We start from the raw sequence: 71,051 nt of genomic DNA, 5'->3' as shown, positions 1-71,051 counted from the left end.
GGATGTACAAAACCACTGTGGGGAACCGTGATGATGGAAAGCCGGGATATAAAAATGAATCTCTTCTAAGTTTGGAAAGAAGCAAGCTCAGTCTTGAAGCAGGAACAGCTTTGATTGGTTACCAGTAGGTGTCACTGCAGGTTTGCAGAGAGTGGCAATTCATTGGAGCCCCAGCAGTTGGGACACGCACCAGGACCATGGCAATGCGCCTCTGATAGGCACACACTAAAGGAAACCTCTGCATCATCCTAACTTTAGCTTCAGGGCATTGCAGAAGAAAATTATGGTTTATTTCTCATCTATCATTTTGAGTTGAGTTCTCTCTTCAGGATCAGTCATCTCGATTACAAGCATTTCTTTTTAGCAAGAGTGGCCAGCTCCTCTTTTGTGTGTGCCTTGCAATGCCATGGGGATGAATGCAGTACAACAGATTAGGACTTGCCCTTCTCCCACTTAGTTTAGGACTTGTTCTTTCCAAGAGGAAAGAAAGTTTCTCAAGCCTTGTTCTCCTGTCTTGTATGTTGTGTCTTGAAATGAGTGACAAGTGCTGTTGAACAACACTGGTGTATTTTGCACTGTATTGTAAAGTACAACACAGAGAGAAATGACCAAGACTTTGTATTTGTGTAGAGAAAGGTGATGTGCTTTGCCACACAGTCTACTGTATTCTATGACAGAGATTGTTGGAGGAGGTACTTAACTATTGGTTCAATATATTCCATTGGACACTTCCAACTACTGCAAAGCTGTGTTGTACAGTCCCTAAGGGGCAAACCTCCTCTTTAAACCAGGTAAAATTTTTCTTCACTGCTCCACTGTAACTTCTCAGTACACTTTCCACAAGCCCAAACACAGCACCTTTGTGAAGGCCTTCCTCTATGAGGAGAATACAATTTCAACAAGATTTCCAAGTCACCACAGAATGAGCAAATCTCAGATTTCAAAGAAATCCAGATGTATTTGACTATCTAGAGCCCTGATCTTCAAAAATGACCTTTTTATTGTTGCCGCATTGTTCTTTGGGCAGATCAGTTTTCTGACTTCATCTCCAGGCTCCCAGGTGGCTGCAGAAATGTTTGTGTCAGCACAATGGAAAGCAGCAGCCTGAGGGGCAAGAACAAGATGAAGGCTCCAGTGGGGTCACAGGAACTTTGTATGTAGACCTACCACCAAACACCAATCACACACTGGTGATAACATTTCTATGTACAATGTGCTATGCCATGTGGACATGAAAAACACATGTGTAGCCTGCTCCAGGGTCTTCAGAGGTCAGAGATATAAAAATATGAGCACAGCTCCAACCACTTTGGATATGACAGTTTTCCTACCCTCAGTTATTCCTCTGGCTGCACCTGTTCTATAATGAATATGGGTCAGCAGGGCTGTGTGCAGTGTTCAGGGGAGGGTCTCAGGCCGTATGTGGTGCCACTAATATGCTTGGCCTTTGCTGTAATTATTTTGCCTGACACATCCTCAGATCACATTTCGTGTTTCAGAGCTACAACACATTGATATGCATACATGCTACTGTATTATGCTCCATCCTTTCTCTTCCTGCGTTGCTTCTCACTGACTAGAGGAGAAATTCTTGTTCTGGGTCCCTGGGCGTTTGCACTTGCATCCTATTACCGTGATTCAGTTCCCCACAGGAATGCCATTCCTCCTGTAGGGCACTCTGAGCCTCCTGTATATTGATGGTGCCTCCCAGCTTTACATCATCGGCAAGTTTTACTCACTTGTTCTGACAGTTTGTACCAGTGTCATTCATAAAAACATTTAATAAGATTGGTTCCAAGTCTGATTTTTCAGAAATCGCAGAGTTTGGTGCAAACCACTCTGATCCATTTTAATCCATTCTCTTATAATTTCTCTTTTGACTAGTTTTCCATCTACAGCAAAATCCTCATACCAAGCCTTGTTTCCTGTAGTTTAACTACTAATTTCCCAGCTGATATTTTGCCAAATTCTACATGGATGTCCATGTAGCCTACATCGATTATGTGTCCATGGACATCTGGTGAACAGCCATCCTCCTTCATTAAATCCCCAGATCCTTATTTGGATGCCTGAGTGGGAGCAGCTAAAGCACGTAGTTTGGAACTTCAGTAGTGGAAAATGTTGGCCCTAAAATCTGGTCTAAAGCATACCCCTCTACACAACCCTTCTGTCACTCAAGAGTGGTACAATATAAACCTGAGTTTTCAATGACACATAACTGCCTCCATAGAGTATGTAGAGAGGGTGTTAAAGAACTGAGGTTCAAACGAAGAACTAAGACTAATAATTAATGTGTTATATAGTATATTAATATATTAACTGGCTTAGTAGAATGCCAAAGTAACTTGCTGTTAACGTTCCTTTGAAACCTAATCTAGCCTAGACTAGCAGTTCCCAGACTGGTGGGGCTACAGTGCTGTTAGCAGCAATGACTGGAGATTGCCATGCACCTGCATGGCATTTTCAGTTGAAAATTTGAAGACGACAATGTGGTTTTATAGAGCAGCTGCAAGTCTTTGATCATGACCTTGTAAACCATCACTGATCTGATAACCACTGCTATAGTGCTGGACAATGTTCAAGCTTCTTTTGTCTAATTAGAGAAGTTTAATTTAATCAATAAGAATTTCTGTTAAAGCATCTTCCTTAAAAGAGACTGGAATTTTAAGACAAAACCATTGTTCAACAAGCTGATCCAGTGAAATCAAACGAAACATCTCATGCATACAGAAGTACTAGTAAAAGATCAAACAGGTTTACAGTGGCAAAGCTTTTTTTTTGCTCTATATTTGCTTGAAATATGCTGGAACTAAGTTTATGTTTTGATCTTAACATTTTTGGACTTCATAAAACTCACATAATGGACCTAGGCTGAGTGGTTCCTTATAATTCCATTTGTTTCATTCTTACTTTACAGGTGGTGACGATATCTTTATTGGGGCATCTGGACTTAACTGGAACATTGAAAGGTAAATTAGGCATTGATAGACTGATCACTCAAAGACCTTGGTGCTTATATGGTTGCCATCATCATTAGAAACAACAGTAAAGCACAGGAAGGGAAACACACTGAAGAAACACATAACCATAGAACTGATTTTCAATAGCATGACCTAAATTTTCCATGACTGTTTTCCTCAGTATCTCTTTAATTGCTTTTGTGCCTTGCTAAATCACTGGACAATGGAGTCCTGTTTATTTTCATGTGATAGCTCTTTCTTAGACCTAGATTTCTGGGCATGCACTGCAGTGGCACAGTTACTACCACCACTGATGTTCTAACAAATGCCCATGCCTTGGTGAGCTTAGATGTTTACGAAACACTGTGTCTGTCACATCTTTAATTCACAGCACAGTTAAGTGTGCAGCAATTGTAAAGGCTGCTCACGCCATACAGCATTTATTAAACACTGCTTGAACTTTAAAGGCAGGGAGTTGTTACTGTTGATGAGTTTAGGCTTTGTTTTGCTCACTGAATTCTTGTGGTAAGATTATTTACTTTTTTGTGCTCTTCAAAAGCAGTGGGGAAGCAATTCTTTTTCTGTGTGTTTCTCCAATGACGTGGAGCAGGGCTGTATGATTATATGGCTGTGCTTTGTTAATTACAACCACTTAGAAAAAAAATCACACTGCATTGTTTCTGTACAGAGTGGGTCTGTGTATGAGCATTTCCAGAACAAATACCCAGCTGTATAATTCTAAGGGCATGTCTACATCACACAATAGAGTGAGGGTCAGTGAGTGCTCTGTTAATGCTGACCAAACCAGCTCCAAAACTGGAAGCAGCAGGGCTGTGCTAGCACAGTGCTACATGTTTTGCAGTTAAGTAGGGATTATTAGCTAGAATGCAGCTTGTGCTAACAGAGCTGTGCTGGTGTCAGGTCTGGGGCTGGCATGGCTATAGAGGCAATTACTGTGCTTTCTGGATGTACCAGCATGGCCAAAGGTAGCTCATAACCTTCTGTACCATGCTAGAAGGTACTGACTCATCTATAAATAATTTATTTGATTGTTGCTGTAACATCATATTTGTTTTATGATAGTCCAGTAGTCCACAGTTCCATATCAGGACTCCCATATGCATTGTAGTAGTCTGCTGCTGCATAACAGAAAAATTGCTATCAATCCTAGTCGCTAGGAACTCTTGTGCCAGGATGAATCTCACTGGGCTATTCCTGGAAAGTGAATGCAAAATATGCATGAGGAGTTTAAAGTGAATCAAAGGGCTACTAAACATGCAGAGCTTTTGTTTACATAACTCCCAAAACTCTTTTCCTTGTGACTTCGGGCTATCACTGCAAAGCATTCTTTACAATTGCAGAGGCAACCTGAGCTTCAAAAAGATTGCAGCCCTACTCTGTCTGAATATGGGAAACTACAGTCCCAGTCTCAGGAATGGTTTTTGCACTGGGTGATTTTTAGGCTGGGTTGAATCCTCAGCTAATAAAAACTGGCAGCTGGATTTCTTGTCATCCACAAGACTCTCATGACACCATGGCAATTTACACCACTTGAAAATGTGGCTTAGGTGCATATAAAAAAAATCCCAACTCCTTGATGTGGAGCTTGTACAGAGCATTAGCAACAGGAAACCCTATGTCAAAACAGCTATGTTCCAGATCTACCCCTTGGAGAATATTCACAAGGTGAAGAGGAGGCAGGCTGCCAAGCCTGACCTTGTTTTAATTCAGCTCCTTGTGAGACATCAATCTGGGTTTCTACTTCTGGGATTCACTTGCCTTAGAAACAGTTGTTCATTCCTAGGTTTACCTAGAAGTTACAGAGCTCTTGCAGCTTTTGTTTGTAATTAGAGAGCAAAGTTTAATCCCCACTTCCTGCTCCATTAATAACAAACCATCATCTCTTCTCCACACAAGGGAGCAGCAATAGAATATTGAAACTGGTATGACACCTGGCTTACAGGGGAGCTTTAATCAATAAATCTCAAAACACTTTACAAAGGAAGGAAATACCATTTTAATTCTATTGGAACTGAAGCATAAGGGTGGGACAACCTGAGCAACACCCAGCAGTGTTCTTGGTCCCTTAGATTACCTTAAGTCTTAGACTAGCAAGAAAACATACTCGGGAGACAAGGAGTGTAAAGATATGAGACTAGAGGAACTGGTAGTGTCCCACAAAGGATGTTCCAAAGTACACACAGTAGCATTAAAAAAAGATCTTTCAGTTCAGTTCAAAGGCTGAAACTGCCTGCTGAAAACTGGTAGGTCTGACCTATGGGATATTTATTCATGTAGTCCAGTTTAGAAATAAAACATTTGAAGCTGTGGCAGGAGTTTGACCTTTCCCTAAATCATAAGGAATTGCTTTCATGTAGAACTCCTAGAAGGAGTTCTAGAGTCACCCTCCTTCTTGTAAGAGCATGGATCTTTATCCTGAATGCATTAGAACCCACACTTGCCTGATAGCCTTAAAATAGGATTTGTACCTATCAGCCCACAGAAATGCTCACTGAGCAGCTTTTCCAGCTGTGTCCTTTACCAGTCAAATCTACTGTTAGCAGCTCTGTTAACTGAAATCTTTCTGAACCCTGGTGACAAACCGGCCTGAGGATTTGCTGCCATGAAAGGAGTTTGGTTTTTTCATGCAGCTTAGGGACACGTGGTGTTGAGCAAGAGGATTTTTCAGCTGATTCCCTTCAGACATTTGTTATCATTTGGTGGGAAGATGCAGAACTTACTATTCTCAGCAGTAGGCTGATCTACCAAATCTCTTTGTGTTACTGCCATGGTTTGGGGAAGGGGATGTCCTTATTTTGCTATTTGGGAGGAGTAGATTGGGCATAAATTGTAGAGTTTACTGTATTGACATGTGTGCACCCAGATAGTGCTGACCACAGGCTGCAGAGATAACCCATGGGGGAGATGACCATGAAGTGCTACATATTTGTCACTGGCAGCCCTGACACCCATGTAACACTCCATCACATGTGGTGCCCTTGCTCAGGTGTGTTTAAGAAAGAGAAGTGAGGAACAGGGGGAAATTGAGCATAATCCAGGTTGAAAAGGGGAGGTTGAGGCTGTTGTGTTTGGTTTAAGGGGGATGGGTAATGAAATATGTTTACTTCAGTCTTTGTGTAATTGTTTATGTTTTCTTATTTTTTCTCAATCCCTGTATCAGTGATTAGAAGTTTATGTTAATGTTAACTGGCATGAAAGTAAGTAAATAAAAATTCCTCAAATGGAAACTTCTGTCCATGGCAGAGGAGTGGAAAACTAGAAGGGAAACAGAAAAATACCCAATGCACTGATCTGTAGAAATGTATTTTGAAGTTGTGATAGTCATGAATGTGTGATTAGGTTTTTCCTTGTAGGAAGGCCTGCAAATGAAATCAAACCAGGCCAGGCTCTTTATGTGAGAGATGGTCTGAGACTAGATTGGTTTGAAAAATCAAATTAATGTGAAATCTGATGAGTTTTTACATTGAAGTTTGCCACTTTGAGTAGAGCCCTTTGGTGTCCAAAGTAGATCTGGTAGCTTAGAAAAAGATCCACAGAGGCAGGAAAAATAAATATAGCAAGCAGTAGCCCCCAAGGTGTCCTACCTCCTGGATTTGCAGGGTGCAGGAAGGACTGAAGCTGCAGCTTGTGTCTGGGCAGAGATACTGTGAGAAACTCAAGGCGCATTTTGCAATGTAGCGTGGGAACTGTGCCCAGAGCAGAAGCACGCACACATGGGAGAAGCAGAGGCAGCCCCAAGCAGGAAGTCCTTAAAGTCATACACACTTTGCCTGTGGCTCCATCACTGCCCTTTCAGCGGGCCTGAAGCTGCTTGAGAAGCCATCCTCTTTCTTTCTCCCTGTGCCTGTATGTTTTTCTGGGTTGACTCACTCACCACTCCATGCTCCCCCTCTTTTCTCCCCATCTCTCCCACACTTTGACCTCGCACCATGAAACTGTCAGAGTGAGGAAACAGTTTGAGCTGAAACATTCATTCCAAATTACGTGATTCTAGATTAAAGGCAGGAAACATTTAACCCTTTGACAGTCACCTCCCCTCAGCCTGTGAAGCCTCAGTTTTAAAGCTCCTTGCAATCCACGTGTAAGTAAGTAGTGAGCACTGATGCTTTTTTGATGTACATTTGTGTCTTACCAGTGGCTCTTAACAGTAGCCAAAGCACAGGGATTGAGAAGTGCCTGGGCTTTGCAAGCTGAATGTTTTCTCTTAGCCCTGTTCATGATTCTTGGTCCTTCCAGTGTTGAGACATACTTGCAGTGTGAGGAGAATGTGCAGTGCCAAACATAGAACAAGATGAATCTTTGGCTCCATTTGTTTCACGTCGTTCCGCAGTGTGAGGTTTATAAGTGCAAATGGCTAAAATTAAAACACAAAAATAGACAAATTGAGGAATCTCAATGATTAGCACTCAGGATTTAGAAACAAAGCCTCTTGTTTTCTTTAAAGCTGCCTAATAAATAATACTAACAGAACAGCACTTGAATATAAAATGTGTCATTTCACAGGCCTGACACAAATATGTATTTTGGGGTTTAAAAGCTGCTCTTTTGGCAGATTATGGCTCTCCTGAGAGCCAGTTTCTGCTCTCCAGCACAGACTGATGAACACTAGTGAAGAAGATATATTTGGTATTTGGTATTTGGTGCTAACTCTGGGACTCTGGACTTCATAGGTGGTCTTGGCAGTTAAAAAAGTGGATAAGAATGGCAACTTGGACCCTCCATTCGTTGCTGGAGCTCTACCAGTATCTACACTGAGACCAGCAGTACTGCAGTCCTTCAGGAGAAGTGGCCTTGACATAAAGTAACCGCATGGGCTGGAATGTGATGAGAACATGGGGTTCTCACTACTGCTCTGAAAGGATGTCAATGGGAAGAGCTAATGGCTCTCCAAGGCCTGGATTCTGGTTTTCCATTTCAGCAGAGCACCTCTAGATGTGTCATTCACAGCAACATCGTGTTGGTTCTGCTTTAGAGAACCCATAGTTTCCCAGTAAGCCCTTTTTGTGCACTTAGGAGGTTTTTCTCATGAATATTGCTCTCCCTCACCATCTTGAAATGGAGTGACTGGAGCACAGACTGTTGCCATCACCTCCTTCTCTATATTCAGCACTGCCACTAGCCTATCACATCTCCCAGTGTTTGAAGGAGAATCAGTCTCTCTTAGTGAAAATCAAATACACACAGGAGCAGAAATTAAAGATTTTATGCCTCTCTTTCATTCCCCTATCCCACTGTGTCCAGCAGTATATCTTGTTCTGATAGTTAAATAATGAAGAGTCTCATTCATTTGAAATAATAAACACCTTTGCTTATAGACCATGTGTATGAGTTCTAGTCCCCAGACACTCGTCATCTTCATCAGAAGCCCAGACAGTGGTGGTGAATGGAGTTATGCACAGTTGTCAGTCGGTCACCAGTGGTGTTCCCCAGGGCTCAGTGCCGGGGCCTGTTTTGTTTAACATCTGGATGAGAGCATTGAGTGCACTCTAAGTCAATTGGCTAATGACACCAAACTGGGTGGAAGAGTGAACTTGTCTGAGGGCAAAAAGGCTCTTCGGAAGGACCTGGCCAGGCTGGATTGATGGGTCAAGGCCAATTGCATGGGATTCAACAAGGCCAGATGCCAGGTCCTGCACTTGGGCCACAACAACTTCAGACAATGCTACAGGCTTAGGGCAGAGTGGCTGGAAAGCTGCCCTGCAGAAAAGAACCTGGGGCTGATAATTGACAGTTGGCTGAACATGAGCCAGCAATGTGCCCAGGTGGCCGGGAAGGTCAATGACATCCTGGCTTGGATCACAAATAGTGTGACCAGCAGGGCCAATCACCATCCCTGGAGATACTAAAAAGACACATAGTTGAGGTGCTGAGGGATATGGTTTAGTTTAGTGATGGGCCTGGCAGTGTTAGATTAGTGGTTAGACTTCATGACCTTAAAGGTCTCTTCCAACCATAATGATTCTGTGGAAAAATAGTGAAGCAAGAGAACAGGCTGTTGCACCTCGGTCTGATATTCCAAAGTTATTTCCCTTTTTCACAATGGCATAGGAAAATGCTGAGAGTTTTGAAGTGAAACACAATGCAGAACGCTGTGAAGAGTGGTGGATCCTGCAAGTATCTGGAAACCTGGATCACAGTCAAAAACTGACACAATTCAACTCTCTGTGCGAGTTCAAAGTTTACATCAGAAAAAGGCCAACCTCTGATTATCTGGTGAGCTTTCTAACCAGCAGAGAAGGTACAGCATGTCTCCAGATTCAGCAAACAAAATTAATAGCTTTTCAAAATGACCAGTTACTGATTGCTGGTGTTCTGCATTATTGCCCAGAAAGACAGAAAACATGATCCTTAGGAACAGTCTCCACAATCATCCATAATAACAGCCCAAGGCATGCATGCTTTCACTTCTCATACTTAAAAAACGTGCAGCTTCCCCTTGACCTGCTACAGGAGACAGTAAGTGTCTGTGTGAGGAGATCCAGAGGCTGTCTTGAAACCCATTTGGATAAAAAGGAAAATGTAAAAAATTTATCTTCTCAAGCAGAGAAAATTGGTATGACAACTCCTGAATGAATTGGATCCTAGTTTTTACAGAGCCTAACAACTCATGTCTCTGTTTCATATTTAGTGGCTTTTCCATCTGCAGGAACTCATGCTGAAACACTATCATTTAGGATAAACTGTCCACCTTGTGATGAATTGTCACCAAAGCAGGCTGACAGATGAAGGGAGGCTAGAACTGGGTTGGCTGCATCACTCTCCAAACTGTTTATTCCACAATTTCTTCAATAATGGACATAAATCTGACAGCAGGCAATCACCAACTGTTCTGAACTCACACAGCTGCTTAGACAACTTGCTTGATTAAACCAAAGAGATTTCAGAGAAGAGCAGCAAACCTTTACAAGAACTAAACAGGTTTAAATAAGCGATGAGTATGCAACATAAATGAGCTCAACATTATAAGCACAAAAGAAGGGAAGGAAATATTGGGTTAAGCCAGGAGGAGCACTTGGGGAGAAATGGCATGAATTCAAAGGTTTCTCTAAATACAGAATTGTACTGACTTCATTTAGATATGCTTTAAAATACTTTAGGTAAATAAAGTCAAAAGGCTAAGTAGACACTCTTCTTTTGCTATAAACCATGGCTGGAGTTCAAATATTTGGAAATAAATTTTAAACTAAACAGCCAAAAATACATTTCTAAGGAAGAACAATTGGCAGAAGTATTCACTTTGCTGAATTAAATGAGAACAAAGGCATGAATGGAGAGGGACAAGGAAGGGCAGAGCCAGTGAGAACAGGGATGAAAAATTATCAAGGGAAGAGTTGTGCTTTGTCTCCAGAGGTGATGGAATTGTCTTTTTTAGCACCATGGTCCCTGCTTTTGAGGTTTTTAGAGTGAAACTGGAGATCTTTTTAAACTTTTAATTGCAGGGCTTTCCTGTGCTAGCCCCAAAGGAGACAAAGACAGCTCCTAAGAACTCTGAAAATTCATGAACAACTTAATCTAGCAACTATGTCATTATGTTCTGCTGCTTCAGGGTCATGTTCTGGCTCTGCAAACGTAGCTGCAGCTCTAGCAGATTCAGTGTGATTTTGACCCAGACTCTTCTAGCTTGCCAGTGAGCAGAGGGCAATCCAGCAGTAACAATAAGCTGGCAGCCTCCAACTTTGCCTTGTAAAATAATCAGGCAACTGTTTTCTGGTACAGACAAAGTCTCTTTCCATGTCTCAGAAAGTTTCTCTTTCCTCATCATTTGTACACCTGATATAAATCCTGTGAGTAGCCAGGTACCCTGAGTACAAACACATCTTTCTGAGCTGTTCCTTGAAATCCTGATCTGGATTTTCCATTCTGTTCCTATGTTTCAAGTGTAAAGGTGGGATCCAAACATCTCTGAGCTTAAGGAATCTGGAATCAAGACCTGAATTCAGATGTGGGCAATTCCTTTATTCCTCATAGGTGATTCTCTCCTGTGGATATTGAAGTGCCTGGCAAATAGGTGTCAGCATCTTTCATTCTACTTGCAGACACAGTAACTTAGACTAAGAGATCTGGCCAAGATCATCAAGCAAGTCACAGTGTGAGGTGAGTGATTGGACTTGATGATCTTAAAGGTCTTTTCCAACTGAAACGATTCTATGGAAAGTTATAAACAAGGCCTGATTTTCTCATCTCACAAGCCACACTGCATTTCCATGGGGAAACACTGGAAACCTGTGAGAAATGCAAGTGACAGAAATGCTGCAGAAAATAACCATTTACAGATATCCTCAGTAACCCTTAAGCCAGTCTTGGCATACTATAACTGTGCATGGTGCCAGCACGTCAGTAATAGTTTGCTTAGTTCCTAATATAGCTTGTCATTTAAGCAATTTTTCCCCAACTTTTAATTACATTCTTTTGTAATACAACCAACTGTGTCTTGTGCATACCTTGTGGGAGGTGGTATGGTCTGGTACTTGTTGTAAAGAGTTGAGAATTAATTACAAAGGACACAGTTTTGGAGTTCCTCTCAAGTAGTTGCTCAGCTGTGTAACCTTGAGGCAAATCACTCAGCTGCTTTGTGCCCAAGTAAACCCAGCTGTAAACCATCTTGAAAAACAGATGGTGCACAAGATTTAAACTGCTCACTAGAAGGAACAGAGGTGGGGAAAAAATTTAGAAGTGAATCTGCAGCGTGTTGGTATTGATATGAATGGAGTTAATCTGGACTTAAACAATATACCTGTGGAGAGAATTTGCCTTGATATAAAAAAAATATCCCCAACCCAAACCAAAATTCCACTCTCAAATCTCTTTTTTCCTTTCCTCTCCTGACTTTCTATCAAGTATCTTCTCTCCAGAGGCTTCATTTTAAACCTTCAGTAGAATACACATTTTTCTGTGACAGCCTGAAGGTTCTAATTCAGGACCAAGTTCTACATGACTAATCTTTGATATCTGACATAAGTATTTTGAGACACTTAATTCTATAATCTCCTCTGCTTTCCATACTACAATGCTCCTCCCTCAGCTTTGCTTAGTTTCAGTGGTACAGTGGTTCTGCTGCTTAGGTATTGCCTTTCTAATAAAAATGCTGAGCTCTGTTGTCTTCAGTAAGATAGTATGTCCTGGCTTAAAACCAGTATCAAACCTATTACAAGATTTGTATTGCTGGTCGATGAGCAAATGAAACACTCAAGTCTCTGTAGCAGAATAAATGTTTGCCATGTGTTAGTACTTAGGAGAAGAGTTAAGTGTTTCAATACTTTTTGGCCTTAGCTAAAGCGTGGAGTTGTTTTTCCCACGAGTGCCACAGGAATGTGGGAATACTTACTTATGTAGGACTAGAAATGCAGGAATACTTGTGTACACTTCCAAAGCAGTGTTTATTAGGTTATAAAAAGGTGGGGGAAAGTATATTTTTGGTTTGGTATAGACAAGGAATATCCATTTGGTCTAGTATAAGCAAGGAATATTCAAAGATGTGAGATGTAGGTATTTTACACACTACTCAGGAAAGGCCTTTCATGTTTTTATTAATCACTGTTGAAAGTAAAACATTGAGAGGTTGAAATTTGTTGAAATGTTCTTTCCCAACAGGAAAGAACTGAAAGAGCAAGTTACAAACAACTTTACGAGCTAGAGCATCTTTTAGGCTCTTATGAGAACAAATGTCACCAAATTGTCTTCAGCAAATTTAGTCTTTGTTATACACTACTGGGATAGTCAAATATTTAGTTGCCATTCCAAATTGGTGGTCATTTTTCCAATATAAACAATTTTCTACTTATGTGTCTCTCACAAACTTTTTGCTCTGTTTCATGTTATTGAACCTTTAGATTCGATGTTTGAGCTCTGCTATTAGTAATTTGAACTTCCATACCAAAGTGCCTCAAGGAATAATGACACTGCTCAAACATAAAACTGTTAATTAAACATAAGCTAAAGTAGAAATCCTCTGATGTTTGAGTCCCTGTTCAGATGATCTAACTTTCCTTACTAGGGAAAGGGAATACAAGAATTTGAAATGATTCAGAACACAAGACATTCTCAGATGACCAGCTGTGCAAAACAATAAATAAAACAGAAAGTGAGCTGTAGAGAAAGCAAATCCAGGTGATTGGGAAAATCATGACTAGAGTTGTCTCATACAGGGACAAGAAAAAATTATTAAATACATTTTCAAGCCCTGAAATATATAAATACACATCAGACTCAATTTACATTTTATGCAGCTCATAATAAGTAAAAAAAGGTTGATTTAGCTCAGTATTGCCAGCTGGAAATGCAGCTGGGAGTATTTTTCTAGATCCATCAAACTAAGGTTTTCCCTCTGGGTTCCTGAGTGTAAATCATTGAGCTTTAAATACAGCTTCAAATCCCTTTGTATGTGCTGAGACGCAATGCAGTGAGATGCTGCCAGGGAAATATGTATTGATAGGCTGGTGATTTGGATGCGTTGTGAGGTATCGAGCCAAGTCTGGTCTTAAAGCAAATAACAAAATGATCCATTCCCAAAGATAGAGATTTCAAGCATCATAAAACCTTTCCTTCTTAAGAAATATCTAATGAATTAAATGCACTTTATGTATTTATGTATGTCTTGTTTCTTTAGAACAGCATCTTGCACTTGAAATGTAACTAGTTTGGAGGAAAAAAACCCAAACCTGTAGGTTGCCTCCTTGCTTTTGATTAATAGGGTCCATTTTTTTGGCAACTTTTAAACCATGCTGCTCTATTTGTCTCTCTCATATTGCCATGTAGGAAACCCACAGGAAAATGAGAACACCACTGAGAAAGTGACTACAAAATGCTGCTACAAGTATGTATTTCACTCATAAAAACACTTTCATAAACAGTCACTATGTGCTGAAAGAAAAATAACCTGAAAAAACTGTGATTTTATAAAACAATCTCCCTTTAAAACAACACTTTAGGGCCAAAGCTTGAATATGAACAGATCTTTTCCCAAGTTGCTAAGAACACTTTCTAAACAGCAGTGTAGAAGCTTTAAATTACTCTTTTCCACTATTTATACTCTTCATTTACTTTTTGCCTTTATTTTCCAGTCTTGTGACTAAGCAAATCTGATAAACTTTGCTTGCTCTGTATAGCTCATGTCACTCTCCTCATGTCTTGCTGAAGCTTACTGCCGATGTGTGGGAATACAACCATCCCTAAGATGGGTAACTTTCTCTTAAAAGTAGGATTTAATAATTTTTATTCATAAAATCCACATTTTAAGCCTAAACTATTTGATCATGTCCCTTTCAACATGGAAATAATTTGGGACAATTGAAATTCTTGCCTCCAAAAGCAAATTCTGTTTGTTCCTTTGCTGAAGGAGCATAGGGCTTTTAAGGAAGATGTAAAGGCAAAATGAAAGAGCCCTTCCCACAACCTGACTGCTGAATTTCAGCATTGCCCCTTATTACCAGCTTATCTTCTTCCCCTTTTTTCTTTTATAGGGCTGTGGAAAACAATTCCTGTTGGCTACATCAAAGTGTAGTGGCAGATTTCCCTTTGGACGTCAGAGCCTGTTTCAAACGTCTCTTTAAATCCTGCATGTTTGGAGACTTGGGCCGGACGAGGTGGAGGCCTCGGCGTTTCTCACCATTGCAGCTCCCGATCATCCTGCTGACCTCCTGGCAGAGCTGCTGGAAGGCTTCATGCACTCCCTCACAGTTCTCCCGAGCTGACACTTCATAGTAACTACCTCCCAGTTCACTGGCCAGTTGGAGTCCCTCTTTGGAGGCCACCTGCCTGGCTCGCAGAAGGTCTCCTTTGTTTGCCATCAGCAGCAGGGGGATGTTGGCATTGGGGTGAATCTTGCGGATGTGCTGGTGCAGGGGCCGGATGACTCGGTAGCTCTCGTAGTCTGTGATGGAGTAAACAAAAACGAAGCCATCTGCCCAGTAGATCGAACGGTTTATCTGCTCTTGGCAGCATATGCTGTCAGTGTCATCCTGCCACCAAAACCAAGAGGTGTGAGATTAGAAAACTGAGAATAGGGAGCAGACAGAGCACACAGTCATACAGCACTATTAGCTCCTCGGAGCTTTGTTTTAAAGTGAAGCCGTTTCCCAGTGTACAGACAGAAAGCTCTCTGACTGCCAGGGAATGCACCAGGGACAGGAGAAACTTCCACTGTGTCAGTAACACGTTACAGGTAAGCAGTACTGTGGAAGTGAAGTGGGGAGGGGTCAGAGCGAATTGGTTGAAAATAGGAGAGCAGCCAAAGTACAGATCTTGAAAAGCTTGTTCTGTGTTCTGTCATACTAAACCAGTGTGACAGGAGCCTGTGCTTTTCTTGGGGATAGAATTATGGTGGGCATGGTAAGAGCATTATAAAATTCAGCAGGTTAGTCACACTACTGCAAGTGCATGGGTTTCCCCCAAAGTATCTTTTTAGAGCTTTCTCCAATTCTCTATTCAATGTCTCCATGGATGGGGGTTCTCACTATGATGAAGCCTGACAGGTTTTTCTACTGTGTGACAGTTTTCTACTGTCTCCACATAGTCAAGGGTAAAGTTACTTTGAAAAAGCAATTTGCTACAAACAACTAATTACTGGAACTGAAATGAGGTGAAATTTCACTGCTCATTTGTAGAGCAGCAATGTGTTTGTAATATTGTTTTGCTGTTCACACCATCACCACTCCTACTCAGCCAACCATAACAAGCACCAGCCTTGGGAATATAAAACTGAATACAACACGGTGGGGCTTGAAAAAGGATCAGCTTGCTTTTCAAGTTGAAGCTATTTTCAGCTAATCCTCTACTCTTTGTTATCCATGCTGGTGTGTAACCCAACCAGATAGGGAGATCCCTGCTGCAGTTATTGTGGGTATGTTTGGTTTGTAAGAACTGACGTTCCTGTCTCTATTACAGCCTTTCTGACACTTTGTAATTTCTTTCCTCTCCAACGAGGCACTAAGTGCATTCAGTATTCAGCTCTTGATGAAGTTGACAGGAATTAGAGGCTTTAGGGGGAGTTCAACATCATGAATATGGAGCCCAAACTTTTATTACTATTGCTAAATTCTATTCAAGAAAAAAATCAACTTCAATAAGACTACTAGAGCATATGTTCCATTATTTATTTATGTATAGAGTGTATACCTACCATTCACATTCATGTTAATAGAATTTGCATGTGCTCAGCAATCTCCCCAAACTGATTACATCTACTTAGACACCTAAATCTGAATTACAAAGCCTAACTTCAGGAAAAGAATGAATAAAACCAATCAGTTCTGTTATGGTAGATCAGACAGTAAAAAACAAAGGACTACCAACAAGGCCCTTCTGTGAGAGGAAGGCAGCAGAATTTCTGAAGGCTCAGAGTATAAAACTACACTTAAAATTTGACAGGGAGTTTTGAAAACTAACTGTCCTTTGTACATATTCAATATTGCCAATGGAGACACTGTCTCTTCATACCTAGTAGTTCTTTGCCCATGCCAGTTCACAGTAATGCTAAATCCTGTTAACAGTAACATTGCTTAACAGATGTTCCTATTACACCTCTCTCTGCCCAAACCCAAAACCCCAGCAGAGTTATACATGGAATAAAGAAGGATCCTTCCTAGCAGCTTTGTTTAAAAGGTTAATGAGTATGAACTCCGAGCCAGGACGGGGCAGACTGTGGGAAGAAGGGCAATTTGCACTGTTGGTGTCTGGGTTGTAGCCAGTGTGTAGATAATTAGCCACCCCTCATGTCCTGCTAGCCTCATTTCACCACAAAACTCCTTTTTATGGGGAAAAAGAACTAATTGCTCTGGCAAGCTTGGAAAATGTTTTGGAGGAAGATGAACATTCAGAGACCCCTAATGAGGAGAAATTCTCAGTTACTTCAGCTAGGCCCACCCAGCAGTGAGAAGGATGGATAATCCCTAACGGAATGCTTTATTCAGGAAAATCAAAGGCTAATGGGCTACTTTTAAAATGGAAATCTCTGCTCCAGAGTGAATTTTGAAACACTGGTTCATTGGCATGTATAGACCAAGCAGCAATCAATCACTTAACAAAACCAGTTATCTGTTTGCTTCTGTTTCTCTCCTAAACATTAACATTTCCGGTGTGGCCAGAATCCTGAGTGATTTCACATGACTTCCTCTCAAAGCACTGCACTCAGCCTGCAGAGTGCAAGCAACTCTCCTCCTTAAGGATTTTAACAAGAAAATCCAACTTATTCTCAGTCTTAATAAGTCCTGTTCAGGAACAGTCCCTTCAAATTATTTCAGATACATCATTTGATGCAAGCAGAGGCACAGGCAACGACATGTGTCTGTGGGAACTGCTGAAACAGTGCAGACCTTTCACTGGGACAGAGAAAGTGAAACTCTTTCCTAACTAAATTAAAATCATATCTGACTAAGAAACCTCAGCTGTTGGTATAACTAAACTTTGTGGAGCTCTGGCTGCAGTCACAGAACTATAGGACACAGGTTTGATTAAAACAGGAACATCAGAAAATAATCATGTATCTGTATGTATCAAACTATTTCACTCCCTCCTTTCTCCATGAGACAGAATGGATAAGGGATTCCCTTTGTTAAGTGTTTAGCAGGCAGTCCCAATTGTGCTTAATCACCCACCACACACAGCTTCTCTTTGCAGGTCCTCTCCCAGCAAGCTGGCATAGGGCCTTTGTACTGTTAAGTCCCACTTGAATATTTGGAGGACTTCCATAGCAGCTTTTATTTGCTTTTTAGTGTCCAGAGTAAATGGGGGGTCCTCTCCTCTGCTCTGTGCATCCCCAGCAGCAGCAGCGTGTACAAATTTGTCAAAGCTTTCCACTTAATTTTATTTCCAGTCATCAAAGAAAGTGGAAACAGAGGCTGTGGGAGCTTTGCTGATCCTGTTTTGTAAACTCAGGGTGGAGCAGCTCTACAGCACAGAAATGAACTCATGCACACATGGGTCCCAGCAAAGCAAGGTACATAAAGCTTTCCAGGGTTAGCCTGAAAGGGGATGAGAGTAAGTGGTGTTCCCATCCAGACATATTCTTGGCCAAGTCTGAGCTTAGACTGAGGTTAAGGCAAAACCAAGACGTTTAAGTTTGATGGTGACAAGAAGAAACCTAATTTCATCATGAAATAGTCTATAGGAATTATTACTTTCATGATGTCTCCACTCTTCATGTAAAACCAATTTTAATCCCATTTCCTGCTGCTTTGGCATTATTTTCATCCTCTTGTTCTGCATGTGAAATAGATCTTCAAAAGAAGTCATCTTAATCCTAGATCCTGCTTGGAAAAAATATTTCTAGGAACAGGTTTCTATTTAAATATTAAATCTAGAATATGTAAAATACTGTTAGAAAGAGAAATGTAGACAAATGCCAACACCTTAAAAATAATGAATAAGGAAATAATAATAATAAGAAAAAAAACAACTAAGAAAACCTCTGCAAAGCACTTTCGTTGGAAATGACAACTGCTGTGAGGCCTGTCCCCTTGGAAAGAAACACCTTTCTAGAGGAGAGATTCTGAGCTGGTAGAAAGGTCATGGCTGAGCCAGCTCTAGGCAGGTGAGTTTTCTTCCATGCAGGGACAGAAACCACATGGCAAGAGACAAAACAATCAGGAAGTTGGCAGAAGCAAGACAGATTATGATTTTACTGCTGTTTAGGCTTCAGATTAAGTAATGTGTTTGAAATAGATTTGGTTTAATTTTGACTTAAACCTCTTCAAGGGCTTGTTTTGGTGGGGCTTAAGGTAACCCTATTTGTCTTCATTTGGCTTTGAGCCCAGCTATTTTTCTGCTGATAAGTGGAATTACTTACAGACGGAAGCGCTGGCAACAAACAAGAGACAACAACTGTGTTGTAAAGTACCAATGTACTGAGCAGCTGTTTTACCTCCAATGAAACAAAGGGAGTATCCTGCACCTGTAGAGAGATCTGTTCCCCATCTATGGTGAACTTTCTTGAGTACAAAGCACCTGGCAGAAAAATAAGATCATTAGAGTCAGGGACTGTAACAAAGAAAACAAGAGTACAGAAAAGCAGAATGGAACTGTTAAAATCTAGATTTTTTAGGTTTATGGTATGTAGCTGCTTATAGAAAAGTGAATGGCCCCAGAGTGGTTGGGTGGCTGTGTGCTGAAGTCAAGTGGGTTTGTATTTGCTACGTGGTCAGATGTTTTGAAAGCCCACCTAGGGGGGTATGTGTGTAAGGGGGCACTTTGTATGGAATCAAATAGTCAAAGTGGGCACATAAATCCCACTCAGGTTTTCTATCTATGCTGTTAACTTTTTTAAAAGTGGACTACGTGTATTTTCAGACTCAAACCAAGACATCTAGGTGCTGTCTGTGAGAGTGAGCTGTTTCCTATTGCATTTTGGGGTAAGTTTTTTGAAAAGGAAAGTATTCTAGTTTTGGACACAGACTAAATGACTATATGCATAACCCAGGTGCTCTTTGGGATTTGTGTGACCTTAGCAGTCAGAGTTTGGTTGGAATTAGACTCTCAACTGATTTCTGCTTAATCAAAATGACACATATTCAGGGCCAAGTGCTACTTCAAACCATCTAGGACTAATCCAGCTCTAATAAAACCATCACTGTTCTGAGGCTTGAACTTTATTTTGTTACTGGAGTGCAGCTTAAGTGACAATAAAAACTTCAATGTGGATCTCAGACACTGTCCATGGCTGTGACAAGGACAGCTTCAGAGATTGATACCATCATCTCCTTTTTCTTCAGAACTTAATACAAGTCACATAGATAGCTGAAGAAATTGTATATGCACAGCTGCTGTGTCCAGCCTTTCATCCTCATCCAAATGCAACCATCACTGCTGCATCTAAAACAATGTACTTCATCTCAAATGTGGAGAAATCCCATCTCTTGTGGAGTGAGGAATTCAGATTAACAGGGAGCTCAATTAGTGACAATAATGTCACCACTTCTGAAAATCATCTTTGGTTCAAAGAAAAAGTTGTTTGTATTCCAGTGGAAGAGTCTGAGCTCTTAGATACATTTGTGATATAAGGAAATGCAGTATAGCAAAGTTTGCTACATCTGATTCCACCATTATCACATCACATTTGAAAACTGGCTCTGGGAGGTCATCCAGCCCTTCTGGGATTATTTTCTTTTGAAAGCAGATTAGATTTTAAACTGAAAAGATGTTACTGTTTTATGGGAAGATACTACACCCCTGAACCAAGGCCAGACATATTATTCCTACTCTGTAATACACCGCAGAAGAAAGAGCAGGTACTTCCAGACACTTATTGTGCTCTGCCTTACACCCAATTGAAGGAGAAGCACGGTTGAATGATCACACACTGCCACCTGTTTCTTATTTCTGGCATATTTATTTCTTCTGTAGCATGGCTGTTGGGCTGGTAGCTTAATGAGAAAAGCATGTGGTTCTCAGCAACTTCTCTGGCAGCAATCCATTGCAAAGCTCAGAAGTTTAACTTGATGTATGGTCTTCCACAGAAGAAATGAAGGAAAAGAAAGAGAAATAGTGCAGCCAACCATCAGGGTTACTTAGGGTCAGTGAGAAGGAGCTGTAAGGAGGAGCTTTCAGATTGTGTTTCATCAGACAGGCAGAGATCAAAGGTGTCTTGTACTGCCATCTCCTTCCCTAACCCATCTGTCTAAATTCAGTATGCATCTCCAAAGTGAAACAATCACTGCTTTGAATCCTGTCCTAATTCACCCCAAAACTGTGAGGTGACCTACGTGTGGAAAGTGCTAGTAGGTATGAGCATGGTGTACATAGAACCTTCCTACAACACTGGCCAATACAGTTGTCACTTTCTTGGAATAGAGGCTCTGAATCAAACAGTTCCCATGAATGTATCCTCTAAGGTGTCAGTATTAAACAAGAAATGCAGTAGAAGCAGTTTGCAAGGTTATTTTGCTTATCTTATGGAAAGAGGACTTTGATTTGGAAGTCTCTCTTGCCATAAAAGCCACTGAAAAAAAAAAAAGGAAGTACAGAGAAAAAGTTCTGAACTGCTTTTTACACCCTTTGGAATTCTTCTGGCTTCCCTGGGGTTGCAGAGAGAGCAGCATTGGGTTTCCGTGGTTTAGTCAATATGCAAGTTGTTGTTTGAGTCTGCATTGCAGTATAGGTATGTCCCCAAGCAAACCTTTTACTCTGATCCTTTTCCATCAAGCCAGGGAGGGAAAAAAACAGCTAAAAGGATCATAAATAATGAGCCTTTGATTTATTGCTTTCATAGCTTGAGGCTATTAACTGAAAATATGCACCTTATGGACATCTGACACTGCTTGGCTTTCCTGTAATGTGCACCAGTCACAAAATAGAGTAGATTTCTTTCCAAACTATGTGCAGTAGTGCAGTAAGCAAGCAGACTCACCAGTATTGGCTTCATAGTCTCCAATAAATCTCTTTGTGAGGAAGCGCACAACCAGGGCTGTAAAACAATGAAAAAAATGTGGCTCCTTCATGTGAACCAAAATCAATCTTTGCAACACACATGTAATATCTTACTGGAAGAGTTAGTATAATATGAAACCAAGTTAATCTTTGAATAGCTCATACATTATTCTGCAAATGCTTCACTCAACACTCACAGAAAAAGATCTGGGGCCCAGGCTGCGATCCTTAATGCAGAGTTTTTCACAACTTGTGTTGGAATTTACTCCTTAGGTTCAGTGTGGCTGTTTGCTGGAGGAACCAGAGGTTTGCTTGTTGTGATTGCAGGTAGAACAACCTAACCTTTGGTTTGAAATAATGTAGAAAAAGAGTAGCAAGCCAGTAAACTGAAACTAATCCCACTACCACATTTAAGACCTCTGTGCCACATAAGAAGTGAGGCTGACGGATGTAATGGTTCTTCCCAGCATTCAAAATCCTCAGTCCTCCTCATGAAAGCCATTAGTGGTATCTAATCACAGCCAGCAAACAAACTGCATGTGCTCTGCACACAGGGGTCAGGCTGCAGCACCCTGGGCCTTCTGATTCACCTGAACCTGTAGTACTGCCTTAACTGTTGAGTTAGAACACTTTGCTTTTTCCTGATCACTTTTTAACACTTACAATCCCTTCCCAGCAACAGTGACTTACATTCTTGTAGTGCTTTCATCTTGGCAGATTCCTAATCATTTCCAAAACCACTTAACTAATAGCCAAGTTAAAGGGGTTTATTCTGCAAACAACTCTATCATAGATGTAATTTTAAATAATCATTTTTCTCACAGTGGCTACTGGGTCACCTCACTAATACTCTGAGATGAAACTGATTGTGCAGCTATCTTCAAAACCCTTGCTTAAAACCAGCATGAAAACATGGCTTTTTCAAATCCAAAACAATCAAACATTTTACTGAGTCCTGTGGAACCTCAGATGTAGTAAAACAGACCTGGCTTTAATACTGTCTGAAATCATCAACCATATGTTCCAAAGCAATAATACTCGCTTTAGCCTCTTTTCTTCTCCTCTCCTTTGGAGAATAATACAGGAAGACACACCTTCTATGTTGGTAGTTGTCTGCAGAGCATAAAACATTTACAACAGAAGAACAGAAACCACTAGTCCCACTTGGGGAGTGTGGAAATTTAGACACAATTAAATCATTTCCACAAGATCAGGTGGAATCATTAGTGAGCACAGAGCTCCTAACACAGTGTCCTCTGCTCTTAACTGCTTAACTGCCACCTCATGTTGGCTGCTCACACAGCCCAACAGCAAAACCAACAAACAAACCAACCCCCAAACAAACCCCAAAAGTGAGTAACAGGAAATGTTCAAGCTGCAAAAGGTAAGAGTTTTCTCAGCCCAGGGTTCATCTGAGCTGCAAGTGAGCTCATAAGTACAGGACCAAGAAAGAGCATGGAACTACACCTGTGGACTTACCTGTCTTGCCAACGCTGCTGCCACCAAGTACCACGAGCTTGATGATTTTGTTGGGTGCGCAGTCTAACACAGGATACTCTGGTATGGGGAGCAAGAGAAAGTTAGTAGAATACTGTGACATAGTATCCTGAGAGATGAGACGCATGCCAGAAATGAGAGCTGTTCAACTCCAGGAGGAGTTGGGGGAGAAAAGAAGGAAAACAACTTCTGGGCGGCTGTTCTTGGCCGTATATCCCTGGGCAGAGAAGCCTTCTCATTTCATTGAAGACGCTTTTCTGAGGAATGTGAGAGCGACTAGCCTCCTCTTCCCGGTTCCTCTGCTCAGACAGCAACTTTGGAAAGCAAAAGGGAACTTTTTGATCAGCCCCCGTGAAAACTGACTCCTCCATTCCCCAGCCAATCACAAGTGAAGCCATGACATTCCTCCAGCCGGGCACCCTGTGCCTCCATCAACCACGCTCCCTCCCTTGCTCGCTTGCTGCTTTATCTCTCCCCACTGCCTGTTTTATGTGCTGTCCCTTGGCTCACTGCTAAAATGAGATTCTTCAGTTTTACAGTCATCACGGTAGTATTTTCAGTGGGATACAGTCACACCCATGCTCTGCTCTGATTCCACTTTGAATAATCCCGTTCTGCCTGTCTAGTTTCTTTACATTTTCAGTTGGCTCCAACTCTGGGCTTTGTTGTTCTCCCTGTCCTATTGTGTCCTGCAGTTGGGCCCCTTCAGAGTGCCAAAGCTGATGGGACAATCCTCTCCAGGAAAACAAACACATTTCCCCCTCCCCAGTTTTCAGTGAATTATTCCAAAATACTAACTCACATATGTATCCTCCAGGATACATCTGATCTGCTGGTTTATACATGTTGTTAGTCTTAATGGCTCAGTATAGTCTGAGTTAGAAATGCACTGGGACACTGCAGTTTCTCCAAACATGGAAAAGTGAATTTAGAGCTGGGAACAGACTTGGGAAGGCTGAGAAAGGACTTGGTAGCCTTCAGTGGGACAAGGCAGGCAGATGGAAGGGAGAAAAAAATGACTTCTATAGGAAAACTCAGCACAGTTTTAAGACAGCTGGCAGCTGCAAGGTCTGTTGGGATGACAGCATGTAGCCATGCACTAGCTGCAATCAGATCTCAGTTATTAAGGATAATAGAGAGGGAAGAAAGAAGGGAGAGCAGTGAGGAAGGAATGGCCCAGATAAAGCAAAACTGCAAATAACACAAACCAGATGTAAACTAAACCCCAGAAAATATACTGAGAGCATTCATTTTTTAAAAACTTCTCAAAAGAGGTCTGCAAGGGGCAGGAGCAGATCAGGCATGCGGTGCAGGCAGCATGCTTCTGAGGCAGGTACTCTGTCACACTGTGTGGGAGACGTGGATAGTAACAGGCAGTGGCACCATGAGCTAATCTACACACAGGTCACGGAGACCCAAGGATGCAGGTTTTCCCTGCATTCTGTCCCATCCTGACAGGCAGGAAGCAGGCAGGAGGCAGACAGGAGGCAGGCATGGCTCCTTATGTAGAGGCTGCAGTCACCAAAAAGCCTTTTCCTGCCTGGTTGCTTTCACAGCACTGCTCCAGTCATGGCATACACACGACTTCTCCCCAGCAGGTTTTAGTGGCCAGGAGTACTCCTGAAAACTAGCACAAGAGGATGGGAAATTAGGTCAGCTGTCTAGATTACAACCCCTTCCCAAAGCCCCAGGGGACAGGTTGTCAAATGATCTCCATTTCCACACCAGCATCACAGAGGATATACTGAGTGTGAACTGGCTTTAGAAAAATGCAGCTTTGGTGCACAGCACTCCAGTGCAACAAGCACAAGATTTGGATGATTTATGGATGTGCCACTTTTCTAAGGCTCTGTTTCCCCTCTAAAAACCACTTCTGAAGCAGTATTTGTGCAGAGTGGCTGTGTAAGCACCAAGTGTTATTATTTGGACCATTGTGACAGTCAGCTGATGAAGAGGTGGGACAAAATTTCTGGAGGGCTCACCCAGCTCATGGTACTGGGAGGGAGCTGCCAGATCATGTGTCTTTTGAGAAATGGCTCCTATGTGAATAGTTTTCCAGTCTTACAGTGTAAATTTGCTTCCAGATTTTTTGCAAACACTGAAAAAGCTTTTTCCAGGAAATTTCATTACCAAAGTGCTTTAATCTCACACTAGTTTTGTAAGAACAGCCAAAATGAGAGGAGGAATAGGAAAATGCTCAAAATCTTGTGGTCAGTAAGAGGGCACTTTGAAATGTGTTCTTAATCTGGACACATTATAAATTTGGGGATTAGCTAGCAGCAGTATGTAACTGTCTCCCTCTCTATGTGTAGGAAGTTGGAACCTTTGTTAACATTTGCTATTAAAAGCATATGTTAGTGAGTAATAGAAAAGTACTGAGCACAATAGTCCTCCTATAAAAACAAGCTGTAATATATCTGTCAGCTTCTAGGTGGCCAGGAGAATTTCAGCTCAGGAAAAAAAAAGGCAGATAATTTAAGCAAGATTATGGTGAACGTTCTATATGAGCAAAGACATTCCTAGAATACAGATCTGCTGGCTTGCTCTAAGAGAGGCAACACAATCAACAGAAACCAAAGTCCTTTTTAACCAAATGCTGTGGCAGTGCTGAGGAACTCCAGAAGGATCTTACAGAAATGGGTGAGTGCATAGAGTGAGCTTTAGTCTAGATAACTGTGAGGTAATGCATCTAGAGAAAAGAATATAAACTCTGCTTAAATGATGCTGAACTTGGACATGGCACTTGTATAAATTAGGAAAGAGATCTTAGAGCCATCATTGGCTGTTCACAGTCATCAGCTCAGAGTGCAAAAGCAGCAAAAAAGCCAACAAAATGTTGGGTATCCATAGGGGGGAAAGGAGAAGGAGGCATAGGGTAGTGTTTTGCTGCTTACATAAACCCTTGGAGCATCCCTGTTGACAGTATGGCATGCAGCTCTGCATCTCAGAAACATGTCGGGGTCTGTGAGGGCACAGAGCAGGGCAGCAAAACTGCTGCCTGGTGTGAAGCAGCTGCTTGGATGAGGATAGACTGGAAAAGCTCTTTACAATGTGCTTGTATGGCTGCTGGTGCTGACACAAGAGAGGAGACTGTGTTGGGGCAGGAATGAAGACCAATGGTGGAGGAAATGTTGAACTGCTGCTTTTGGCAGCTGTGATGGCTTCTGGTTGCTTCAAACAAATGTGGCAGCAGTTTTAATCTGCATCTTGGAAGCAGACCAATTGATTTGTAATTCCTTTGCTAGTACAGTTCAATGTAAATTTATGCACTAGCCCAGGCTTCTTGTGCTTCTACCCAAATGTCTTTTCCACTGAGCACAGGAATCTCTGTCCAGAGAGAATGAGTTTAGTAACAATGAAACAAGCAGCATATTCTCCAAAAGTTATAAACCTATTCCCAAGCTCCTCCCTGCCTCTCAAATCATGTTTTAGGCTCCAAGTCTGAAAGAATTCCACTAAGATACAGAAAAAAACCCAGAGGTTTTCAAATCTGATCCTTATCTGATCTTCTCAATTGTCAGAACTGTCTTTTGACTGAGTGAAACCACGCAGAAAGACTCACACTATCTGAGATTGTATAACCCTTGGCATGTGGAACAAGAATTGTTTTTAAAAGAGATTGTCATTGTTTGTGCACAATGGACTTATATTTAGCTAAGAAACCCATGTTTTAAATTCAAATTCTCTTGGAAAAAAAAACCCAAACCAACCCAATAGATTAATTTAGAGGGAGAATGTTTGCAAAACTGGGGGCAACTCTGAAAACATTTGGATGATTCTGGAGATTTCCCTGAGCACTCCTTGGGTTGCTCCATGCAAGGATATGTGCCTTTGCATGTTGCATGGAGATTATGTTATTTCCACAACAAATTCTTTACAGATTTATTTCTTAGTCTGTGTTGCTTTTGGCTATGGTTTTGATAAGTTTTCTCTATTTTTGTTGCTGTTGGCACTCCTGCACATCTTCAGGCTTGAGGCTCTCTAAAAATAAAAATACTTGCCGTTACCACAGTGCTTTTCATCTGTGGATGTCAAGTTGCTTTTTAAAACTGGATGTAAGAATTCCTCGTGGATTTTACAGGAGGAGGAACAGATGAGCAGAGCCAGGGTGATCTTGCAGAGATCCCAGTGTGTTGGGGTCACAGAATCACAGTATGTTGTGTTGGAAGGGACCTGGAAAGCTCATCCACTGCAACCCCCCTGCCAGAGCAGGACCACCTAGAGTAGGGCACACAGGAACTCATCCAGGTGGGTCTGAATGTCTCCAGAGAAGGAGCCTCCACAGCCCATCTGGGCAGCCCCTTCCAGTGCTCCCTCACCTCAACAGGGAAGAAATCCTTCCTTGTGTTTCTCTGGAACCTCTTCTGTTCCAGCTTGTACCAATTGCCCCTTGTCCTGTCACTGGCCATCACTGGGAACAGCCTGGGTCCAGCCTCCTCACACCCATCCTTTATGTATTTGTAAACATTAATGAGATCACCCCTCAGTCTCCTCTTCTCCAAGCTAAAGAGCCCCAGCTCCCTCAGCCTTTCATCAGAAGGGAGATGCTCCACTCCAGCATCTCTGTGGCCTTGCACTGAACTCTCTCCAGCAGCTCCCTGTCCTTCTGGAACTGAGGGGCCAGAACTGGACACAGTATTCCAAATGTGGTCTCATGAGGGCAGAGGAGAGAAGAACCTCCCTTACCCTACTGCCCACAGCCCTTCTAATCCACCCCAGGATGCCACTGACCTTCTTGCCCACGAGGGCACGTTGCTGGCTCATGCTCATCCTGCTGCCCACCAGCACCCCCAGGCCCTTTTCCCCTACACTGCTCTCTAGCAGTTCTCATGTACATGAAAACAAAAGTAGTGGTTTAACCCACTTCTTGACTCCCAGGAACTAAACACCCTCCAAGTTGGGAAAGCAATACAAAGCATCTTTGCAGGAGATAAGAGAAGGAGAGAACTGAGTATGATGTGCATGAGGAACCAGCCCTGTGTGCGTGGGATTTCACCTTGCACAGAGCCCCATCCTGTGTAAAACACGTTCAAAACTGGGCTGGATGCTTCAGCAGGAACCTCAGACGGTTGTGTCTGGGGACATGGCTGCTGCTTTAGCACCATAATTGTAGCCAGCACAAAGTTGTTCTGATCCTGAGGGCAAAGGGGAAGGAAGTGTCCTCAGCTGTTGCTGCAACGGCCACGATAAATCATCTTTGATTCTATTTCGGGATGTGATCATTTAAATATATAGTTCAGTTTGGTTAATCACTGTACACATTCCACTATTTCTGTATTTCCTGTCCCTAATTTTGTTGCATTGCTGTTCATGGAAGGCCTGTCAGGAGCATGTGTCCTTTTTAACTTTTAGCCTCTTTTGTAAGGGTTTAGTATTTGTTTTTAGGTTGCCGAATACTGTCCCTCGGGAGCCAGTACCAGATGACGTGGAAAGGGTAATGTGTGTAAGAGAACATCACTGCAGGCAAGCAACTCAAATAGAATGGAAACATCTTGGCCTCATAAAAAGAAAGTTTGTGCTTTGGAAACAGAACCATCCTCCCTTCCCTGCAGATATTCCCACGAGGTCAGGGCTGGAGTAAGGGGCGGCGTGTGGAAACCAGGCCCATCCTTGCTGACAGTAGGCTTTATGCACAGTGTGAGCAGAGGGCTTCCAGCCACCTTCAGCAGCACTTTTCTATTAATTTATAGTTAATAGGGAATATGAGCCAGGGAAGGGTTTGGCAGTGTTAGGTTAGTGGTTGGACTTGATGATTTTAGAGATCTTTTCCAACTGAACTGATTCTAAGATGACTAACTTTTCTATCCATCCCTGGCTTCACAAGAAATCTCACAATGGAAGAGGCTGGAAGGGATCTTTAGAGATCATCTATTCCAACCTCCCTGCTAAAGCAGATCTCACCTAGATCAGGTCACACGGCAATGTGCCCAGGCGGGTTTTGAAGCCCTCCAGAGCAGGAGCCTCCACACCCTCCCTGGGCAGCCTGGGCCAGGGCTCCCTCACTTCAACAGTCAAATAGTTTTTTCTTATGTCGAAATGGAACTTTTTGTGTTCCAGCTACTAATATTAGTGTTCTCTACATGAAGTGCTATATAGCACTTATATATGGCAACTCAGCAACGTTTCTCATTCCTTTTCCTCCTGGGTTTACAACGGACACCCTTGGCATTCCTGGTTTACAACAGACACCCTTGGCATTCCTGGTTTACAACGGACACCCCTGGCATTCCCAGTCCTGTGCTCCCACGGAGCCCTTTTTGGTCATTCTCCTAAAGGTGCAGAACAGCAACGGACGGCTTGGCGCAAAACCACTCCCCAGCCCTGCGCTGACCCTGAGAGAGCCCGTGCCTGCAACACAAGCCCTCCCGGCCCTTGCAGCGAGGGAGCTTCGCAGGATCCGACGTTTCGGGCTGGAGGAGGAAGGCTGCGGAGAGGGGGTCGGAAAGGCGTGGGAACGCTCCCGGGCGCGGCGCGGGACGCAGCCGGCGCCTTTTGGCCGCCGCATCGCCGCCGCCCGGCCCCGTTTGAGGGTGGCGCCACCTGCGGCTCCGGCTGCCGCTGTCAGTTGGGCGGCTGCGTCCCAACATGGCGCCGGCGGGGGCGGCCGCGGGGCGCGGGGCCACGGCGGGCCGATGGACATACTGATGACTGTCCGGAGACTCGCCTCCATCTGTACCATGGTGAGAGCCGCGACCACACGGACGCGGCCGTGCGGGGGCCCGGAGGGAGCAGTGGGGGCGGCCGGCGAGGGGCACCCCCGGCGGCGGGAGCGGCCTCAGCCCCGCGCTGAGGGGCTGGCGAGGGCTCCGCCGCGGCCGGGGCGCCAGAGGAATTAGAGTAATGCAAAATGCAGCGTTCGTGGGAGGCACCGCCGCCTGTCCGGGCGGGGAGGTGTCTGGCCGCACCCCGCCGCGACCGCACCGCCGGGAGCCGGCAGCGGGGCGGCCTCGCAAGGGGCCTCGGGGGGACACCGCTGCCAGGGAAGGGGCAAGCGAAGTGGGAGCCAGGCTGAGAGGGGAGTGCCAGCCTGCCGGCCGGGCGCCACTGCTTTGACGGGTTTGAAGTAATTAGGCCCAAATCCCGGGGGTTTAGGGAGGGAAAGGTGTCTGGGGAAACACAGAGCCCTTTGCAGAAAGGAGAACTCGCTGCTGGTGGGTGTGTCAACCCCCGGCCTGTTTGCAGAGATCTACCCAGGGCAGGTGGATGCTCTCTTCCAGACAGAAAGACTAAGGGAGTTATTGAACGTGAATTCTTCTTCTGGCTCGGCTCACGGTAATTCGTTGTGATTACAAGGCTCAATGTAAAGGTTGTTACACTAGTTTATAAAAGCTCTGTAATCATTTCACATGAATGCACGTAACAGGGTATCACCCATATTGCCAATGAAAATCTAACAAGGAGACTGATAATTGCGTGATTATGCAGAATTGTTAATGAAGTTACACTGCTGCGTAACTAGAGGCCAGCAAGTGCTTAAACACAGCTGACTCATAGCAAAACATTGCATCTCCTTCATGATATGCCATCAAAATCTTTCACAAAGATTCCTGCTCTAAGGTGTTCAGTCTGGATCAACTGTCACAGGGGTCTGAATTGCCAAAATCCAGCTTGGAATCAGGCTGAGGGTGTTCAGTTCTGGTTTTCGTAGTCCTACCTCGTAATTGCTTCAAGTGGTCAAACTTCAGCTTTAGGTCTCATTTCAAACAGCAGCAAACTCGAGAGTAGGTTGCAGCATCCAAAGGGGCTCTTGCAGACCAGCTTGAGGAGGCTGACTTCACATGTAAAGAGTGAAGTTTTTCTTTTACATCTAGATACTGACTACTGGTTTTGATTACCTTGAGCTCCAGTTGAACTGCACTACAGCGGTGCTGTACAAAGCTGAGCATTTGGAGTTTCACAGTAATACTCTTAACAAGAGAGATGTTTTTTTTGGCTTCTACATGTGTGGCAATGGCCACCTGATCTTAAAGTTTTAGATACTGCAGAAAACTTCCCAGACCTTCATACTTAATCTCAACACAACTTGTGTTTTTAATTGCCTGTCCCAAACACAGGTGAAATTAAGGTCTTGGGAGGTGGCTGAATCATGACTTTGTTGTGGAGTTCTACACCCCAGAGGTGATTGACCCAATCTCATGTAATATTTTGGATACATTCCTGAGATCAGCTGACTGAGCCTCAGATTAAGAGGGTAATTGTAAGGCAATGCATTTTCCTATGAGCATGCTGCCAAACCTGAACATGACCATCCCAGTGTTTGTGATTTGGTTTAGAGACTTTGACTACATAGACTCGATCTTGGATTCATTTTTGCCCCTGTACTGACCTTGATTTTGGTTGGGATGATAAAAGAAAGCTAAGCAAATACTCCTAACCTACTGCTGTCCCTTCTGAAGTATTGTGGCGTTTTTCAAGAGGAGACTTTTTACAGCTTTGGGGAAGCAGATTCTCTTTACTGTCTTGTTCAAGTGGAGAACTTGATGTTTGATTTCTCTGCTAGCACTAAATAGTTGTACAAAACTTGCTTCCAGATGTTTTTCTATAGCTGTTTAATCAAATGCTATGGGATATTTCAGCATCAGTGGTTTAGGTGGTGTGTAGCTTGGCTAAACTTACTGTTAATTTCACTTGTTTGGTTTTTATTTCTTCAGCTAGCCCAGGAAAATTAAAGTCTGGGTGCTATATTTTAAAATGGACTCAGTTAATTTGCATTTACTTTGATTAATGTCCAGTAAGTAAAAGTACTGTTTGAATTGTGATCATGCAAAGGTGAAAAACCTAAGCCTTCTTTGTAAAAAAAATTAATTACCTTAACAAAGTCCTTTTGAGAAACTACTTTCTTCAGGATTATGCTACTCTGTAGTGATTGTATAGTACATGATATCTTTTTAGTAAAATATGCAGTTTTTACCAGCACTTCTAGTCTGGAAAACTGAGACACAGATTTGTGACATCCTCAGACCTTCAGTCAGTCAGCCTCACAGGGCTGGGTGTTTCTGACTTTCCCTCTCAGACACTCCACTCCTCTGCAATATCACTCTAAAAGTTAAATGCAATACCTGATTGCAGATAGCAGGCAGTCATGTAGTGATAACTTTAATCATATCCCCCTCCCTAAAATAACATCCATGTTTTTGTACTGTGGGTCATGTCTCCTGTGCCTCATGATCATTGCATTTCCTTGATGTGAGCACCATCCCCTTTTGAGTGATTGCATAATGTTCATGTGGCAACTATTGCTCTGAGAAGATTGGAAACTCTTGGAAAATACTTGTTCATTTGCATATGATTCATTGCTTGGTAAGGTTGCTGACACTGCATGACAGGACACAGCCAAGAACTACCAACTACAGCTCTGGGTCTCTGCTGTGTCCCTTTGACTTCATTTTATTTCCTAGCCCTTATCTTAACTGTGGACTCTAGGAGGTTTTGTTTTCTTTTTGCAAGCAACTGCAGAATTATCAAGGAAAGTGAAATAGAAAGGGCTATTGAGGCATTTTGTTACCCTTCATGAAAAAATGTATAGCTTCTGTTTCAAAAATATTTAGAAGGGGTGTATTTGTAGTTCTGTGGCACATGTGTGTCCCTGGACAGCCACTAGTCCTCTGTCATAACTGAGGAGAGGGAGCAACAGAGACTGCATTTCCATGGGTCTGATGGCATCATCTCACCCAGAATATGCCTGCTGCCCTCCAGGCACCAACACATTCAGCTGAGGAACAGAGTTGTTGAGTCAGGAGTACAGGGACAGGTGGGTTGCACTGACAACTTCTTGTTGTAGAAGCAAAACAGAATACTAGAATGGAGCAAGGTGGGAAGCACAGATCTGGTCTCTTTCCTCTCTGATAGCTACATTTTGTGAGAAGTGAATAGTAAACTGTTATGAGACATATCGGTGTTTCTTGGTAAGATAGTTAGGGACACTTCCCTTAGATTTAGGACTGATTGTTTGCTAAGCCAGTAAGACATGCCTGAAGAGCTCAAATCCAGTGTACAAGTCAGTGGTAGTCTTCCTCTACTCTTGACTCAGTACAGCATGGATATCATTATTAACTTCAATGCTAGAGAAGAGATGACTGAATCATCTGTAAGTAATACATTTCCATTTACCACCTGAATGGTTTACACTGCTCAGCTCAAGCAAGGCTTTTGTGTCACTGATGTGTAGTGTCTGCTTTACTACTGTTTCACCTATATTGGTAGAACTTTGTTTTAGTTTTATCAGAGAAATAGCCCTTATAGCTGGGAAGGTATCACTGAGGAAGTGGAAAGAAGGGAGGATAAGAGTAGAGCTAGCTAAGCAGACTTCTGTTTCCAACAGTGCTCTGCTTCTTGATTGACTTGTTAAGCTGAAGGAAACAAATATTAATATTTGCATTTAAAACCCAGCTGGAGAATAACCTGCTTTGGTTTGTGGGCTGATTGGGGAGAGAAGGGGGAAATGTGTAACCCTGTGCAAACCAGTTAGTAGGTCACTGTTGTGCAAGGTTTTTCCACATACTGTTTGTACTCTGCTGTGTGATGGGTAGAAAATGAAGATTTAAAGTAAATACTTTAAATACATTGAATTAATCAATGTTTCTGTGCACATCACTTGGTATCTTGTTCCTATTAAAATAAATGGCTTTCAGTAAATGCTCTTGCAGGTGTTGGTTTGGGAGGTTCCTAGCCTTGTTGCCAAAATAAAGTAGGTTGTTTTGGTTTTTATGTCATATTTTGTGTTTTCAGCTCCATTCCTAGTGAATACTTAAAGGGGGATTATGAGAAAGATAGGGACAAAGTTTTAAGGAGGGCTTGTTGCAGTAGAGCAAGGGGTAATGGTTTTAAACTAAAACAAAGTAGATTTAAACTACATCTAAGGAAGAATTTTTTTTACAATGAGGATACTGAAACAGGTTTCACAGGTTGCTCAGAGAGGTGGTAGATGCCCCGTTCCTGGAAACAGTAGAGGCCAGATTGGATGGGGCTCTGCACAGCCTGATCTAGTGGAAGGTGTCCTTGTTCATTGCAAGGGGGTTGGACTGGCTGACCTTTAAAGGGTCCTTCCAACCCAAACCATTCTGTGATTTATCCACTTCATAACTCCATGCACGAGACGTAGCCTCTCCTCTACACATGAGAGGCTGCTATACAGTTTGTGTCTGAATTTTCCTGTCATACCTCTGTGCCTTTTTAACCTGTACATGTGTAACACCTGAACTTACAACCTGTTCATAAATCCACAGTGTTATGTTTTGCTTTCGTCAGCATCCGCTTCCTTGCTTTTTGCAGTATTGTTTCTCCACTGTTTGGTGTGTGAAGGTCATGAGAAAATCTTATTACCAACTCACAGAGGAACAATACCCATAAGCACTGGGCCTTGAGTGTCTGTAGATCTGTTTGTTCTTTTAGAGGGCCAAAAAACTCCAAAATATCTGACTGCTGTACTAGCAAGACATCTACTCTTATGTGTGTTACTAGGTCACCTGAGAGAAACCCAAGGTGAGGAGAAATCTTGCTGAGCTCTTTCCAGGTGGATGAACTAGCTGTGAGCACTTTGGCAACCTCAGAGACAGTGGCTAAGAAAGGGGAAGTGGGTTTCTTACAGCAGTTATAAAGATCAGAACTGTAAGCAGTAGTTTCTGTCCATCCTACCCTTAATCCAGCATCCTTTCCATCTGTTCTTTTCACTGGAGCTTAGTTTTACTATCAACTTTTTAAAGAGCATAAAATTACAGAGTTTACGAGTGTATATGGCTTGCTTTACCTTTGTGAGATCCTTGCAAGACCAGCTCCTGATTGAATAAACATTCATGTGAAAGTTTACAAAGCATTCTGTGTTTATTTATTTTAAAACACTCTTAAGACTTCAGGTTTTAAACATGTCATGGTAGCAAGCTTACTTTGAAATACAGCATTTTCTAATCTCACTGTGGCCTCCACGGTACTGGCAGTGGCCAGAGTGTTGTGTGAGGTTTACTCTCTATTGCAGAGTGGGCAGAGCCAGCCTCTCCTGTGTGCACTGAATGACTGTGCAGCCTGAGAGGGTTCTGTAGTGTTGAGAAGCATGGAGTCTTGGGAAGTGTGTGACAATGTTATACCTGCTCTTTTTGAGGTTATCAGTTTGTTTTGCCTGCATAAGCAAGCCAAGAGATGGAATCCAAAGTTCAATTTAGCATAATTTGTTATGCCTAGAATGGCAGCCTTCCTGGATGCACAAAAAGGGATAATTTCAAACCTAAATCATAGGGAGCGATGGCTGAGCTGACAGCTCTTTTTATCTGCCTTCAGTGCCACACAACCAAGGGGTTTTAAAAGATGGGGGAAGCAACATATAATTCTGTGTTTAGAAAATCATGACAGTATGTTCTGTCAACTTCCAGAAATACAACTCCAGTTTTGCTCCTTTCTGCCCTCCCCCTCATGGTGATTATAGTAGTCCTGAAGCTGGAACTAATACAGCAAAGTAAGCACAAGCAGATTTTCTGAAATTCATCATCTCATTCACATTTGTTCTCTGAAAGATTGTAAGTAGCTCTGTCTTGGCCTACTTATTTTGTGTTTTTTTTCCCCTTTTATTATTTTGGGTTTTGCTTTGGTGGGTCAGTCTTTAAAAGTCGCTCTTTGGACATGCAGTATATTTAACCAGTTTTTCCAATGTTGAGGGTTGTATGATGGTGTCCCTTGGAGCCTTTCTGCACAAGTTGCTCACCTGCTTTTTTTTTTTCAAATGTTGAATCTTAAACAACTCTGCTTTGTTCAGAAGAATCACAGAATCTTAAGGGTTGGAAGGGACCTGGAAAGCTCATCCAGTGCAACCCCATTGCCAGAGCAGCACCACCTAGAGTAGGTCACACAGGAACTGATCCAGCTGAGTCTGAATGTCTCTGGAGAAGGAGCCTCTACAGCCCATCTGGGCAGCTCCCTCACCTCAACAGGGAAGAAGTTTTACCTTATGTTTCTTCTGTTCCACCTTGTACCTGTTGCTCCTTGTCCTATCATTGGACATCATTGTGAACAGCCTGGCTGCATCCTCCTGACACCCTTTACGTATTTGTAAACATTAATGAGGTCACCCCACACATCTATCCACCTGGTTACATCTTCATAAAAGGCTCTCGGGTTGGTCAAACATGACTTCCCTTTGGTAAAACCATATTAACTGCTCCTAATGACCCTCTCATCCTTTAAATGCCTGGAGACAGCCCCCAGGATAAGTTGTTCCATCACCCTTCCAGGTATGGAGGTGAGGCTGACCAGTCTGTTGTCACCTGGCTCCTCCTTCCTTGCCCTTTTTGAAGACTGGAGTGACATTTGCTTTCCTCCAGTCCTCAGGCACCTCTCCTGTTCTCCACGACTGACTAAAGAGCTGAGCCCAAGCTACTATATCATAAAGGATTTTGATTTCAACAGGCTGTTAGCACTGGCTGTGCTACACAGTTTCGGAGTGTACATGCAGCATACAAATTTAGGGATACCCCAAGTTCCAATGCTTTAATTACTTCATTTGAACTGAATGATGTGAAATGCAATGGGAGCAGGATGAAAGGCTCGTGTAAAAAGCATGTAATGTTTCTAAATTGACTGATTCTCTCTAGCTTGTTAAAGCTAATTTGGTGATGAGGTTAGCCTTGTGTATATTAGATAGGGTTAAAGACTAAAGGACTAAAGCAGCTGAAGTGTATAGGCAAGCATAGAAAACTACAGTTTAAATACACAATGTGCAGACAGGAATTTTTCTGGACCTTTGGGAGCAGTAATAGATACACATCCAAATTTTCTCTTCTGAAAATCTCCTGCTGTCTACAAATGAACTGTAAAGGGAGCATCTGAAATGATGGAGTGCCCCAGAATAAGCACTTCTTGTAGATTTTTGTCAGGATCATTAGTATTAAATAAAGAAACAAATTGCAAGCTTGTGGTTGGTGTATTTTGAAAAGATGAGAAGGGCTTCGCGGTTGCAGTTACTTCATTCTCTTATGCTTTTACTGCTTCATCCTTGTTAGCATTTGTTGGACAAGAGTAGAGTCTGTTGGGGTGTCTAAAATTTCCATGTTCTTCTGAGAAACGAGAAAATGTGTAGTATTTTGTCTCATGATGTTGAGCTACAAATAGGCTGTTCCAGAATGGTTATGAATCCATTGGCAGTCTGCTGTTACATGGATTTTCCTGCTTAATTTCAAACCCACTATAATTAGAGCATGTCAGAAATGCTGCTTGCACTTTAGCCACCTCTAATGACTGTTTCAGTGGTTGCACTGTTTTGTATCTTTACTTACTGTCCCTCTTCTTTTACCTTAAGCTCTTCTTGTTTTCTTACTGTACTTCTTTCTCTCTTCCAGCCTTTCCATAAATGTGTCATACATCCACCTCTACAGTTTAGAACATGCACCCAGTTGCTAATAGCTAGTGGATTGTGATAATGTGAGACACTCCACCAGTCAGTCAAAGCAGATGTGAAACCAGCACCCTCCAAAACGTGCAGGACAGCTGCCTGAGCCCTCCTCGCGTGCTGACTTAATCCTTGATGGAATTGCAGCTTAGCAACGGTAAATGCCATAAACTACTCTGCTTCCCCTCACCAAATCCATTTCAAAGAGGACAGTGGGATCTTTCCACATGGAGCCCTTTCCCTTTGGCTGCTTTGTAGGGTTTTTTTCCTCTTGTTTCGTAGCCTCAGTACCCCTGTGCTCGCTCTTTGCTCAAGCTGCAGTACAGCAGTGACCTCATTATTTTTGACAAGAGCTCTGAATAGCAGCAAGGATACTGACCCAATGTTGTGCTAATTTTGATCCTGTTCTTACTGAAGCTATAGCAGCAGCTGCTTCATGCTCCTGAGGGCTGCTTGTATGCTCATGAAGATAATACAACATTGCTTTTATAACAATACCCAGGTCTGCAAAGTTACCTTCATAGCAGCAAAAAGTAGATGCTGGAAGTGGAAGTGTGAATTCCTTCAAAGTGTAAAAGTGTTAGTTCATGATGAAAAATGTTGATGGGTGACATTGGTTAGACTGTAATAATAATAATCCACTTACTCTCAGCCAGGTTCTGCAGAGGATCAGGATTTCACTGAAACTTAGTGAACTTCATGCTACTAAAAAAGGAAAAAGTTATAACTGGAGACATGAACCGTGTGGATGCCGGAGATGTGGAGTTCTCTCAGCAGTTTGTGTTCTGAGCATTAGTGATCTCAGCACTTCTTCTGTTCACTGATAGCTTTCAGAAGAAGGCTGCTGACATATGTAATAACTTTTTTTCATCTTCTAACAATAACTTCTTCATATGATACTTATCAGAAAAGTGAACACAATCTATAAGCCATTTGTCTAATTAAAAGTTCGAGTAAAATTTAAAGATGTAGGAAAATGTAAGCCCTTGGAAACCATTGATACATTTCCAGTTTCTGAAGTCAGTTAAATCTAGACCAGGCAAAATAACTCATTTTATTTGCAGGAATAGTCACAAACTGCTTGTAGAGCTTACAAGAGACCATAATGCCTAAGCATACTGCTTTCTTACCTCATTTTGGTGATGCAATGAGTTAGCAGTGCAATTTGGCTAAGAAATAGAAGTCCACTGCTATTTTTTCCACTTGTGTGGTGTATTGAACTGGAAACAAATCTGTAAGACTTCTCCACTGAGCAAAAAGGACTCTATCCTTACAAGTTGGAAGACGTGATAGATATTTATTCTGGTTTTGATGGGCTATTCAGTTAATATTTCAGCTGTATTGTGGGATCACTTTACCAGTGATGACTTGGTTAGACACCTGCCTCATGTAAGAGTCTTTGAAACTGGTCTTTTCACATCCCTTTTTACTTTACCATCCCTTTTTGCTATGCCAAACTGAACTAAACACACTTTAGGGACCTTTTGGTGTTAGGATTAATTGAGTATAACTAGTATTTACCCAGTCTTACCTATATCTCATATATATCTGATGTTGGTGTTACATCCCTCACTGAGCTGATATAAAAAAGTGGAGGAAAACTTGCATGTTAACAGTTTCCTGTGCTTTTATTTGATACTTTAAAATTCAGTATATATTTTTTTTTAAGAATGTTCTTTGTCTTTTCTGATGGAAATCAGTGAGCACAAATGTTCTTGGGTAGGTCCTTTTCTAATGAGCTAATATGCATGAAGTAAAATGACTGCAGCAATGACACAGAATATTTATTGTTGGTCTGTTGGGGTCATTTTGGCCGTTGTTAACTGTCTCTATTATTCTGAATTGCCAAAATGGTGATGGTGCAGATGGGCCAGGCAGCTTTGACTCATAGTGCTGGAACTGCACAGACCCACAGAGCTAAGCCTGCGCGCTGTCTAGATTCAAAGTTAGGTTTGCTGGTGTGGATGTGAAGAGATTAGGGAAGGTCATGAGAAGCAGCCTTTGAGACAACATTTAAAGTCACAGCAATTTCCAGAAAAGTACAAATCCTGAATACAAGTTGCTGAAACTTGTCACCTCCCCCATCAATATGGAAGTGTGAAATTGGCATCTCTGGGAGAGTAACTGTGGAAGGAAAACAGTGTTACCACTCAGTTAAACTATGGGCATGTTTTCCTCATTGACTGTATAACTTTGTGTTTTGTTCCTGATCACAGAGCTGTGTGCAGAAAGTTTTCTCCTCTCTTGCTGAACTGGAGTAGCAGAGCAGTCACTTGCAGGCATTGTCTTGGACCTCCTAAAAGTCTCAGGGATGTACTTCAGGGGCTTTTATAAAGGTGTATTTATTTAACTTGCACTAGCAATGAGAAGTCAATTGTAACTCTAAGCTTTATGTTGAGCTGTATTTTGGTGAACATTATTTACTTAGCTTTTGTATGCCAAGCAAACTCAATTGGTATATATTAGGGATTCTTTTCTTGTCATTTTTTTATTGTTCCCACAATGTGTGTCATACTTTAGGAAAACAGTATTCATTTTCCTAAGGGTTTAGATGTGTGAAGTACTGCAAGATGCAGAACAGTTTGTCTGTGGTGCCGCAGAAGAGATGCATCGCTCTTGATTCCCAAAAGAATCAGCTATAAATGTTCATGCTTTAGTTAGATTTCATTTCTAGATGAGAAAGGTGACTTCTGTGTTTCCAAAATGATGATGTATTGTATCTTATGAGAAAATATTTGTGATCTGAGGCAGAAGTATTTATCCAGATGGAAAAATCTTTTAGTGGAGGTAGAAAAATGTGTGTAACAGCTATCAGTCTGAATACAAAGCTGCTTATTAGGCTTCATTACAGCAAGACCCATGTTTTTCAAAACTAGCATCACCTCTTCTTGTACATTTACATAGCACATGGGTTATAATCTCCTGTTATGCCCCTACCCAAAGTCAGTGTTGATCAGCACAGTGTAAGTGAAGAGCTGAAGTAGCATTTGGAGAGAGCTGTATCAGCTCTTCCTTGCAGATGGCTGTCCTTATGTCTAGATCTGAGTTGGATTTTTGAAGGGGACATAGTGGAGGGGAAAGAGGTTCTTGGAAGCAGGGAATGGATGTAGCGAAATAAATGAGAGGAACTGCTTGAACTGGCACTGATGCCTCAAAAAATGTCAGTGTAATTGCTACTTGCAAAGTCTTGCTTGTAAATCTGTCAGCATCTAGTGAATATTTCTGTGGGTTTTATAGTACCAATTTTGAGCCTTCCTCATTTTCTCTTTTACTATATGTAATTCACTGTAAATCTGATGTGGGAGATCCAACTACAGAGTCTCCATTCCTCTTGGTAAACTGAATTACTTCTTGTTTTCTTGCTTGTCTCCTTGAATTTTTTTAGTTATCTCTTTGTTAACGACAATCTAGGTGGAAGAGTCTCTACTTGCCTGTGGTTTATATTAATTAATAGCAGAATGCTAAGAGAAATGATTGAAATATTTGCTCAGCAATTAAAAAGACATTACTATCTTCAATAGGATTGGGCTGGACTATAATTTTTGTTTAGTGCTTTTCTGAGGTGTTGAAAGATGACTTGCCTGTGCAGAAAGATTTCTGTTTACTGTTTGCAGAAGGTTATAGATGAAGGGATTTGGGTATCTAAAATGGAAGTCAAGAATCTAAAGTGCTTGGATTCTGCACTGAGCAATCATAACTTCTTAGCTAACAGCACAGATGCAGCTAAGGACTGTTGGAGGATCAACAAGAAACATTAGAGAACGAGACTGAATGGTATGGGGGAAGGTATTCCAAATCCCAAGTGGAATTCAGCTCAAAGGTATTGGTGGGTTAAAGAAAGGGGAAAAATTGAAAGGGATGCAGAAACCACTTTGAATTTGAAGTAGGCAAAGTTAAAATTGAAACTAAAACGTTGAAATGCTTTAGTTCTTGTTTCTTCTTACAAGCAAGACCAAGTGTGTGTGTAGTGGTATTTTTTCAGTTGTATTTGAAATAATGAGTTCTGTCCTAATTATATTGCTGGAGATTCAAGGATCTATAAAAATGCACTATAACTTTATACCTTGGCCTTAAATAGCAAAGACAAAGCACTTTGAGGTGATGTGAGTTTGAGGAATGCTTGATAAAACTCTTCTTTCTGTTCTTTTTGGGTTTTGTGATCATCCTTCACTTGTCCATAGTGCTTTCAAGGAATCAAGCTGTAAAATCACAGTGTTCCTAAGGTAAAGTGTCAGTGAAGGCAAGGTGTTTATCAAAAATTCTTTATGTGAGATGCCAATAATATGCATCCACATCAAACCTTTTATGTAGTCCACATCACAAAAAGGTGTTGGGTTTTCTCTGGTGGGGTTTGTAACACGTATGAATTCTGTCCTCTAGGCTTAGAAGTTCTCTGTGTGTTATAAGTTTTATTTTTACAATGCATTCTTTGGCTAAATTGAAGCTGGTGCTTCTGGGTCACTGTGACTAACCTGAAGTCTTAAGTGAGAACAAATTGTGTGTTGTTAACTTTCAAGTACATTCAAATACAACCCCTCTATTCTGTGAGCTTTAATTCCAGCTGATGAAGTTGAGATTTGAAGCAAAACCATGGTACCCTTTCTAATAATAAAGCATCATGTTGATTTCATTTTGAAGAACATAGCAAACAAGAGATGTTAATTTTCAATGAAGGCAACTTATTTTCTTAGCTGCTTTGTTTTTATTAGGGTAGTGTGAAGTTGTCTGGATCTTTTTGGGAAGCTTTTTTTGCCTCTAACATAAGCATGTTGTTTCTTTGTAGGGCGCCAATGCCTCTGCTTTGGAGAAAGAGATTGGTCCTGAGCAGTTCCCTGTGAATGAACATTATTTTGGCTTGGTCAATGTAAGTGAATTTTCTTGCTTTTAAATGCTGTTTTTTAATTAATATCCTAAATTTGAATTGATTCTCTATCAGCACTTGTAACTGAAGTGGAACTCTGCATAGACACCATATCCTGCAGCGTGGTGCTGCACCTTGTTGTTAACCCAGACATTTAACTTTAAATACAGGAAAAAAAGGTGTGTTTATAATAAAGTCTTTAAGATAAACCTTCCTACTCAGGTACATTTCTAAGTATAGGATTTTAATATTTAGGTGGAAAGGACATTAATAAAGTGTCTACATTGTTCATATGCTCTTGAAGGGAAGAGAGATGTGATTTTACACTGGTGCTGCAGTGTATGGGAGCTTTGAGTCTTTTACATGAAAAGATATTACCTGGGATTAGCAGAAGCTTTTCTACGTGAGGCATAGCCAGGAGATGCATGACATTGACTTGATAAGTTTCTTATATGTAGTAGTAATACTATTTGGTTTTGGTTGGGGGTTTTGGGTTTGTTTTTGACAGCCTTGTGTGACAGTGAATCCTTCTAAAAAGATGGTTTTTGTCTGTCAGTTTGTATAGATCTGACTTGACTGGGACCTGTTGGGCAGTAAGAGTTGTCTGCCTAAATTAACTGTGGAGAGAAAGCACTGATGTTGAGTTTGCCAGTAGGAGAAAGGCATCTCTTGCACCTGTGACACCTTTTACCAATTGATATAGGAAGTTAGTTGATGGAAACAGTGGTTCTGTGGTGTCTTACTTAGGATGTGAAAACGCAGTTTTGGCAAAACTAACTGGAAACTTAAGTGTACTTCTGTTTGCTGGTCATGTAGGTACATTTCATTGCAAACTGAGAGATTTTCTCTTAACACACCAAAGGTTAACATAGCTGCTAAAGTGTGTTGTTGGAGCTCATTACAAAACTCATTTAATTTACTTCTGTGTGGGTTTCTAGCAGTTTGTGTTGTCAGACACCAAACTCTCTCCACACATTGCATTCTATTCCATAAGTATGGTGTTAATGGCCATTCCAAAGCTGCTGAGGTTGGCACCATAATGAGAAAAATGGAAGGCATCTCCAATGGGAACATAAATAGCACAGCAATGAATAGCATGAAGAGGAAAAATAGCATTCTAAAAATAACCAGAATGATTATAACCACATCCAGGCTCTGGTTTGAAGCACAAAATATGACTAATGCTTTTGTGCTTTATTCCTTGCAACCCGTTTCTTTAGGATCATCATCCTTGTGCTGTTGTTCTGCAGAGCTTTGTCCTAAGTTATTTCTGGTTCTTTCATGGTTTGAGGTTAATTGGAGCACTTTGAGGGCAGTTGGACAGCTTCAGCTCCCTACTAGTAAATGTGTTTTTGCACTGCAAATAGCATCAGGTGTTGAACCCATGGACTATAGATTCTTTCTTTATTTTTTCAATAGTTGTTTTCTCTTTGTACCAGTGAACTGTATCAGCTTGCCTGGAGCTCAACCACTGCTAAAGCTGCTGCAGAGTATATGGGAGAAGGGTCTGACTGCTCCTTCCAACAGCCTATTAAAATAGATGACGTGTAATGTTGAAGCAGAAGTGCAAGAGGGATGGAACAATGTTTTCGTTCCAGAATTTCAGCTTGGTTTTTCATGTGAAGAAACTTGTGTCTTAAAATAAGCCTTCAAACTTTGTTTTTATGGTGAGAGTGTAAGATGTTACAAGTTCTTATGCAGTTAGGTAATGTAAACTCAAAATACAGTCAGTTTAAGGAAAAGTTATGAGTATCTATTTCAAATATCTATACCAGAGAAACCATGACAAAGTATTTTAAAACATAGGCACATTTTTTATTTCTGTTTTAGGTCACATTAGGCTTTACAAACTATTGTGTGTTTGATTTGTTCATGTAGCTCTAGGTCTGGAAGTATTGATCAGCCCACTGAGAGCTGCCACCAAATGGTTAGAGCCTTCTCATTTTCAGGCATAATTTCTAGCAAAGTTAAGGTCATGACTGGAAAGATCTGATTTGCTTTGTACCTGTAAACACAAACCTATTGCAGTTTGAAAGTGTGATGCTGCTGTGTGATACTGTGTATTTGTGGAGAGCTTTCTCTAATACAGAGAAGTGCAAATGAATAATGGAGATATTAAGAAGTTTCCCAAGGCCCTGAATTGCTCAAAGTTACAAAGATTTTGTTCTAACATGAAAAAAAGTCAGAATTGCTGAAATAAAATGCATCACATGGTCTTTTACTGAAGTACTTGGAATGCAGCAAAAGAGCTAAAGTGCCAACATGCTGGATACTGGCTTCAGGAATAAAAGTTCTTCCACGTTACTTTATGTGAAGGTGGGAGCAAACAAAGAGAGTTGAAATGCTACTTAGAAGGACATTTCCAAAACCTAAAGCATGCCATAAAGTGAACTGTTCACCTTATCACTTTGACTACTGCAAAGCATCTCACATCTTACTGTCAGGGATTTTTAAAGCTAGTTGGGTGGAATTTTGATTCTTTAACTCCTTTATCTCCTCCCTTTAGTTTGGTTCCAATAATTTCTCTGTGTGGGTAGCATCAAAGGCAGACATGTATAACCAGTTGGCTTTGTGCTTTTAGATGTGATTCCTGCATGAAATCCTGAAGTCTCATTAACTACTTGCTTTGTAAGCTTTTCTTTTTTTGCCTCAAGATGCACAATGACCTTCCATTTTTGTTTTAAAGACGGTTAACTTCTCATTTCTTCTGTTTCTTCTTTCTAGCTTTTTGGGACTATTACAGACAAATATATGGGATACCTCATCTGATAACAATAATGTTTAATCAGATTGTTGGTACTTCTCTTGCCTGTTCTGTCTTGTATGCAAATATAGATGTTTATTTGTTTTCTTAGGTCACTAAGAAGCATATGAGTTAGAGTCAATCCCAAGGATCATGTTTGTTCAGCTTGTATATTTGTTTTCCTCATGTGAATAAATTTTTAAGTGTTGTTCCCCACCATTTGCATAGAGTATAAATTAATGTAACCATAATGCTGTAACCTTTTTAGCTGGATGAGTTAAACTCTTAATTTTCTGTTTCAGTTGGCAGACTGCTTATTAAGTTGAAATCATTCTGCTACAGTAATCACACCAAATTTTGGTGAACAGTAGTGGCCATGTTCTCTGAGTGCCACTTAACAAAATGGTCTGTGTTCTGTAGTCAGATTTGTGTGCTCGCTTTGTTTCTTTAAAATATTTTGCCCTCAATGCTCTTGAGATGCAGAATCTCATTACCAGAATATCTGGGGACTGGCAAAGCCTGAATGTGCTTCACTTTTTTGAAGCAACAGCATTATATTGTATGATTGCATGGTAAATTGCAAAGAAACAACTCAAAAACCCCCACGATGTGTTTCCCATGGATGATGTGTTTAGTATCTCAGCAGTCCCAGTGTTTCTCCTCGTTGAGCAATGTGGAGCACTGCCTCTGGAAGTTGTTATCACTGTCCTCCTTTCCCTGAAATGGCACTGCCTCCAGATATGGCAGATGTAAAACAGCTGCTCTTTGAATCTGCCTGCGTTGTGTACTTCTCCTAATATTTCATTATAAACAGGAAATATTTAACATGTACCTTGTTAACTGTCTCTGCAAGTGCTTTATGTTATCTGATTCAGGCACATCTAACATAGGAGTTCATGCACTGAACTCTTGTTACTGTAATGCAGTTGAGATGCAGTGATGATGACAGATACTGTCTCTTCCTTTTTCTGTTCTCTCATCCCTTTGTTCCCTGGTGTCATTGACAGTCCTCCACGTCCCTGTAAGCAGCATCTCCTATGAGGAATAGAGCATGCTGTGTCTCCAGCAGTTTTGACTTTGTGATGAGCCCTAAACTAGATTTTTGTTGATTTCCTACACTTTTTTTTTGTGCCCAGTATCCCTGTGACCTCTGTCTTTCTTTTCTTGCTGTTACCAGCTGTGATGATACAAGGATGACTCTTTAACGCCGTGCCTACTCGTATTTCCCCTGCCAGACAGCATTTCCATTTTCAGGATGTGACATTCTTAATGAGTAACCTCTTTCTGTTAACTACTGTTTTTTAACAGACCTAATATGAAACTGTTTGTTTTCCTTTTGTTCTGTTTTAACCAGTTCGGCAATACCTGCTACTGCAACTCAGTCTTACAGGCACTTTATTTTTGTCGTCCATTTCGGGAAAAAGTTTTGGCATACAAAGTGCAGCCTCGAAAGAAGGAAAGCCTCCTGACATGCCTCTCTGATCTCTTCAACAGTATTGCTACGCAAAAGAAGAAGGTGGGGGTCATCCCACCCAAGAAATTTATTTCCCGATTGAGGAAAGAAAATGGTAAATGAATAAATGACGCTTTAATGCAGCTTTGAGCTTATAAAACATAACCACAGCTTCCCTTTGAAGTGACTTCAAATTGGCAAGTTTTAACAGATTTTCTCAAGACTTCTGAACTACTGTTTGGGTTGTCAATTTCATCACCTTCTGTAGCATAGGAACAGAGAGCATATCAGAACTGTGCAGTGTCCTAAGAGGATTGTCTTCTTATCTCTGTTTCTATACTTGCTTAGACCAAGTACAGAGCATGTACACAAGTCTCAGTACTCCAGTTATTCCACACTGGTACAGTGTTCTGTAGAGGTTGGATGCAAGTCAGCGTGCTACAGGTCATTGCTAGAAATTGTCAAGGGCGTGGAGCTGGTCAAAGCTGAACTCTCTAAGGAGTTTTCATTGCTCTTAGTCACCTTCCTTACATTTGCAGTAGGATCGTTCCTTATGATGAGAATTAGTGGTTGTTTCCCTGGGCTAGTTTGTGAGGCAAAGTTCTGTGTGTTGAATTATCAACTGTACTTGAACTTGAAAAGATCACAAACTTACGATAGGGGATTTTTGCCCCTTGATGCTGAGATTAATGAACTCATGGCCCAAGGCTGCACATCTGAATTGCTTTATCTCTTCCTTCCCAAAGGGAAAAAACCCAACAAGCCAAACCAAAATAACCCCACCCAAAACCAATTATGGTTTTCTTCAGCTCCAAGAAATGCCCAATCTAAGTTCCCTGTATGTTATTTTTCATCTGTTTCTTGCAACCTGAGGAATAGCTGAGGGTAACCTGACATCCCTTGGGAGAACAGCAATGTACAAGTCTCCAAAGGCTTTTAACAGTGTAACCCACAATTGTATAATAGGGTCCAGAAAGGGGATGGGCACAGGCTGATTGTTAAAAGCATAGCAACTTAATATTACAAAGTATCTATGTATTTTCATTCTTCTTGATCTCTTCCTTTCCAGAATTATTTGATAATTATATGCAGCAGGACGCACACGAATTCCTAAACTACCTACTTAACACTATTGCTGACTTATTACAAGAAGAGAAAAAGCAGGAGAAACAGAATGGCAAACTCCAGAATGGCAGCATTGAGAGTGAAGAAGGAGACAAGACTGATCTGACGTGGGTCCATGAAATCTTCCAAGGAACACTAACCAATGAAACCAGATGTCTTAACTGTGAGGCTGTACGTTTAAAACAAAACCAAACCCCTTAGACTTTTCACAGGTTCTGGATCATTTTCCCTAATACTAAGCACACTTTTTCATTTATTAGGATAGATGAAATTGCACTCTCTCTATTAAAATATGGAGCATAGCCTATTTTATGACTGTATCACCTCTATGTTCAAACCAATACTCATTAAGGTATGTTTCTCAGAAAAAGCGTAGTGTTTTTTCTGTTCCTCCTCCCTGTTTCCATCAAGGCAGTCTGCACCTGGCTGATACAAGCTGCCTTTTTGTCTTCATGTTATTTCCTGTGTCAGTGATTGATAGTTTTTGTTGTGTTTCTCCATGAGAGTTGCTCACTATTTATTTAACTCTGGGATTAACTGAATTTCTTGAATTGAAACTCTGTGCTGCTTGTTGCTGGTCCGTAGCCACTTAATTTGGAAGCAAAAGAAGTGCCACAAAGTCTAGAATTCTAAGAACCACACCACCTTCAACCAGGAATTTCTAGTTAGTCATGTACTGTGCCTGATGTAATATTTCTAAAATAAGTGAAATCCCAGATGGGGTGAAAACCAGAAGTGATTTCAGCTGAGATGGCTGTTCTTGGCATTTTAGATCTAAAATTATGGCTGTGTGGTAAATAGAAGCTCTAAAAATTACATTAATAGCATTCTGTATCGAGAATTTGGAAATTAAATGTGACTCTTCCACAAATGGAAAGCCAGTTTTCCTAACTGCTAACCCATTTAATTGAAAACCCATCTGCCTGTTTCTGCATTTCCTTGTAAATATTCACTACTAAACTCTGAAATGCAGCAGAAAGCTGTATCAGTCTACAAGGCAAGTGGAATACAGTTCAGTCTTCTCCACCTGCAAGAGCTCTGACTGGTTAAAAACTTGATTTGCCACTGAAGTAAGCACAGTATGTCCTGAAGCCTCAAAGGGGAAGATGTTTTGCAAGACAGGTTTTTGGGTTGGGGTTTTTTTTGTATGCTTTTTTTGGTGTTGTTTTTCTAGGTTTTGTTTTGGTTTTTTTGGAAATACTCCTGTCTGGATTGTAACAACACCTCAGATGGTTTCTTCAGTTGTAGTTTACATCAAGAAAGGGCCTCTGTGTGTGTTTATTTTTTTAATCACAAAGCTCTTTACTTGCAATGAGGATGTTGCACCATTCCAGAAATAGTTAAATCTACCTGTTCTAAACTGTCATGAAATATTTCTTCTCATTTTTTTCAAGGTTAGTAGCAAAGATGAGGACTTTCTGGATCTATCGGTTGATGTGGAACAAAATACATCAATTACACACTGTCTAAGGTAAAGGAAAATATTTGGGAATGGAAAAAATACCTGTCCTTGGACAGAAGCAAAGAGCCTGGAGTAGCTGCTCTTTTGTGCAGCAGTTGTAGTCTTTGACTTATGCTTATGGTCAAATATCTTCTACTTAAGAGTGCTGTTCATGTTATCTTTATTGTGGGTTTTTGAAGCTCCTCATTAGTGGGTTTTAGTACTTAATGAGCACAGTGTTTTCTTAGGGTTCTGTAAGATTGGGTTTTTTCCCTTTCTTTTATGGGCATTTTTATTTGTTACTTCATGTAGTAATTTTTTCATCAAAATGAAACACAGCGTGTTTGGTTTCATGAAAAATTCTGATTTGTTTTAATATAGTTACTGCATTTCAGTGGTCTGGTTCTGTTGTTTGTGGTCAGGTTGTTTTGATGATGATTACAGACATTTGCTCCATCTTTTTGGCTGTTGGGTCCAAGGCTTGTCAGCTGCTAGGATACTGCAAGTTGCATATAGCATCTGGCTTTTTAATAGCTGATAATGGATGTATAATTGCTAGGAGCTGAAAGATGATAGAATCATAGAATCGTAGGGACTTTGACTAGTCAATGGCTATTGGCTATAAGTCTTAACATGTAATGTCTGCCACCAAAGAAAACATGGAGTGGTTACGTCTGGAAGCAAAACATAATCACTTTATTGCTGTTTATTATCTGTGCCTACTCAGAAAGTGTGTAGAGCATCACTTCCAGATTTTTCCAGCTGAATATTTCTCCTACATCCCAATAGTGGGACAAGTATACCTGAATTATGTTTGGGAGATGTGAGTGAATATGATATCAATAAGAGGGATTTCGTCTTCCTTGTGCACTTTGGGTTTGTTCAGCATTATTAGCAGCAACTTTTAACTGGATGGTCTGACTGAACATCCCTGCTTACCTGATTTTTCTCCATTTCCACAGAGGATTTAGTAATACTGAAACTCTATGCAGTGAATATAAATACTATTGTGAGCAGTGCCGCAGCAAACAGGAAGCACAGAAGAGGTAAAGTTCAACTATTCAGGCTAATGCCAACATTCCCTTCAAATGGGCAGCTGAAGGAAAAATACACCTTGTGAAGTCAGTAAAAAGAAAACGTTGGGTCTGTGTTTAGTGGGGAGGGGATTAAGAAATAGAGAGAGGCTCAAGTAACTTTGTGGCAACCTTATCAGAGAGAAGTAAAGGGATTAATTTTGTATTCCTCCCAGAAGAGCTTATATCTGGTGCTTCCAGACATTCACCTTTTCCCCAGTTAGCATTAATCAGCTCAAAGCCACTGTAACCCATCCCATCTGCTCTCACTGGGAATGCTGCATGCAAAAACGTTATTTCTCACCTCATCTTTGGTCACAGGCAGAGCAGCAAGACAGATTTATTCCATCTCTTGCTTCCCACTGATATGATGAAAAGTCGATCATTTCAGTGTAGTCAGTTGTCCTGCATTCAGATGTCAGTGGTGTGGTTTATCTTTCAGAACAAATATTGCCCATTCTCACTGGGACATGCACGAGAGAAGCAGCCTCTTTGAAAATCTCCATCAGCATTTTAGGTGCCTTTTAAGAAGCTTCATATTCAAACTGGTCTTAAACAAAACTTGATTTCAGGCGATCTGCTAATACCTTGTTCTTTACCATATTTTTGTGGTTCAGGATGAGAGTGAAAAAGTTGCCCATGATTCTAGCTCTGCACTTGAAAAGATTCAAATACATGGACCAGCTGCATCGATACACCAAACTCTCCTACCGTGTTGTCTTTCCCTTGGAGCTGCGGCTCTTCAACACCTCTGGAGATGCTACAAATCCTGACAGAATGTATGACCTTGTGGCTGTGGTTGTTCATTGTGGCAGGTACGTTGACTTTGTGCTTTCTGGGCCTCTAGTGCATTTCCTTCCAATTTAAAAGGACTCTGTCATCCATATGGCATTTAGTAACAGTACCACGGCTTGACAATATGGGAGCATGCTGAGCAGCATCAGAGCTGGTTGTCTGAGTGTTTGTTGGTTTGAGGTGTTTTGCTGTTGTTATTTAATTAAAAGCTTTTCATTCTATTTTAATTACTCTTCTACTGGTTTAAATTCTGCTATCTGAGTACACAGGCTGAAGTTTGCCCGTTTCAAATAGAGTGGTGATTTGGGCAAGTTGTTTCTTTGAGCTGTAGCAAAGAGCAGGGTTTAAAACAAACCAACCAACCAACAAACAAATCAACAACCCACCCCCAACCCTGCTTTCCAGGAAAACTAAATGAAATAAAAAGAAATCTTGGAAAAACACTTAACTAAAATAGAATTAGGTTCTCATGTGGCTACTTGCTAAGCCATTGAAGTTTGTTTAGAAGCTGGTGCCACCATGTGGAATGTACCGTGTACTGCTGGTCTTTCTGTAAAATGTCCTCATTCCCTTTATTCATGTATTCCTTGTTCTTGTAGTGGTTTTAATTCCGTTTTTAAAAGCAAGGAGAAAAAAAAATCAGCACTTTTAGGAGAAAAAAAGCAGTCATGGAAGTAAAAGAGATATTTCTAACTGTGTTCTGGAAGGGTGAATGTTAAAGTAGTAGCTTACTACAACACAAATGTTCTGAACATCTTTGTGAGGAGCATAACAATCTATAATAGATATAATCTAGCACATAGATTATATATAATACTGTCTAATATATATAATATATATAGATTTAATTGAGCTACCTGTAATTCTAGGTGATTTTTGTTGTGCTGCAGTTGTTCTGGTATTTATTTGTTTTTGTTACTCTCAGATCTCATTCTGTTCACTCCCTTCTGTAGGTTTTTAAATTGCTGTACCTGTAACTACACTTATGTTTTAACAACAGTGTTTAATAATTCAGATGTGTTAAGTAGCTTTGCTTTTTATTCTCAAACCTCTTGTCTCATATGGCACTTTTAGGAGCCCCCCGTCTGTTCTGGTTTCAGTTCTCATTGGGAACTTACTAAGGGCTTAAGATAAACTGTATTTTCTAAATATTTGAGTTCTCAGAACTTGTTTAAAATATTTTACTCGTCCAGTTTTACTTTTGGTTTAGTTGCTCTAAACAAAGAAGATTCATTCTGCGACAGGTAATGTGTTTATCTGTAACTCTGGAGGGACTAGAGCAGTACTCTTTTGCCTAAAGATGTGGTTATACATAACAGAAACTTTAATTCCAGCAATTTGGCCAAGTCTGAGAAGCTAAACAATGTCATGAGTAGTACTAGACAACATTAAGGGCTGGGAAACCTGACTCTGCCAGTAATAGGTGGAATCGTGTGGGAGAGCAGTGGTCCTGCCTTTTGTAGACGCAAGAGTCATAAGTCTTCAATCCTTTTCTTTCTGGCAGCGGCCCAAATCGTGGACATTATATCACCATTGTGAAGAGCCATGGCTTTTGGTTGCTGTTTGATGATGACATCGTAGAGGTGGGTACTTTGTTCCATGGTGAAAGCAAGTGTAGACAGCATCACCCTCCCCGGCTCTGTTTTTACATAGAGTCATAGCTTTTGTACCCGTGGAAGTATTTCAGCAAAACCTGTGCACAGAATAATTCTGGACTTTTCCAGAGTAAACGTCATCATTTTGTGCCTCTTTGTTAGAGAAGTTGTATGGAGGAGGGCAAAGGAGCAGGCAGGCTGTATGGCCACCTCAGACACGAGGTGGTGTGCATCTCTTCAGGCTGAAATACACAATGATCTCATTCAAGACCTGAAGAGCTTTTATTTCAGCCCACCTTTTGGCCACCATTTTGTAGCTAACTTGCCTTGTGCTAGTTGCAGTTTACTGCTGTGTTTAAGAACTTACAACCTTTTTTGTAGGCAGTTTCCCCCACAAATTGGACTATAGAAAAGCTGTGATAAACTAGGAGACTGTAGGGAGGTTCTGAGAGTATACAAAGATGTTTGGGCTGTTTGCAATAACGTTAAACAGTCTGCTCAGGCAAATTTTTCCTTAACTTTTCAACTAATATATCTAAATATTTACATATCCATCTATTTCACATAATTGTTAAGTAAATATCAAAGAGTAGAACAAATACCACACTAGAACAGCTCTTTGTAAAGATGGAAATGTGCTGTTTGCCTCTGAGGTCTCATGGCCAAGGTTAAAGTCTGATGCTGAGTGTCTAAACAGGTACAGCCAAATCCTTGCTTGTGTTGGAATAAAGATGTGGTGTGTTCTTCAGTTAATACTGTTTTTAAGTGTTTGCTTAGCTTTGAGCATCAGGGATGACTTCCTGGGTTTTTGGATAGCTTAGATTGCCATCAACAGTTGCCTTTCTCCCATTATTACATTTTGAAGGTTATTTTCCTCTGTTTCTGTCATGGATGAAGGATGGAATTGTGTCAGCTAACTTTGGAAACAGTTTTCCCTTCAGTGTTTTTAAACACAGGTATCCACTGTCTTTTCCACCCAGGAGAGGAACTTTCCTTTTTAAAAGTATATGCAAGATAACCATCTTGTTCTGTATTTGTTTTCTCTCAGTCACTTCTATGCTGTATCTTAGCTTTTAGGTCAAAAGAGAAATTTCTTCTATCTGTCAAGGCTGTTGGTAGTTTTATAGGTGTGCCAAGACATAGCTTTTATGTGGGCACCATCTATTATTGGACAATAAATTCAAGGAGCTGCCACAAGTTAGCTAGAATGTATTTCCTCTACCCTGGAGTGATGCCTCTTTTTGTCCCATTTAAGTTGCTTTTCTGACTTTAATCATGGCTTTATTTTTTTAAGTTCATATTCTTTTACAAAGTTGATCTCAAGTGCTGTAAAAATAAAGCTTTTTGATCTGACATTTCTACTCTTTGTGTTTTCCATGGTTCTTTGGGTTTTTGCTGTCTTTATTAGGATTAGTCCTGTAGCACTATCTCTGCCTCAGCTGTAAATCCAGAGGTTAAAGATGCCTTTTCCTGCTGGAAGCTTCTCCATCTGCTGTTTGCATGGGATATTTGGGTGGGTGTTTTTTCCTCCTGGTGGAGGGCATGAAAAATTGCACATGAGAGCTTTGCATGAGTAATTTGAGGTGACTGGCCCTTTCTGATGAGCAGTTTCTCCTTGACCTGCTTTGAAGAGCGTAGCAAAGGATTCCTGCTGGGTTTGTCCCAGAGGATCTCTTCACTGACTGTCTGCTGGAGCTGCTCCTGCCTTTGAACTGTGTGATGAATGTGAAGCTTTCCTCTTGCCTCCCTCTGTCTAGGAAGTACCACCCTTTCTCACTCCTCAGCCTTCTAGAACTCACCTGAATTTCTGGCAATTCGATGATGAAGGAAAACAGGATAGTGGAGTCTGCTCTTCTTCTCCTGGTGCTACAGGCTGCTGGAAGAAGTAGCTGCAGTCTTGCTCATCTGTTCTCTCTCCCTGCTTAGTCATCAGCTCTTGAGAATTAGTTCCTTACTAGTGCTGTAGGCTATTCACTGGAAAAGTCAAGTAAAGCTGCAACTGCTTTTGTCAGTTACATCTGCTGCCTAAAGAGATTGAAACGTCTACTCTGAACGTGACCAAGTACTACTTTCGTACTGCTTGTGATTGGCCATAAGGTAACACTACAAGAAATACATTGTTGTAGATGACATTACAGAGGAGATCCTCAAAAACAGTGGCAGAAAATCCCCTGAGGCCCAGATCCCCTAAAACATGAATTCTGGCTAAGCTTGTGGCTTTAGGGATAACCACAGGAGCCTTCTCCTCTTCAGAGACTCTTTAGAACCTGAAAGCAGTTACTGTTTAATTCTTGCTTTTTTAAGCTTTGGAGGCTGAACATTCTAGGTATGAACTGACTACATAACAAAGCAGGTATTAGTCATCTGACTTCAGAAGATGAATCTAAAGCCCTTGCACATGGATACAGATACTACAACTGAAAGACAACACAGGAGAAAGCTTTTTTTCCCCCCTTAAATACAGTTAAAAAGCTTTTTGGCAAGTGATGTGAACTTAATAACCCAACTGTCACTAGGAAGTACTTTGTCCTTATTACCCACTAAATGTCACAAGTGGTCAAGTCATTCATTTATCTGTTTGAATTTGGTTCCAAGGCCAGCTTTCAGCTAAACTGAAGATAGGTGATAACCCAACATGCTACAGCATACATGAAAAGCAACTGCATCCAATCCAGGAGGCACCTGAGTCCAAACGGGGTTCTGTGCCTAGCAAAATTAGTTGAGGAGCCCAAGCAGATGATCTCTGCCTAATTTGGTGTGTTGTCATCGGAGCAGCTAAGTGATACATCTCAGTGACAATGTTTACCTGGAACAGAGAGGGAAAAGTACCCATCCAGGGAGTTGTTGAGAAAAGGGAGAGAGTGGTTGGTTGTCTTCATGCAATGAGTGGTATGCAAGAAAAGGGTTTGGTTTTGGGAACCAGAAGAGTTGTCTGCAATGAAGGAAAGGATATTTAAGCTCAGTTAATGGGAAAAATCATCTTAATGCCAGGAGAGGATGCAGAATCCTAGAGTTAGTCATGAAACCATCAACTGGTTTTTACTCTGAAGCTGCAACTGGGTGAAATTTTGCTGTCTGGGACATATGTGGTCAACTAAGGATGGGAAGAATAGAGTGTATATAATCCTCTTCCAGTTCCCCTGTGTGTTGTGTGAAATTAAAGAAGGAAGCCAGTTTTGCCCTGCTAAAACTAAAAATATCTGTCGGATGAATTAGTCTGTGTCAAATGTTTGAGTTGCATTCAGAATGAGTAGTGGAAATAGACTTGATTGCATGGCAAGTTAGTTGGTGCTTAAAAATAAACCATGTTTGAGTTGTCTGCTAAATATATTACAGGGCCTGAAGAATGTTCTCTTGCTGTTTTTCTGTTTAAATGAGGATCTAACAGTTCGTAGTAGATGTTATGGTAATAAACTGTGTGAAGATGCAAAAGCCCTCAGCCGGTATTTCAGCTTCTCTGAACTCCTTGAGTGGGGAAGACAGAGACAACACATACTTTGGGGTCTTTTTTCCCCTCCTATATATATTTTTAATCAAAATATTCTACAAAACTGGTCAAGAGGGAATTTGTGCAGCTCTGTCCTGCAGTTGGTGCATCTTCTGTGTCTGCCTGTGTCTGTTTTTCTTGGGAAAAGGCCTGCCCAAACTCACAGGTGGTTTGGCAGCACTGCTGTGGTTGCTGGTGATGCTGCAGCAGTGACTGAGCACACTGCCAGTTCACCACAGTAGCTGAGGAAGCTCCTCCATGGAGTCAGAGCACAGGCCCTTTCTTTTAAGGTGTGAGTGCAGGTTGCTCTCTGCTGCTCCCTCTTACCATTGCAGCAGGTGTTCAGCCCAGAGCTTCTTGTATTCTGAGCATTTCTTTGCTTCCTCAGCTTAATTCCTTGGGAAATAAGGGGAAAACTTTCGGCTAGTCTCCCTTTGGTCCTCCACAACAAATTCAGCCTCTCATTTCTGTGTCCTAGAGGTGTTTTTATATACCGAAACACAGTGGACTGCTGAGCAGCACAGGTCACTGGGAGTGGTTGTTTTAGTGTTTTGGCCTCTAGTCTTGCTCTCCATGGACTGCAGAATGAAATCCAGTGATGGGAAGCCAGTCATTCTCAAGAGTGGGACCAAGACAGTAGAACTTGCATCTTTAAAAGCCCTTCAAAGTACCCTACAGGCCTTGCTGGTTGGAGTATAAAGTGAAAAACTGCTTTCCTGCACATAGTTCACAACTTTAAATACAAGTAGACCATTTAATTCTGTCAATATGGCAAATCATTTCTGTCTCCTAAAACACAAACCTTGTGATAATATTCCAGCAGGCAACATACCAGCAAATTCTACGGAAGCAGGGATCTCAGAAGACCACAATCAAATGAGATCCACAGGTTGCATGGTATAATTACCAGTAGCTCTTGCAGGACTTCTCTGTGTAAGGGTGTCCCAGGAACTTCAAAGTCTGGAGTGATGTTTTACCTGACTGTTAAATCAGGATGTTCCACATGTGCTCCCAGCTGTATAAAAATCTTTGCTGATGAGTGACTGCTTATTTTCATTTCCATTACAAACCTGTAGTCAGGAAAGGTAACCCTGGTCTGGGTGAGAAAGCAAACATGGAAACGGTGTGGATCCCTGAAAATGCATCTTTAAAGAGTCCCTATTTTGTACAGTCTGGCTTAAGAGTGCACCACTGCTGAGAGGTTCCTTATTTCATGTTGACTTCCTTTTCTCAATAGTGAACAACGTATTAAGTGGGGAAAAAAGAATGTCTTATTGGTTTTGGTTGAATGAAATGATACTGAGATGTGGCTCTATTGTTACTAGTGGCTCTCCAGCATCCCCTGTGAGAACTGGAAATGATGCTTTGTCTGGGAAAGGGTGGTGCTTTGACTGAGGCTAATTCTAACTCTCATTAACTTGCAGAAAATTGATGCCCAGGCTATTGAAGAATTCTATGGGTTAACATCAGACATTTCCAAAAACTCGGAATCTGGATACATCCTCTTCTACCAGTCAAGAGACTAAGACAAGATGTACATGGCTCCAAACAAAAGGAAAAAGGGATCAAGCTATGTCCAAATGGAACACGTTTGTGAGAGCAGGAGCAGCTCCTCATTGTGGCTGTAGGACCAGGACAGATCCAGCGGGGCGAGTGAAGCTTTCTCCCTGCCCTTGCGTGGAGGATTCGTGCTGACTGCCGTAACGAGAAGAGCTTTTGTTCCAGTTTTCTTCCTGGGCTTCTTTTTTACGTGCTATCTTCCAAAATCTGCGTTACCTCTACTTGAAACCTGGCTGCTTATTTGTTCATGAACTGAAGAAGAGATTTAAAAGTAGCATTGTAGAGTTTTTACCATTTAACGTTGGCCTGAGGCTATACCTTGGTTTCTACCATCGTCGTTTTTCTGTATTTTAGCAGAATGATTTCAATATTCAGTGTCAGCTGAAGGCATATTTTAGGATATGAGCAGCAGCTGGTTGCTGGATATTTTTGGTGACTCAGACTTGAGAAGCAGTACAAAGCTAAGACATATTGGAAATGTCAAGTCTGTAATTCTTTTATATATATATAGAAAAAAAACCTCTCAGACAAAAACCTCTCTCTGCAGCGTTGTAAATTCCCCCATTATGCCTTACCCTGGGTTTAGATAACACTAACAGCACTCCTTCTTTTTCACATTTTTATTCTTGCAGTTCTGTTTCTTCTTCAGAAGGTAGAGAACTTCATCCACATTCAGCCCAGACTGTTGTGCATTTTTCCTTTGAAGCAGAAGTTTTGACCCACCAACACACCGCTGCACGTTTAAGGGGAGCAGAGAAGCAGTTACCTGTAGAAGGACATGTCTGACAACCAGTTGCTGTAGGAAGCTGAGTTACAGCTTTCCTTGGAGCTATTGTGTAAACCACAAGTGCCCTCGTTCTGAAACAGTGTCTGTTCAACATTTCATTCAATCCATAGCAAACTGATGCAACTAACATTCTGAATCTATGCTAATACACAGAAACAGCACTAACTGGGAAGGGTTAACCAAGGGAAGCGTTATTGATGTAACTAATCCAGTTGTTCTTACTCTTCAAGGTAAGGAACGTGTGAGAAGGAAAACCAACCAACCTGGACATTACCTTGCTTAAGTGTTTCATCCATTGGGGATGTTTGTGTTGATCTGGGAATCATAACACTCCTCTAAACATGCTTCTGATTGTTTACCTCTATAGGCCTTGCTCACCAGGGGAAATTCTTAGTCTTTTGAAGACTGACATTGAGTAATTACCTGTTCCACGTGTATCTATTATAATCTCAAGGATAGCTAGAAAGAAAAGACTAAGGAAGTTTGTAAAATGTCAGAAAGTCTTCTGTAATTTCCATTTTGGAAAGTCCTCTTGCTGTGCCAAAGCTTGTCCCAGCTGGCTCTAAACTACCAGTGGAAATGAGTATTTCCCTTTCTTCATCTTAGGTAACACAAGAGCTGTCCTCTGTGTGCTTGCTCCCAGCACAGCCCTTTGTGGCATGTACCAGTGATTGTTGTTCTTGAGGACTTTGACCTTATGCAATTCTGTGGCTTGTACAGGATAGAAAACACTTTACCAAAACACTGTCCTCAGGAAAACAACGTTTCACAACCAGTTTCGTGTGGCTTTTATGGATCCATTTCTTCTCACCATGGCCAGAAATGTAACCTTAGCAATTAACTCCTGCCTTCAAAATGCAAACGAATCATTACCACTGTCTCCCCCTTGGGTGCAGGTTCCATCCTCCTGGCACATCTCCTCCTCCAGAGGAGAAAACAGGGTTTTTTAGTCATTTTTTATTATACAAAGTACTGTCATTTTAAAGGGACATATTCAACTACAGCAAATGTCATCTTGTTGCTATGGTGTGAGAATTGGCCATGGCTTAAGAGTCTTCTCCCCCTTGGTCACACACAAGCTGTGAGTCCTCTCCTGGTGGCACTACCAGCAGACTGTCATCACTAAGTCTTGCAAAAAAAAAGAGAGAGCACTGAATTAAAAAGAATCTAAACAGTAAATACAAAGATTAATGTAGTACACTAGACATGTTATTTTGTATATCTGGTGATACATTTTTACAAATAAAATACCTGACTGAGAGATAATATTGAAAGATATATACTATAGAGTAAAAAAAACCTGTTAAAAGTGCACTTTTGCTACAGATTTATAAGGAGACTAAAAGGAATTAAATGGGAAGAGAATGGTGTGATGTTACTCCTGTATAATAAATGACCCCACCTGTCTCCAATAAAGGTCATGTATGATCGAATGCACATGGCCCAAATGCTCTTCCTTGAATTTCATCACAAGGCAGGAGGAAAAGTGCCTGGTTAGTCACTGCCTGGCCTGGGCTTCTCCCTGCCTGCTGCCTGGCTGAGGGAGTCTGACCCCACTCTATTTCCACGTGTAAAACCTGTGCACTTGGTGATTCTGTGATTCTGCAGGGCCACAGAGATGCTGGAGTGGAGCATCTCCCTTCTGGTGAAAGGCTGAGGGAGCTGGAGCTCTGGAGCTTGGAGGAGCCTGAGGGGTGACCTCATCCATGTTTACAAATACATAGAGAGTGGATGTGAGGAGGCTGGTGCCAGGCTGTTCCCAGTGATGGCCAGTGATAGGAAAAGGAGCAACGGGGACAAGCTGGAACAGAAGAGGTTCCAAAGAAACACAAGGAAGGATTTCTTCCCTGTTGAGGTGAGGGAGCACTGGAAGGGGCTGCCCAGATGGGCTGTGGAGTCTCCTATGGGGACATTCCAACCCACCTCAATGAGTTCCTGTGTGCCCTACTCTAGGTGGTCCTGCTCTGGCAGGGGTTGTACTGGATGGGCTTTGGAGATCCCTTCCAACCCTTGAGATTCTTTGATTCTGTGAATAATTGTGTGTCAAAGATTGTAACTTATGCTGGTAAACCAAGGAGAGCTTCCAGGGTCTTTCCCCCTGACACCATCCCCCTGCTGCCATTCCTTCATCTCTTCATCACCCCCGTGGCTCTGATGTTGCCTTTTCCTGTGCTTTCCTTTTTCCCATCTCCCTCTCCCCCCTCCTTGCTGTCAGCCTCCCTAAGACTTTGTTGCAAATATTATCTGACTGATCTGGAACAGAGACATTTAAAAGCAAAACTAGTCCCATCTGCTTGGAGCTGTTCAGGTTCATGGCAGGACAGGTCTTTGTTTCTGTGGGGTTCACTGGAGTTCACTTGGATACAATGAAAATTGGATGGAAGGCTGCCCCCACGAGCAGGAAAGTCCAAAACACTGCCTGGTCCTTGTCCTGCTGGGTCACACACAAGCAATGAATAAGTGGAGCTGATTTTAACTCCAGTGAACATGAGTTTGACTTTCAGGCTCTTTAGGAAGGGTAGTACCCAGAAGGAATTCTGCTGAGGGCAAACAGCAAAAATCAGAACATCTGAGAGCAATGTGGTTTCAGCTTGGAATACCAATGGGGCAAGAGTGATGTTAGGATTTGGGGGCTGGTCTTGTCACTTCAAACACTAAAGACCATCCCATGAGTGTTACTTCCCTCTGCTCACCAGCACCTGAAGCAAACTGCACCTTGAGTTGCTGTTTCCCTTCTGATTCAGCAGACCCCACTGTTTGTGTGTGGAGAAGCTCTGCCCTAAGGACTTTGGAAACAGAAGTGGTTTATGAATTGATGTTTGTGCTTGGTGTGTTCTAGTTACCAGCAGGAGCTTTTAAAGTCACCATGCCAGCTCATTTTAGGATCTGTTTAAAACAAATCGTGTTTGATTGGTACAAGAAAGAAAATAGACTAACAAGGGCCCCTGAGACAAGTAAAACCTTCCCATTGTGGTCCTCAGTGTTCATCAAAAGGAAACAATCCCCTGAAACATCATTAATTCTCAACATGGAAAGTGCCTGCTAGCATTTGCTGCTGTTGGCACTAATTAACCTCTGGGCTGCTTCTGTCTGCTCCATCAGTCCCAGCCACAGAATTCATTCCTAACCTCCCAACCCACTTGCTTTGGTTCCTGAGAGCAGCAGCCAAATGGGATTAGATGTTTGTAAGTGATAGTTCAGAGCATGTTTGAGTTAAAAATGAAGCAGTACCAGTGGGAGAGTGTGAGGGTCATCCTCTGCATTTGTTCCAAAGGCAAAGGCAAAGGGTTTGATCTCTGGGTGTTCACTCCCTTGCCTTTGTGTCGGGGTGTGTTTCGTGGTGACGCTCTGGGCACTGTCACAGCTGAGGAGCTGCTTTGGTGTTCCAGCAGAACTCAGCAGCCCTGGGCCAGGGAAGCATCTCACTGCTTGAGGCTCAGCAGCATTTGTTGGACCTGCTGCCAGGGACTGTGGGGCATCAGAGCTCTCTGGGCAGCCCCAGCTCCTGCCTCCCCCAGCCCGGGCTCTGACTTGTGTGAAGCTGCTGCAGCGTGAGCAGCGGTTCTGCCCTGGCGGGACAGAGAAAGCCCTGAAAGGGAGGGATGGAGTTACTAATAGTCACATTCAGTGGTTGGCAGTTGTTTTAAAAGGTCCTTCTAGAGCAGAGAACTTCTAGAAAGAAGTCAAGGAAGGCTACAGGGAGGGCTGAGGGAACTGGAGCATGTTTCTTATGAGGAAAGGCTGCAGGACCTGGGGTTGTTTAGCCTGGAGGAGACTGAGGGGGGATCTTATTAACACTGATCAGTCCCTAAAAGGTTGGTTTCAGTGGGATGGGGAGACACATTTTTCTATAGCATCCAGTGACAGCACAAGGCGCAGTGGACATCAGCTGGAACACAGACAGTTCCAGTTAAACAGGAGGAGAAACTCCTTTGGTTTGAGGTGAGGGAGCCCTGGCCCAGGCTGCCCAGGGAGGGTGTGGAGGCTCCTTCTCGGGAGGTTTCCAAACCCACCTGGACATGTTCCTGTGCCCCCTGAGCCAGGGGAACCTGCTTTAGCAGGGAGTTGGGCTGGAGCAGCTCTGCAGGGCCCTTCCAGCCTCCATCATTCTGGGTTTCTGGGATTCCTTCATACAAATAACAAACACAAACCACTGCAGGGGATATCAGCACTTCAGCATACTCACCTCGTTTCCCCTTTTATCCTTATCAGAAACAGTACAACCTCCTGGATTTTTTTCCAGACACTACTAAAAACTGCACTAGATGATGAGAATCTGACTTTTTTAGGACTGTGTAAAAGAACATTACCTCTTGCCAAGCTTTTTCTTGAAAACAAAGTGTAATGAGATTGGCTGGTCCTGGAGAGGTGCAATGTGGCTTTGGAGGAGCTGGGAGATGTCCAGCTGCAGTCCCCAAGGGCAAAGGCTGATGGAGGGAGCAGGGGGATGCTGTTCAGAGGCTGGAAATGAGATTGGTAATGAGCTCCTGCCGAGGGAGGTGAGGAGTGAGCTGCTGAGGGAGAGCACGAGGCTACCTTGATGTGAAATGTGCCATTTCTGGGTGAAAACAGAGTCTCCAGCAGCTGCAGTTGGTAACTCATCACCTTGTGTCCTGCCAGGGTGTGTTAGTGTGGGGAGGTGGGTCTGGAGTATGAGAGATGAGAAGTGGAAGAACAAATGCTCTGAGAGCCATGTGGAGTGATGGAGACTGGACCCACGAGCCAATGTTGGCTTGGACAGGGTGTGAAGCACAAGCACCTTGAAATAGAGGGTAGCTTAGAAACCCCAAGAGGAGGAGTTGGACCCGAGGGGCAAAGCTAAGGCAAGATTTATGAAGTCCTTAAAATACCAGAGCCCCCAAAAGTATTACTCCAGATACCTTGGCCCAGATTTATTGAGGGCAAAATGCTTTTTGGTGCCACACTGCTGAGAAGTGTCCTGTGCACCTGGATCCAGCCCCGGGGAGCTGCACCAGAGCCCAGGCATGTGGCACAGGCACAGAGCACACTGCAATTAGTGTGAGAAAGGATTAAGCTAGTCCCAGCTGGGTCTTCCCTGGTGATGCCCAGGTTGCAGGGAGTGTACAAGAGGAAGCCTGCAAAGGAAAGGGAGAAGGGCAGGGCTGGGGGCTGAGAGCTGCAATGGAGGTGGAAATGGCCCCAGAGCGACCTGGAGTTCATTCCCTTTTCATGAGGGTTTTCACCTGGAGTGTGGCTGCTTTAGCAAAATACGTTGTGCAAGGAATGTAGAGATGGAAAGAGACATTTGCTTGGCTTTAAGGCCTGGACTTACAAGGGGTAAGCTAACAGGAGCCCCAGCCAACCAGTTAGAGTGAACCTCGGGCTGCTCCTGGCTCCAGGTGACAATAAGGTCAAATGCAGCTGAAGCTGCTTTATTCTGTCTACCCCAGGTGTAGACACAAAATAGCAAGTGGCTTTCAGCAGGAGCTGAATAATTTTGTGTGTAATTAAGTATCCTAATTAGCACTCTATTAGTGCATTTGTTTCCCTCCAGGAGCAGCAGCCTGCACCTACTACAACAGCTCACTGCAGCACTGCAAAGCGAAAGAAGAAAGAGAGGAGGGAAGAGATGGCCCAAAGGAAGGAAAACCACTTCTGGAAGCTCTTCTGTGCTGGGCCAGCTGTGACCAGAGCCAAGTGGCAGCAGAGAAGCGGGATCTTGCCTGTCTTTGTGTGATAGACCCTGGCCACAGCCATCAGGAAAGAGGTTTTTGCTCAGGAACCTCCTGTCGACATCAGCACAGGTTTCAGACCTTGCGAGACCTCCTTGATTCTTTTACATCCCCTACAATTTGGGTCAGTTGTTCCTTTTTCTCTTGGTGATGAGCAATTTGAGACAGGCTGGGTGTTTGGAAAGCCTGAGGTCTGCAGCAGTGTCTTTGCAGGCTGTGGGGGCTCAGTGTCTCTGGGAGGCTGTGGAAGGTCTCATCTCAGCACCTCACCTCTGTGGCACAGACGGTCTCTGGGCAACGAAACCCAGGGGAGTGGATGTTTGGCTGGAATTGGGGCACCATCAAGTTGCCAAGTGTTTTGAAGGTCTGAACCACACCTGCAGATCCACCCCTTTCCCCATCACCTGGACAAGCTGAGGTGAAATGCAGCATTGCCTAAAGATTGCTCCAGCATGAAGCTCCTGGTGCCAGCAGTTCCTCCCCAGCGTGGACACAGCAAATTGCAGGAGAGAAGCTGTGGTGGTGATGGGGGAAAAGGGTTATTCCTGGCAATCCTTTCCAAGTCCTCTTCTAATTTTCTTTTAGTGTTAAACTGTTCATTTTCAGATTCTGAGTCACAATATTTCTCCTAGTGAAAGGCCACAAGCTTGGAGAAAATCCAGTTTGTTCCTCCAAAATTGTTTGCCATCACTTCAGCAGAAAAGAGCCCAAACCACACTGGTACCTGCTGCTGCTGTGGGTGGAGGAAAGGCCCTGGCAGCTCCATCCCCCTGCACCAAGGCCACTCACTGGCACCTTTCAAAGCTTCCTGACAGGCCCCTGGGGTGTCCCCTGAAACCTGAGGGTGGGGAGAATCATGGAGCGAGTCCTCGGGCCAGGAATGGGCGTTAAGGGATGTGTGAAGCCACCAGACAGAGGGAAAGTTTCCATTAACTTCTCCCTAAGGAGCAGTTAAGCAAAGGAGGTTTTAGCCTTGTTTGCCTGCTTTCTCCTGGGTGATAGAAAGCTGAAGATAAACACAGGTATCATTTTTTTGAGCTTCTCAGTTTTTTGAGACTCAGATCTGCAGAAAGGCCAAACCAAAGTTTCCCTTTTGTCCCCCAACTGGTTACTGGAATCTAAACCTCTCCTGGGGCAACTTGAGGCTGTTTCCTCTTTCCTATTGCTCATTACTTTGGGAACACAGACCAACCCCCAGCTCCCTGCAGCCTCCTGTCAGGGAGTGTCAGAGAGGGCTCCTGTCTGCCCTCAGCCTCCTCTTCTCCAGGCTCAACACCCCCATTCCCTCAGCCCCTCCCCAGCCCCTTGTGCTCCAGCCCCTTCCCCAGCTCTGTGCCCGGCTCTGGCCATGCTGCAGCCCCTCAGTGTCCCTGTGGCAGTGAGTGAGGGGCCCAGCACTGAGCACAGCCCTGGAGCTGCAGCCTAACCAGGGCCCAGCACAGGGGACAATCCCTGCCCTGCTCCTGCTGCTCACACTGCTGCTGATCCCAGCCAGGATGCCACTGGCCTCCTTGCCCACCTGGGCACGCTGCTGGCTCATGTTCAGATGCTGTCACCAACCCTCCCAGGCCCTTTCTCTCCAGCAGCTTTCCAGCCCCTCTGCCCCAGCCTGGGGTTGGTGAGGCCCAAGGGCAGAACCTGGAACTTGGGCAACCTCATCCCACTGCCCTTGGCCCATGGCTCCAGCCTGGCCAGGGCTCTCTGCAGAGGCACCTGCCCTCACACAGGTCTCAGCTCACACCCAGCCTCATGTCATCAGTGAACTGACTGAGGGTGCCCTCAGTCCCCTCACCCAGATCATTGATGAATGGTTCATCAATGCAGTGCCACCTTCCCTCCCTGGGAGCCACATCCTTCCTGGTGAGGAGATGAGCCTGCAGAAGCCTGCTGTGTTCAAAGAGCTGTGCTGGGAGGGAGAGGGGCCACGAGCATCCCCCCAGTACCACACATGGAGGTGAGTGGGGGGGAGAAAGGGAAGGGATCAATAGGAGGCTGGCAGGAGGGTGGTTTGACTTTTTGTGGTGGTTGTTTCCCTGCAGAGCAGCCATGGTGATGAGCATCTTGGTGACTCCCACCCCAGCCTTGGCTTTGAGCATCCTGGTGCTGGGAGGAGCCACAGGCTGCCTGGTGTGACTGGCAGGTGGCTCACACATCCCCCCTTGGGCACTGTCAGAGTTTATTGCTTTCTCTAGGACTGCAAAGTGGCTCCTGAAGTTGTGGAGTTTCTTTTTTTCCCTTCCCAGAGAGGAAAAATATTAATTCCCTTCCCCCCCTCCCCTTCCCTGAGTGTGTTTTATCATTTGCCAGTTAGTCATATTCCTAAGAAAAGCAAACCTTGTGTGATGGTGAGTGACAGCTCCTGAGGAACTGGCGCTAATTATATCTCAGCAGTGAAAAAAATAACATGCCAGGCTGAGCACTGAGGAAAATAACATGCCAGGCTGAGCACTGAGGAAAATAACATGCCAGGCTGGTGGATCTTCCTGGGAGGATCCCAACATCACCAGCAGCTCCTCTCCTGGCTCACAGAGCCCTTTCTCTCTGCTGTAGCTTTAGGGATGATGAATGCCCTCACTTTGGGTTCCACCCCATCCATTTCCACCCTGATTTTCCCCCAAGCCTGGTGGGGAGCATTTAAGGAGGTCTCCCTGTGCTTTGTAGGTCTTTGGTGGATTCAGGCTCCCACTCACCCCCCCAGCAGCCAACGCTCCCCATCAGCCCGTCAGCTCGAGCAGCATCGCCTCTTCCTCAGTGCCAGGAGAAGTCAGGCATCTTCTTTTCCTCCTGTTGCCCTCCCTGCAGCATTATCTTGGGCTCTCAAAAGCTGCCAAAATCCCCACAGAGCTGCCAGTGGGGCAGGAGTGGTGATGGAGGGATGAACCAGATGGTCTGGCCGGGGCTGTCCAGCCAGCTCTTGCTCTCTATGAACCCTTTTATTTATCCTGCTGAGCAGGTTTCACAGCCCTGCTCCCCTCCTTGGGTTTTGTCATTTGCCAGGGCATCTGAGGTAGCCAAAACTTCTTTCTTTGGTGAAACTCCTTTGGTGCTGAGGTGAGGGAGCCCTGGCCCAGGCTGCCCAGGGAGGGTGTGGAGGCTCCTTCTCAGGAGGTTTCCAACCCCACCTGGACACGTTCCTGTGCCCCCTGGTTGACTTGAACCTGCTTTAGCAGGGGTTGGGCTGGAGGAGCTCTGCAGGGCCCTTCCAGTCTATGATTCTATGAAACACCCTATTCTGGGGACATGGGTGTCCAGCCCATGAGAGATGGCTCCAAACACAGCAGCCCCAAAGAGCTGAGCTGTGCTGCCACGGGAGGCTTCTGGCCATGCCCTGGGCTCACGGTACAGCCTTGGCCCCACTTTTCATGAATGCTCTGCAAACAAACCCTCACTGTCATCTGCTTCCCCTTCCCTTCCAGAGGCACCAGCTAATGCTGCAGCATCCTCCTGGCACCAGGATGGGCATCGAGTAGCAGCTCTGCCCCTGGTCAGAGCATTCACCTCCCTATTCCAGTGAAACAGCCTGTGCTTTGGGGTGAAATCCCCTCTATTCCTCTCAATAGCAATGAGCCAGGGCTGGGGGGCCAGTCCCCAACCCCAGCACAGCACCTGTGAGCACTGGAGGGTGTGGAGCTGCTCTCCAGGGGACACAGGATGCTCCCAAGGACCAGGATCAGGGCTTGGTTTATTTTTCCCCTAGATATCAGTGGTGTTTTTCCTGGACAGGGTTTTGTTTTCTTCAAAAGCCAAGGAGCTAAAAATAGCCCTGTGCTCCCTGGGCAGCAGTGCCCCAGCATGAGGCTGTGTGCAGAGCCGACCTCAGAGCTGCCTCCATCTCTGCCACACGCCTCTCCTGCTCTTTCAGGATCCTATTCTGCCTCTTGGATGTCTCAACAAACACCTGATGAAGAAAACAGGGGGATTTGGGGATTGGTTTCTTTCCTTGCTGAAATAGCCACCCAGCCATAACTGATCCTGAGCTGGGGGTTTGGGATCGGTTTAATTACACACTGAGCTGTAATGATCATTTAATTGTGTGGTCATGTAGCATCTCCCCTCCCCACGAGACAGAGGGGAATGTGGCCATGGCTGTCCCCTCTGGGGTCAGGGACCAGGGATCCAGCAAGACAGGATTTCAGGGTCAGGGACTCATTGGGACAGGGTCTGGGGGGGGTTGGGACTCAACAAGATGGGATTGAGATGCCACGGGCAGGATTTGGGGGCCTCAGGTATCCAACAAAGTAGATCTGGGGACAGATCTCTTCTGCAATGCCCTGAGTGCTGTCCACCAAAGAGGTGACAGACAGGCTGCTACCCAGGAAGACTGAGTGTCCCCTGGGGCCATCCTCCTTTTACTTTTCCCACCTTTTATTTTGCACAGTGGGCTTTGTGAAGGGGAAGGGATGAAGCCCCACACTGCTGGGAGCCTGCTGAAGAGCCTTTCAAACCCCATTCATGTGGGAAAGAACAAGTACAAACCTTTCTGGAGAGCACAGTTGAAGGTTGGAGGTTTCTCCCCCCTCCCCATCACCAAGAGACACCAAACTCTCCTGATTCAGAGGAGAAAAGAGTGAGCAGGCAATCTGCATCCCCAGCAGGAGCAAGGCAGCTAAATATAGCCCTTTTACACAAAGTGAGTGTGTTGCAGTGAAACTGCATCCATGAAGGCTCTGGTGGTAATTAGCAGTTCCCTAATGAAGAGCTGGGGAAGCAGGAGGTGTCCCAGGGGAGGGTAGTGCCTCTGACAAGCAGCATGCAGATGGAGGGGGTTACTGATAGTGGTGGGGTGCTGTGGGGCTGGATCTGGCAGAATTCCCTCCCTGTGTCCCCTTTAGAAGTGGCTGGGAGCCTCTTCTGCAACCAAACTCGGGAGTAAACCTCCCTTCAGTCTGGCATGGGAGAGGAGGTGAAACAAAGGGCAAAGGGATGCAGCAGGCACCCCTGGGAGATGCCTGGCTGTGGGACAGGGATGCCCCACAGCAATGAAACCCAGTGGGGAGAAAGGCTGGCAGCACTCAGCCAGGAGGAGACGGTTCCTGGTCACCTTGAGGCTGCCCTCAGTGACCCAGTGGCCTCATTTCCAAAGGTGCCAAACAGCCCCAGCTCTGTCAGCGCTGCCAATAAGATACCAGCACATCCCCTTTGCAAATCAGGGCACTGGCTGTGTTAAAAAGGGATCAGCCATGGCACTCCCAGGAACCACATTTTTTGTCAGATACAGAGAAACAGCTTCAGGAGGGATGGGGAGCTAGTGGTGAGGAGCTCATCAGTGTCTCCTTCCATCACCCCAAAGCCACTGCAGCCCCCACAGCTCCCAGTTTCCCTGTGGTACCTCACATCAAGCACAACACTCACCTCCCTGGTCCCCACCACCTCCCAACCCTGTGATGTCCTCAAACTCAAGTTGTCCCATGCTCAAGGACCTTCCTGGGCATCCCTGCATCTCTCCAGCTGGGGAAAGAGCCCAGCATCTCAACTTGTGACAAACAATTGAGTAGAGCTCGGCCTGGAATTGTCTGGACTTGTGTTTTCTCTGTCACAAGGCACGATTAGGGTAATGAAGGGATCCTCTCCCCTCAGCTGCCATCCCTATAGCAACCAGCAGCCTGTTCCCCATTAAACAAATGACTCATCAAACACGATTACACTGGTATCAGGGAAGGTGATTGTGACTTCCAGCTCTGACAAGGGAGGTGACTTTTCAGGAGAAAAAGCAAAAACATCAAAAGACTATGGGAAATAGCTCAAAACTGGATGGGAAGGTGCAGCCCCATGTCTCATCCTCCCCATCTGTCCCGTCAGCCTCACCCTGCCTGAGGACTCCCGGGTGGTAAATAAAGGCAGGGCAGATGCAGTCATACAATCATAGAATCAAGTTGCCCCAGGAGAGGCTGAGATTGGAGCTGAGGCAGAACTGTTTCCCTGAGAGGGGTGTCAGCCCCTGTGCCAGGCTGCCCAGGGAGCTGGGGGAGTGCCCAGGCCTGGAGGGATCCCAAAGCCATGGAGCTGAGGTGCTGAGGGCCAGGGGTTAGTGGTGGGATGGGCAGGGTGAGGGGAGGGCTGGGACTTCCCTGGTTTAAACCAGAGCCTGGAGGATGGGAAGGCAGATTCCCAGTATACTGAGCAGCTCTCTGCTCTGGCTGGGCATTTTCACTCCTGGAAATGTCTCTTTAACCCCGGGGAAATCCCCCCTACTGACATGCAGCCCTGGGCAGTGAGGTTGAAGGAGAAAACACAATGCCCAGAGAGGGGAAAAAAACCTCCACACACTCAAAATCCAGGTAAGGATTGAGATGAGGCCCCACTGCCACTGTGGGCTGCAGTGATGTTGCCTGCAAGTGCCACCCCACACCCAGGGAAAGCCAGGGAGCCGTCGTGGCTCCTACCAGGATGTTCACAGGCAGAAGGAGCATCACCTGTGTAACAGCTGAGGAGACAACTTCCCCCTGTGCCCTGCCGAGGGGGAGCAGCAGTGTCAGATGCAGGGGGCTGAAATCTGCCTTTTCCATGTTGTTTCTGTTACTGAGATCTTTAGGGGCAAATGGGCATTTTTTGTTCCTTTTGGGGCCCATCCTGCTGGGCTGGGCAGGGCCCTGGCTCAGGCACACAGGCAGCAGAGGGACAAGGAGTTGCAGCACCTCGCACAAGCCCAGGGGAGCTTCTCCTGTCACTCCCAGCCCTTGCCTTCACCCACTTATAACTCTCCCTATCTCAAGCTGACTTTTTGTTTCCAAGCCAAGCACTTGCTTGATAGGAATCATTTCACTTACCAGCAAGCAGCTGGGAGCTTTTCCTGGCCAGGTCCTAGCTCATCCCATGCTCTGGATTGAGGGAGTGTGGTCCCCAGCCTAACCCCAGGGAGTGTGCCCGTGCTGGGGAGATGCTCGGAGGGGAGCCCAGCACCACGACTCCACGCAGGATCCTGTTTAAATGTCAGAAGCCAGAGTTAAAAGCAATAAATAGAGAGGCTGGGCTGTGCCCAGGCGAGGGGGTGGTGGAGCTGCCTTTTGCTCCACTTCAAAGCTGAGAACTTGTTCCCCGGGTTTTCAGAAGCCCGACGTCCTTCCTGCTCAGCAGGAGAGGAACTGGGGAGGCTGCAGGTCCTTCGAGTGCTGCCATGGGGGGCTTTGCCCCGCTGCCTGACCTCCCCCTGTGCCGCCACGTCGGGAGGGATCGTACAAGGGGTTTTAGCGCTTGCAAACAGCAGCAAATCCCTGCCCATCCCTACACGGGTT

The 71,051-nt window shown here is 43.3% G+C and overlaps 2 protein-coding genes and 1 long non-coding RNA gene across 4 annotated transcripts; 2 read left to right on the top strand and 1 right to left on the bottom strand.

Annotated features, from left to right (window-relative positions):
* Positions 1-10,986: 10,986 nt before the first annotated feature.
* LOC133626587 (uncharacterized) lies at positions 10,987-19,572 on the top strand. The gene is made up of 3 exons (XR_009819647.1): positions 10,987-11,075; positions 13,737-13,794; positions 14,441-19,572. It is a non-coding gene; the product is annotated as an uncharacterized LOC133626587 (long non-coding RNA).
* Positions 12,491-23,325, bottom strand: LOC104555602 (ras-like protein family member 11A-like). The gene is made up of 4 exons (XM_010199095.2): positions 22,818-23,325; positions 21,319-21,375; positions 18,838-18,920; positions 12,491-14,938 (listed from the first exon to the last, which is right to left on the bottom strand). Exons 1-4 carry the CDS (start codon positions 22,960-22,962, stop codon positions 14,471-14,473), a joined length of 753 nt encoding a protein of 250 aa, XP_010197397.1. The 5' UTR covers positions 22,963-23,325; the 3' UTR covers positions 12,491-14,470.
* Positions 23,326-29,355: 6,030 nt separating this feature from the next.
* Positions 29,356-59,559, top strand: LOC104553848 (ubiquitin carboxyl-terminal hydrolase 12). Of its 2 annotated transcripts, none has more exons than XM_062006739.1 (9): positions 29,356-29,515; positions 41,990-42,070; positions 46,165-46,378; positions 47,333-47,559; positions 48,783-48,859; positions 49,792-49,875; positions 50,520-50,717; positions 52,202-52,280; positions 57,204-59,559. In XM_062006739.1, the coding sequence occupies exons 1-9, from the start codon at positions 29,468-29,470 to the stop codon at positions 57,303-57,305; spliced, it is 1,110 nt and encodes a 369-aa protein (XP_061862723.1). In that variant the 5' UTR covers positions 29,356-29,467; the 3' UTR covers positions 57,306-59,559. The 2 variants fall into 2 exon arrangements, with proteins under 2 accessions (XP_061862723.1, XP_061862724.1); XM_062006740.1 differs by having other exon boundaries at positions 29,361-29,515; positions 46,305-46,378.
* The last annotated feature ends 11,492 nt before the right edge of the window (positions 59,560-71,051 follow it).

The sequence above is a fragment of the Colius striatus genome, chromosome 13, assembly GCF_028858725.1.
Source record: "Colius striatus isolate bColStr4 chromosome 13, bColStr4.1.hap1, whole genome shotgun sequence".
Lineage (NCBI taxonomy): Eukaryota > Metazoa > Chordata > Aves > Coliiformes > Coliidae > Colius > Colius striatus.
This window is presented reverse-complemented; position numbering and strand designations above follow the sequence as displayed.

Coding starts and splice junctions, on each gene's coding strand:
- LOC104555602 (XM_010199095.2), bottom strand. CDS start 22,962: ATGCGTCTCATCTCTCAGGATACTATGTCACAGTATTCTACTAACTTT. Junction 21,376..22,817: donor CAGCAGCGTTGGCAAGACAG/GTAAGTCCACAG, acceptor ATTGTTTTACAG/CCCTGGTTGTGCGCTTCCTC. Junction 14,939..18,837: donor CTCCCTTTGTTTCATTGGAG/GTAAAACAGCTG, acceptor TTTTGGTGGCAG/GATGACACTGACAGCATATG.
- LOC104553848 (XM_062006739.1), top strand. CDS start 29,468: ATGGACATACTGATGACTGTCCGGAGACTCGCCTCCATCTGTACCATG. Junction 47,560..48,782: donor GATGTCTTAACTGTGAGGCT/GTACGTTTAAAA, acceptor ATTTTTTTCAAG/GTTAGTAGCAAAGATGAGGA. Junction 48,860..49,791: donor TCAATTACACACTGTCTAAG/GTAAAGGAAAAT, acceptor CCATTTCCACAG/AGGATTTAGTAATACTGAAA.